Source organism: Chionomys nivalis, chromosome 17 (genome assembly GCF_950005125.1).
Source record: "Chionomys nivalis chromosome 17, mChiNiv1.1, whole genome shotgun sequence".
NCBI lineage: Eukaryota > Metazoa > Chordata > Mammalia > Rodentia > Cricetidae > Chionomys > Chionomys nivalis.
In genome coordinates, this window is record NC_080102.1 from 54,892,706 (window position 1) to 54,963,376 (window position 70,671).

At 45.0% G+C, this 70,671-nt stretch overlaps 3 protein-coding genes across 4 annotated transcripts; 2 read left to right on the plus strand and 1 right to left on the minus strand.

Moving 5' to 3' along the window:
* The first annotated feature begins 235 nt into the window (after positions 1–235).
* On the plus strand, positions 236–24,871 carry Pfkm (phosphofructokinase, muscle). The gene is made up of 23 exons (XM_057791831.1): positions 236–380; positions 4,883–4,975; positions 11,254–11,327; positions 12,253–12,330; positions 13,706–13,895; positions 14,113–14,278; positions 15,140–15,184; positions 15,524–15,632; positions 15,754–15,849; positions 15,962–16,054; positions 16,629–16,754; positions 17,738–17,802; positions 18,279–18,342; positions 19,032–19,181; positions 19,534–19,604; positions 20,106–20,193; positions 20,272–20,424; positions 20,856–21,020; positions 21,995–22,056; positions 22,235–22,346; positions 23,832–23,931; positions 24,010–24,115; positions 24,341–24,871. Exons 2-23 carry the CDS (start codon positions 4,891–4,893, stop codon positions 24,483–24,485), a joined length of 2,343 nt encoding a protein of 780 aa, XP_057647814.1. The 5' UTR covers positions 236–380; positions 4,883–4,890; the 3' UTR covers positions 24,486–24,871.
* Positions 24,872–27,608: 2,737 nt separating this feature from the next.
* Positions 27,609–34,737, minus strand: Asb8 (ankyrin repeat and SOCS box containing 8). 2 transcript variants are annotated; one of them, XM_057791834.1, is made up of 4 exons: positions 34,602–34,737; positions 32,927–33,090; positions 31,264–31,368; positions 27,611–29,528 (listed from the first exon to the last, which is right to left on the minus strand). In XM_057791834.1, the coding sequence occupies exons 2-4, from the start codon at positions 33,053–33,055 to the stop codon at positions 28,896–28,898; spliced, it is 867 nt and encodes a 288-aa protein (XP_057647817.1). In that variant the 5' UTR covers positions 33,056–33,090; positions 34,602–34,737; the 3' UTR covers positions 27,611–28,895. The 2 variants fall into 2 exon arrangements, with proteins under 2 accessions (XP_057647818.1, XP_057647817.1); XM_057791835.1 differs by lacking the exon at positions 34,602–34,737 and having other exon boundaries at positions 27,609–29,528; positions 31,264–31,401; positions 32,927–33,051.
* Positions 34,738–62,427: 27,690 nt separating this feature from the next.
* Ccdc184 (coiled-coil domain containing 184) lies at positions 62,428–65,483 on the plus strand. Its single transcript, XM_057792196.1, has one exon. It carries the CDS (start codon positions 62,907–62,909, stop codon positions 63,492–63,494), a length of 588 nt encoding a protein of 195 aa, XP_057648179.1. The 5' UTR covers positions 62,428–62,906; the 3' UTR covers positions 63,495–65,483.
* Positions 65,484–70,671: the final 5,188 nt, after the last annotated feature.

A 70,671-nucleotide genomic window follows, 5' to 3' on the forward strand; every position in this document is an offset into this window, starting at 1 on the left:
CAGTGACAAGAGATAGTTGAATTCCAGGAATCTCATGCAGTCCAAGAAAGGGAAAAGTTGGCTCAGTTGGAAACAAGATTAGCCACTACGTAATTTCTATCTCTCACCACGTTCATGAGCTCCCAAGATAAAGATGCGGTCTTTGGGAAGCAAGTCTGCAAAAGCGGCATAGTTCTTAAAGGAAGGGGGAAGAGGAGGAGAGGCGAGCAGGGGGAGGCGGGGCCTCCTTGCCAGTTTTGGCCAGTGGAGGTTTGGAAGCCTCCCCTCCTCCCGCGGCTGCCTCCACCTGGCTCCTCCCAGTGTTCGCCTAACTCCCCTCCTCCTTTCCCCAAGGACAATCTGCAAGAAAGCGGCCGGCGGAGGAGAGCTAAAACTACCAGGCAAGAGGGAGGCCTTGGGTGGAGAGCGAGGGGCAAAGCCAAGAGTGAGGTGGGAGCGAACGTGCTGGGAACAGTCGGTGGGGAAGATAGAAAGGAACAGAGGGCCAGACGTGACAAGGCATCTGAAATCGCAGGCGAGAGGGGGATGGGAGCTGGGTCGCGTGAAGAAGCCGAGCCCCTTGGTTAACCTCCCAGCATTTGTAGACTCAGGTCCTAGATGTATGGCGGGGGTGCTCGGCTGTGTTGCACTTGGCTGCCCGACCCCTCCCCTGGCACATATCCAGTTCAAATTGGTGCACCTATGATGCTGCGTTCCTGCCTCCTGCATGCTTACACACACACACACACACACACACACACACACACGATTCTGTATATTTATATTTAGTATCTGCGACTCTGTCCACATGCGTGTCACTGTGAACCCTTAAAGGTTGCTGGTGTACGAATTGCATGCATTTTTATGCCTTTTGACATACAGATTAGGAGGTGAGCTGCTGTTTCCAGGTCAGCATCCCAGCCATGGTAGGGTGAACTCTCTCCCCCTCCCACTGAAACTATGACATCAAGGCATCCAGGGGCTTCTACAGGTGATGAACTCCAGGAGAGAAAGAGAAGAGAAAACTTGAGGTTTTAAAGATCAGCATAGTCAGATGTCTATTTTTTTCTTTCCCAAATTTTTGGGTTTCTATTTCCTCCAATCATGTAGTCTTTCTCAAGAACAACAGAAATTGAGACGGTCACATTTTAGGTATATGTTGCTTTTTCAGTTTGTCACTTTCTAAGTCCTAGGTGTGTCTGAGGGTTTTTTTTATTTTAAAGTAGCACACAAGCTATTAGATATCACTATGACATTTTATAACAAATGTGTTTTAGTAGATTCTCTTTCCCCTTATCTCCCCACCACCCTGTACTCTGATCTCTCTTTTCATGTTCCATGGACTCCCATCCTTCATTACCTGTTTTCTCACTCTCTTGGTCTCCTTCCTAAGTTCTAGGCTTTACTCAGCCCTCCTCCTGTTCTTGGATACACACCTTACAAGAAAGGATCTTCATATGAGGGAGAACATGCAGATTTTGTCTTTCTGAGCTTGGGTCACCTCACTTAATATTACTCTTTGCAGATCCATCTATTTTCCTGAAAATTTAATAATTTAATTTAGTTTTTTTTTACAGCTGAGTAAAATTCATTATGTATATGTCCACATTTCTATTACCCATGCATCTGCTGATGGCCGTCTAGACTGATTCCCATTTCCTGTTTTCTTCTTTGTTTCCTTCCTTCCTTCCTTCCTTCCTTCCTTCCTTCCTTCCTTCCTTCCTCCCTTCTTTCTTTCCTTCTTTCTAACTTGTGATGCCTGCAATCCAGGGTCTTGCCAATACTGCACACTGTGTTATATTCCCAGTCCTGAGGCTTTAGAAGTGGAATTTGGAGGTACATCCATTCCCAAGCCCACTCTTCATGTATTTGTGGTCTATCGGTTCACTGATGCTTCTCAGCAAGTGTCACTGATCCTCCCTGTGCACACACACTTCAATGGGCAGGATTGGAACTGGGTTTTTGTTCTTGTTTTGTTTATAAGCGTTTTGTCTGAATGTATGTCTGTGCACCACATGTGTGCCTCATGCTTGTGGAGGCTGGAAGATGGTGTCCAGTGGGGAAGAGTTACAGACAGTTGTGAGCTGCCATGTGGGTGCTGGGAATTGAACCCAGGGCTTTGGAAGAGCAGTCAGTGCTCTGAACTTCTGGGTCATCTGTCCAGCACCGGAAGTAATGTTAGAAGTGAACGTACTCCCTGCCTTGGAAGAATTTTCATCCTAGTTAGAGAAAGTGCATTTAACAATAACACAATCTAGTGGTTTGCAGTCAGGAAGCTTTACTAGAAGGACACGGTATTTTAGGCTTCGCACACCATCAGGTCTGCTGTAGACCCTGCACAGTGTTAGATCACAAGATGAGCACAGAGAGCGTGGACACACTTTTGCTTTTGCTTTTTCCCTCTCTGAGACAGGGTTGTGATAGCTTGCCAGGTTGGTCTTGAACTCTTGAATTCTATCAGATTGGAATAGCTGGAACTACAGGCAAGTACCCAGCTATACGGGGATTTGAATTTTAATTTTTTTTCCTGTCATAAAATATTTTTGTAACCATTTAGAATGTAAGGACCCTTCATAGAAATAAGTGAAAATGGCTGGATTTGTCCTACAGGCTGGAGTTTGCTAACCCTTCATCTAGTCTGGCCCTCTTATAAGTATAAAAAGCAATTAAAATGTCAATAAAGTTGTATTTGAATGCTAAATAAATAATTATTTCCAAATAATATGTGACTTGTAGAAGATTCAAAAAGAAGGCTTTCTGGACCTTTGATATCTAGTAAAGATTTAGTAGGTTAATAAGGATAAGGAGGTGTGGCTTTAAATGATAGAGTGAGGTATGTATGTGTGTATGGTTGGTTGGGTGGATGGATGGATGGATGGATGGATGGGTGGATGGGTGGGTGGATGGATGGATGGGTGGGTGGATGGATGAATGGATGGGTGGATGAGTGGGTGGATAGGTGGATGGGTGGGTGGATGGATGGATGGGTGGGTGGATGAATGGATGGGTGGGTGGATGGGTGGGTGGATGGGTGGGTGGGTGGGTGGGTGGATGGGTGGATGGATGGATGGATGGATGGATGGATAGGTGGATGGGTGGGTGGATGGATGGATGGGTGGGTAGATGAATGGATGGGTGGGTGGATGGGTGGATGGGTGGGTGGATGGGTGGATGGATGGGTGGATGAGTGGGTGGATAGGTGGATGGGTGGGTGGATGGAAAGAAACAGGTTAGCCTGCCAAAGGATGCAGTGTGTTTGGACACCAAAGTCTGGACTAGCAAAGTAATGTTCAGACGGCAGTGGGCCAGAGGATCCACGGGTAGTGGGTAGTGAGAGGGCTGAAGAGTAGCCAGGGCTCAGTCGTAGGAGCTTGGAATGGGAATCATGAAGTTTTGACTCCACCCGTCAATGCTGATTTTCTACTGCGTTTGTTAATCTTTGTCTCTAACCTATATGTCTATCTTCATGTTTGTCTCACCACATATATTTTATTGGTATCTATGGGTTTGTATGTTTCTGTGACTTAGTCTCTATAAGCAACTATCCCAATTTCCCCAGATGCTAGACAGAAGCAAACTTCCCTTGAAGTCCTTGTTCCTCTTCATGAATCCTCCCTCTACCAAAGCCTCAGGGGCCTGCAGCCTTCCCATGAAAGTTCATTTTGTGTTTCTAATAAAGTGAAGAAGGGCAGTACAAGCTAATGTGTTAAGGGAGATAAGCTCAGCTATTGCCACAACAACTCAGGTAGAAGGAGGCAACAAAGATAGAAAAGAGGGTACGGGCCAGAAGAGAAAGAGGAAGGATAGTAGGGTTTAGTGGCAGTGTTGACTCTGAGAGGCAAGTGACACATTTTAAAGTAACAGTGTTAACCTGGGTAATGGGAAGTGATGAACCTATTGGTGTTTTATGGATATAAAAGTATGCCTTGCCAGGCGGTGGTAGTGCACACCTTTAATCCCAGCACTTGGGAGGCAGAGGCAGGCAGATCTCTGTGAGTTTGAGGCCAGCCTGGTCTACAAGAGCTAGTTCCAGGACAAGCTCCAAAGCTACAGAGAAACCCTGTCTCAAAAAACCCAACAAAGTATGCTTTGTATTTTATATTTAAAGATGTACACACACACACACACACACACACACACAGTCTTCTATAAATGGCTATATAAAGGTCTCACAATTTTGGTGTGTGTGTGTACATCTGTATCTGTGTGTAGCAGAACTTTTGTTACCCTTCCATTTGATAGCATATAATGTGAGGGACAAAGCCCAAAGACAAAGGATTCAGCTGCTGCTTAGAAAGCCTGAGAGGAATGGGTAGAACTGTAGAAAGACCCTAACCATTCCTAAGATTGACGCCATTAGTTTGTCTGGCTCTCATGTGCCTTCCTTTATAACCTCAAACTTAAGTTCTAGCTCCTTGTCATCCAGCCTTGCTCACTCTACTCTGAGCCAGAAGCCAGCCTGCACCTGACTGTTTGCTTCCTCATTGCTGGTTCTCTGTCAGTACCCAAACCTCACCTGATTTATGCCCTCTGCAGCACCTCCTTCCTTCATTAAAAAGATGCACTCAGATTTCCTCTTGCTTCCTCCTGTCTTTCTGGTTAAATGTCCTTTCCTCTCGACCTTAACCTGTTTTGAAGACAGGTTCCAACTGGGGTGGGAGGGGGCAGGGAAGGATAGGCCAGGAGTTATGTAGCCGTGGTCTAGTTTACTCCGACACTTTAGCTTGTCACTCTGAGAGGGTGCAGCTCTGCTCTGGAAGACTTCCAAAGCTCTGTGGCTGCGGAGCTCAGCTTTAGTGGGAGAGTCTAACTGGGTGGCTGTAGCCAGTCTAAGACAGACACTTCTTGAGCAAGCGGCACCTCGATCCGTCGCATCTTAACTGACCATTGTCTTGACTTGTAGAGTGGATCATGACCCATGAAGAGCATCATGCAGCCAAAACGCTGGGGATCGGCAAGGCCATCGCCGTGTTAACCTCTGGCGGAGATGCCCAAGGTAAGTGAAACAGGACAGAAACGTGGTTGCTGTGATTCTTGAGTTTTTTGACTCCCTCAGTTTGTAGACTAGAACTATTCTCATGTAGGTTCACACAGGATCTTGGGTTTTCCTAGAAGCTCTAACATGGACCTCTAAGTGAATTTAGGTATTGTTTGCTCTGCTACTGTTGACCCGAACTTTCGTAGAACTTCTATCCAACTTCTCTGGAAATTAATGCAGTTGGTCCTTGAGCAGCATTGGAAAGAATTTGAGATAAGATTTTTGAGAAAGCAATAGATTTCAAGAACTTTGGAGATTGGGAAAGGGAAGAAACTTGGTGTTGTTATTGTGTAACCCAGCTGGATCCTCAGGTTTTTCCCCTGGGGAGTGTCTGCACTCACCAACTTCAGCCAGTGCTCTGTTGCCCGCCCTGCTTCCCTCCCTTCTGGTCCTTTAACAAGTGGGAAGAATATCAGTTAATCGCTACAGACCCAGTGGGGCTAGAGGGGTAGGAAACAGAGAGAACCTTTCTCTGAATAGAATCTGAGGCCATACAAATAAAGTATGTGGAAAAAATTAGGTGGGAGAGATGGAACATGTTTCAAGAACAAAACAATTCCCACTTTCATTTTTTCATATATTTGAGCTGATAGTACGCTGTAGAGAATAATCTCTTTGAAGTGTTAACAGGTTTCCTCTGGTGCTTCTGGCCCTAGGGTACTCAGTGACTTAGTACTGAGGACTAAGCACTCACTTTGTGCAGAGCCCTATTGTGCAGAAGCTGACTTCTCTTGAGAGAGATTCTTTGTGTCGCTGGGTTCTTACTCAGGCACACGAACACAAGAAAGCCAGTGTGCACTGGCCATGTTGGATATAGTAAATCCTGGTGAGAGTAATTGGGAAATGCTTCACAAGAAAAATGCTTTAAAAAACAAAACAAAACAACAAACGGATCCTTTTATTCAATTATGGTGCCTAGAAGAGTGGCTGGCCATAGCACACACTCAGGAAGTGGATGCCTAATAAAGAAAACAAATTATTGAGCACCTTTTATGACCAAACAGAGTGGTGGGTGCTGACGATGCATCTATGAAAACAATGATATTTGCTCTCATGGTATTTCTGTGTGTGTGTGTGTGTGTGTGTGTGTAGGCTAGAGGTCAATGCTGGATGTCTTCCTCAGTCTCTCCACCTTATTTACTTACTTATTGATTGATTTTGGAGACAGGGTCTCTTATTGATTATATAAGCATGCCCTGTGTGCTGTTGCAAACTGGCCAGCCAGCTCTGGGGACCCACATATCTTTCCACTTCCAGCACTGGGTTTATAGATACCTGCTACTGCCTCCAGGTTTACATGGGTGCTGGGATCTGAGCTGACTGGCTAAGTTATCTCCCCAAACCCTGGGGTCATGGTATTTTTTTATTACCATATTTCAAAATTTCATATGGTCTCGTGCGTTTTTTTTCAGCTTGTCTCTTTTCCTAACCCACACATCTAAGTACGGAGGACACAGGATCAACACTGAAAAGTGTATGTTGAAGATCAGACTTTCAAAATTTAAACACATTTATTGATTATAATTATGTAACAAATCAGAATTAATCATGAAGAGCCTGAGGGAGGAGGACATGGCACAGAGGCCTGAATGATCAGACTAGGAATACAGAACCCTGGTGGTGGCTGGAAATGCCGCTAGCCCAACTTCTGTTGCTTCTCTGTTGATAGAATTCCATGTCAGTACTGTGATCTTCGACACACTTTTCACTGGTGATCCTGTGGCCTATGTACTTAGAGGGGTAGGTTAGGAAAAGAGAAAGGCTGAAAAAAACCCACGAGACCATATGAAAAGAATAAGAGAAAAGGACCTTCTCTAGAAAGAAGAGGGAAAGAGAGGCTTGAGAGAAGGGAATGGGGAGAAGAAAAAAAGAGAACCCAAGCCTCTGGGACTTTCTGGTAGTTACGATGCGAATCTATTATCTGATAGGTGCATGTCAGAAGGGATCAAGAGAGATAGAAAATGACCTTCTAGGGAGACAAGAAACCAGAACAGAAGTCTGAAATACTGCTGAGAGATCCTAGCTGATGAAGTCCCAATACAGTGGTAGCTTTCCCAGAGACAGCATGCTGGCCTCCCAGGAGGAAAGAATAGGAACGCTCCTTTCCCAAGGGGCTGCAGGCATTATGGTAAAGCAAGACTGAACTCTGTAAAACCCACGGAGGCCACAGCTGCCATTCTTTGAGCTCAGCAGAGTCAGTGTCTTGAAGTAGGATTATGACCATGAATTAGATGTCTCGAGCTCAAGAGTGAAGAATCTGGAATGTTGGGCTGAATGGAATAAATACTAAATCGTACTCCTTTTCCGCCCCAAAAGGCCACAGCCCCACCGATCCACACCTCATTGAGCCTCCTGACATTGGCATATCCTGCCTTGGAAAGGACCTCGGCCATCTGTTCTAGCCTGCTGTCTCCAGGCCGTGGCTCCAAATGCGTACATATCCTATTTTTAAAGGAGTACAGGACTGGGATTCTATTACCTCTCCGGATACTTATCATAGGGTTTATTAATTTTTTAGTATCCATCTACTAGAGAGTATAACTCACATCTAGAAAACATTTGTCATAATTTTTACCGTTTCCAAAGCTCAGGAAGAAACCTGTCAGTACCACCTTCCCAAACCCTTGTGATCAGGTTGAGGACGTAGCTCAGTTGGTAGAGAGCCTGTCTAGGTGCATGAGATACCGCGTCCCCTGCTCACGGTGCTCTACTCTGGAAGCCCAGCTGGGAGGTGGAGGCAAGAAGATCAGAAATGCAAGATCATCCTCAATATAGCAAGTTTTTTTTTTATTAGCTTCTATTTTCTACCTAGTCTTGTAGAGACACAAGACCCAGCTCTTCCTCCTTAAGGATCTTCCCCAGAGACAGCATTGGCTGCTTCAGATTGCAAGCCTACGTTCTTCAGAGCCCCTCCTGCTTGTCCCCGAATATCTCTTACATGTTCCAGTAATCTTATCCTTCATCTTGCTTCTAATAAGTCATGCAGCTGCTCATAGAGGGTTATTTAGGGAAACATGGAACAGCTGAGAAAAGTCGGGCCAGGATTGGCCAACGGCCAGACGAGGCTAAGCAGTGAGGTTGGGTAGAAGAGACGGAAGACTGGGGACTCTGCATTTAAACTGTGCTTCCCAGCCCAGTGTTTTTAGGCAGCTAGGGTCTGAGCGCAGGAGGACAAAGGGATCCAAAAACGATGAGGAAACACTCAGTCCATGTAGAAGTGGGATAGGTGGTCTCTGCAGATTGGCAGGGCTGAATTCAGAAAGCAGGAGGGAGAGGAGAAAGCTGGCTTTCCTTACTGTGGGGTTTTTCTTCTTCCCAAAGTTCCTACCAACTAGTGCTTGTTTAATAGGGAAGACCTTTTGGGCCCCTCACGCCTTTCTCAGCTTGGGTTCAGAAAGAAACCTCTGCTGTGACATTTCGGAACGACAGCTCTTCATTTCCTCAGATTCTCAGTGTATAGTCCAGAGCTCCAGATCCAGGAAAGAATCCTGTAAGCTGTGCAACGGCCTGGGGAATAAGCAACAGTTTCCCATCTGCAACGATTGTTTTGAGCGGGCTTTATTCATCTGTCCTGGGGTTTTGAGGACTCTGCCCTGACTCAGATGCTCCCTTCACACACACTGGGTCTCCTCAGGCCTTCCCTGTGCAGAAGTTTGTTGTTCCAGATCATTCCAACTAAATATATGAACGTAGACTTTTAGACTTCTCGGGACTGTGCCTAAGTGATGTCATGAGTAAGCTGCGCTCATAGGTGCCTCTGCTGACAAGCCCAACCTTTCGATCTTTATCTTAGACGCGTTGTTAGATGCATTTGAAACTGCTCCTACTTTTTGAAATGGTTCCTTTGACTTCTAAGACATTGCTAAGCCCTGCTTCTTCTTGTATCTCTCTTCCTAGTTTATTAGTAACCACAGTCATTTCTCCTCAGAGTTCAGCTCCTTGTCCTTTGCCTCTCTAATCATATATGTTTTCTCTTCCAAGTTGGTGTGCATGTCCCACAAGGACTTTAAATTCAACCCATCCTAATGTGAACACATTGTCCCCTATCCCTACCCTCTCAAACGAAGCATGCCAGTTAAATGCCCAGTTAATGGCACTTCAGTTGAACCCTTTACTACGTCCGAAGGGGGCACCTCTCTCTTCAGGGTGTGAAATCTAATCACCTCGCCTATTGGATCCAAGTCCCTTTCTTTGTTCTCTGAGTGTCTTCTGTCCACTATCTCTTTTGTCCCACATGCCCCTCTACAACAAGGCCTCCTCATGTCTTATCTAGGGTGCCAGAAGGTCCCCTTTCCCAGTGACCCTGCTAACTAGCTGCTTGTCACCCTGCTGCCAGAGCCCTTCTGATAAACAATGCAAATCTTATCATGTACCTCAACTCTCAAAATTCCTAGAGATTCTTGATTCTCTGTAGCTATTTTTTTGCATGAGAGGCGTTAAAAACCCCTTTAAGGATCATGAATGATATGGACCTTCTCCTACAAGGAATGTTAAGATCACAAAACTCTCATGTAGTTTTATGGGGTTTATGGATTTTCTGAAACTGATCACACATCCATGGGTCCCCAGTTAAATCCAGACCTATGGAATAAAATTCAGACTTCTTCAGATGGCATACGGGCACCGCCCCCTCCACCTGTAGCACTATCTCTCATCACTTCCCATTCTGCTTTTCACTCTTTATAATACTGAATTACCTGAAGTTATTTCTTGGCCCTCACCTTTCTGCAATTTTCCCTGCCTAGAAGGGTCTTCCTCAATCGTCTGTCTGACAGAAAGGACTGGTAATCACGTTCTCGGTTTCAGGACAAATGCTGTATTTTTGAGCACTCCTGACAAGCTGAGATGGTCCTGTTCATTTGTGCTTTTACATTCCCTTTCCTCAGGGGTCATTTTACCACACTGTAAGCTTTTACGTCGTGAGACAGTGGTCCCTAGACTCTATTGTTCACTGCTGTCAGGACCATGGTGTGCGTTGTTAATCTTTGTTCAAGGCTGAATGGACCTGCAGTCCGATTTAGACCTAATAACTATATAGTAGATATTATGTCGACCTGCAAGTAGTGGAGTAGAAGAGAGGAAAAGAAAGAAAAGGAAAACTTATTTTATTCTAAGTGCTCTGGATTATTCAATAGTTTGTGATGGTTTTCAGTTTGATGCTTCACAGGCTCCAAGAGTCATGGTTTCCCGAGTGTTTGCAGGCTTAGTATTTAAGAATCATATGATACATTTTATATCGAAACTAAAATATCTGAGAGATGGTGGCTACAGCAGTTTTAGAAGCTGGTTATTCTGTCTCGGAGATGTACAAGCACCACCATGACTCCTGGTGAGGTTACACGGTAGGACGGTGAGGTTACACGGTAGGACGGTGAGGTTACGCGGTAGGACGGTGAGGTTACACGGTAGGACGGTGGGGAGGGGAGTGCACGCCTCACCAGTTCTGCACACAAGTTCCTGGCACCGAGGGAGCTGGAAAATCACAACTGGGGGCACACGTAGTAATGTAGATAGCTCAAATGGTAGCTCTGTGTGTGTGTCCTGAAAGAATCCTCTATCCAATAATAAACATATTTAGAAACAAACTGTATTCTGTCAGATCACTTAGGCATAAAAAAGTCATGTTTCCCTGTGAACAGTGTCCTAAAGCTGGATGTCTATTCAGTGCAGAAAGTAAGGGAAACCGCGAAGGCTCATGGGCACGGAGTCCAGTCTAGAGTGCTAATGTGGACACAGGAGGACTTAGATTCAAATCTGAACTTTGTAGGGTGTTGCCTTTGTGACCTTGACACTTTTGACCTTCCATTTTGAAATCTGTGAAATGGAGGAATGTCCAGGTTATGGGAGGGATTAGAGAGACAATCTCAAAAAAAAAAAAAAAAAAAAAAAAGAGAGAGAGAGAGAGAGAATCTCTGACCAAGCCCCGTGGTATCTAACCCACAAAACACAGCTGGGAAAGTGCTTGCTTTAGCACTGACATTGTTCTCAGGATACCCTTGCCGGCCAAGGTTGGGAAGGTCAAGGTTGAGGTGAGGAACTGGATGGGAAGTGGATGGGGTATCTGGAGCTCCATTAGCATTGGATGCAGCCACTGAAACTGGGGAGAGAAGACTTGGGTGAGAGGAGTCTAGACTCACAGGACTGACTCCAGTCTTTAGCCAGATGTAACTGCTATGCGTTCCAGGACTGCGCTTCTTCCGAGTGACCTGTTCCTGATTTCTCCCCCCTCCTCACAGGTATGAATGCTGCTGTCAGGGCTGTGGTTCGAGTTGGTATCTTTACGGGGGCCCGTGTCTTCTTTGTCCATGAGGTTGGTTCTTACTTTGTTCTCTGCCATTTCTCTGTTCTCTGCCTAATCTGCCTCCCACCCTCTTCCCACTTTCTCTTCCCCACCTCCTAGTTGCGATGCTGTTTTCTTTTCCTTGGCCCTGTCTCCCTGAGTCATTCCTTCCCACTTTTGATTTCTGCAAACGGGGTCCTCACATTGCCTACTGAATTTAAAAGAAGAAGCTCATAGAGATAGAACTGAGATGGGATGTCTTTCCCAGCAAGTTTACTGTAACTAAGGGTAGAGCCCCAGAGAGGCAGGGTGTCGCTGTGTTTCTGAATTTTCCCAGCTTTCTGAGGTTCTGACTCCTCCTTGGCTGCCTGTGCTCAGTTCCTCTTATGCTTCGCCCGTCCTTTCCTTATGGTCTGTGTGCCCTTCTGCCAATTTTGGTAGTTTTATAATAAATCCTGTTTCTTTCCTCCCTTCCTTCATCCTCCTTTCCCCTTAGGTTATCAAAACCAGCTACCTTCTAGTTCTCCCAGGAAACATCTTGGAGGAAATAGCATGAGGGGGTAAAAAGGAACTAAGATGGAAGAGTATTTTGATACTTCAAGAGTAGGAGGTGGCCAAGCATGGTGGCATATGCCTTTGATCCCAGCACTCTGGAGTCAGAGGCAGGTGGATATCTGTGAGCTGGAGGCCAGCTTGTGTAGTGAATTCTAGGTCATTTAGAGCCATACAGTGAGACCCTGTCTCAAAGAAAAGAAAAGAATGAGAGAAACTAGAACATCCAAAAAAGTTGACATGTCCCTTCTGGGACTGATCTACTAAATATAACATTCTCGTGAGCATCCAGGTGTCACTATTGGGATGGTGTAGCTTGAACCTCTTTCTAGGGGAGCTGTCTTAGTTTTGGCCATCTAGAGGGAGCTTAATGGAGACTTACTGGATATACTGTTCCCTTCAGGGCTACCAAGGCCTGGTGGATGGTGGCGAGCACATCAGGGAGGCCACCTGGGAGAGCGTTTCCATGATGCTTCAGCTGGTATGTCCCAGAGAACTCGTGTTCTGTTTGTACTGCCCTTGTCTCATCCCACTTTGGTGTCCCAGATTCCCTGCCACTTGGTTCGGTGTGAAGGGTTTCAGTGACAGAAGAGGCTTATATTTGCCCTTTACCCTTTGCATTTAAAAACACCATCCTGGCTTCTTGCAGTGCTTGAGGGGGTGAGAAGGTGGTTCCAGGATGGCTTGCCCTTTATCGAAAGGTCATAGCAAGACTTTTGCAACTGACACATCATAAGCACTCTGGGGTCACGGGGAAAGTCTGGCCCTGAAAATAACCTTAGAGGACCGAGGCCAACAAACTTGAACTCAGCCAGTCCTCGTGATGTGACAGCCTGAAACTGGACTATTTAAAGGAGAAAGGGAATTGAGACCATCTTGCAGCATCTCAAAGAATCCTAGGGAAATTGGTTTTCCCTATCTTCAGCCCTCTATGATTATCCAGTGTTGTTCAAGTACTTTAAGATGTGTCCACTCAGCGCTAGCTTAGAACTATAACCATTTGCTGATCTAGTAAGAAATTTACAAATCACAGCTGTATCCCATTCTTTACCTAGATCCTCTAAAAATTCCATGGGAAGCCATTTAATATGTAGTGATCTAGTGAAGTTTCCATACAAGCAATAGTGCCCACCACAGAGTGGCCTAAGAATAAATAAGTATCCTCTACTAATACCCCAGAGCCATGGATGCCAGGAGCATCTATTGTTTATGAAAACTCTTGAACCTACTTGCCTCTTGGAGTATCTATAAGTTCCTGGGAAATCAAGACTTGCTACATACAGAGTAGTCCCCTCCCCCCCACCCCGTGAATACCTAGATATTGTGGCCCTTGCTACTAACACCATACATCCCAAGGAACCAATTGACCAATTGTCTGAGTGATCTTGGATAGAATTTCGGTGTATTAGAGAGATGCTACAAGCATACTGGGTTTGAATTCCTTAAAATAGTCTGGATGTAATCCAGTAATGCCAGACACTAAGGAAAATCCAGACAGAAGTCAGCGTGAAAGATGGAGGTAAAGAGATAAAGCTAAAATAGAAGCTAATGCATATACAAATTCTCTTATTCTTGAAACAATCATTTTGATGATAAAATCTCCAGTGAAATCTTAGTAGTCTCCTAAGTATCTTAGTAGTCTCCTAAGTATGGCAGAATATGGGGATGACACTATGACATCCGGCATCATTTTCTTTTCCTTTGTAAGGGACAAGTGACTTCGGGATGCTGGGAAACTTAAGGGAGTGGTGTGGTTATGCTGGTCTATCACTGGGTTGAATGGGGAAATATTAGCATGTTGAACTCAAAATTGGCTATGCCATCTGAAGACCTGAATTCTACCCTCTCCCATAAAGGGAGGCACAGTGATTGGCAGTGCCCGATGCAAAGACTTTCGGGAGCGAGAAGGACGACTCCGGGCTGCCCATAACTTGGTGAAGCGGGGAATCACCAATCTGTGTGTCATCGGAGGTGATGGCAGCCTCACCGGGGCTGACACTTTCCGTTCAGAGTGGAGTGACTTGTTGAATGACCTCCAGAAAAATGGTAAGACATTTTCATCAGTGTTGCTTTTCATGTGACTGTGTGTGCATGCATGTGTTAGGTATGTATTCTTAACTCCTGTTCGAGAAAAATGTTAACTACATGCAAACGAACAATCTTTGTCCTTCTTTCTACTATTGCTTGCAGTCTCTCTAGTAATCTGTTGTGTGGGTATGGAAGATTCCTCAGCTGGTGGCCTCTGGTTTGCTTCCCCTTACAGGGAAGATCACAGCTGAGGAGGCTACGAAGTCTAGCTTCCTGAACATTGTGGGCCTGGTTGGCTCAATCGACAATGACTTCTGTGGCACTGATATGACCATTGGTACTGACTCTGCCCTGCACCGGATAGTAGAGATTGTAGATGCCATAACCACCACTGCTCAGAGGTAAGAGCACCCAGGAGGGAGGCAGTAAAGAAGCAGATGAGAGGACGGGCAAGAACAAATGAGAATAAAAAGCCCCTGTGAGTGCTTTTTGGGGGCTTGAACACCTTTTTCCGAGACTCACCCCTAGAGATCTGAAGTTGCTCTGGCTCCTAAACGCCTTCCTGCGCTCTCCATGCTGTCTTTCAGGCGTGTTGCTCTGGGGTCTTACCTACAATCTCTTATGTCAGTGGTTCTCAACCTTCCTAACGCTGCGACCCTGTAATGCAATTCTCATGTGGTGATCCCCAACCATAAAATTATTTTGTTGCTACCTCATAACTGTAACTTTGCTACTTTTATGAACCATAATCTAAATATCTGATAAGCAGGGTATTTTATATGCGACCCCAAGGGGGTCATGACCCACAGGTTGAGAATCACTGTCTTACGGGGTTGTGGTTCAGTGTAAGGCAGATCTGGGGAGCTCACAATCTGACCTGCGCTCCCCAACTGTGTGGATGCCATTAGCACCACTGTTCAGAAGTAAACAGGTCAGGTAGAGGATCAGTGGAGGAAACTGGAAGACAGCTGGCTGCCAATCTACCCCGGGTAATCTTGCAGGACTTCAATTTAGCCTAGTCCCATTTCCTCATCTTTTCTATTTCTCTCTGCTTTTGAGACTCCTCGTTTCCTGGAATAGAGTTTCCATACTGTCCTAGGGAGCTAAACTGCTTCTCCCATGTCTTCATAGTCTTCCAGGAAACCTACTGAATAGCTAGCAGCATAAACACATCTCCCAGAGGCCAAGGAACTTAGGTGGGGATGGCGTCTTGGTCCTGGCACTGGGACGTGCAGACTGTAAATCCCGTCTTTTTCTTGCAGCCATCAGAGGACATTTGTGTTAGAAGTGATGGGTCGCCACTGTGGGTAAGATCCCTATCCTGACCCATGCACTCCATAGATCTAGAGATGGCCCTTCCCTCTTTCCAGAGAGTCCACACAACATGACTATCTTTCCCTGCCTCTGCACTGTCTCCCCTCTTACATGTACATGTGGTACATGTGGGCCATGCTCAGGCACACACGGAAGGATGGGCAGTCTCTGAGCTGGGAAGCCTGTAAGGTGATGCTGTGCTCATTTGCCTCAAGAATGAAATGCAGGGACTCCGTATCTTTCATCAGCTATGGGGACTAAGAGATCTTGCTGGTGTGATGAGACTGTGGGCTAAAAAGATTCCTAGTCCTTGCTTCTGGCTCTCATCTCAGATACCTGGCCCTTGTCACCTCTCTCTCCTGTGGGGCCGATTGGGTGTTTATTCCTGAATGTCCACCAGATGATGATTGGGAAGAACATCTTTGTCGTCGACTCAGTGAGGTATCGACATTTTATCTTGCCCTTTGAGGGAAAAATAAACCCTCACCCTATTTCATGGGTGATACATTTTCTACCCATCAGTTTAATTCCATTAACTGCTGTCTCTCGTGTTCTTGACCAGACGAGGACCCGTGGTTCTCGGCTCAATATCATCATCGTTGCCGAGGGTGCAATCGACAAGAATGGAAAAGCAATCACCTCAGAAGACATCAAGAATGTTAGTGTGAAACCCTGTGCCCAGCATGCTTGGCCACTCCCTTGTTGGCTTCCGAGTCTTGACACTGCATCTCCTCCTGGCCCTTTGTGTTTCCCCTTCTTGGTCCTTTTAGCTGGTGGTAAAGCGTCTTGGATATGACACCAGGGTCACTGTTTTGGGACACGTGCAGCGGGGTGGGACACCATCAGCCTTTGATCGGATTCTGGTAAGTCACAGGATTCTTCGGCTCCTGTACCTTAGAACCCCCAGCCTTGCTGTCTTGCTTCTATGGGGCTTATATCCTTAGCCATGCTGTCCCTCCACTCGCCTCTAGGCTACAGTGGTCCTCATCTGTTCCCATACACAAAGATGAGGACAGGCAAGAGCACCCCTAGTTGTGAGGATCACTCTTGGAGCTCTAAGTATGAGGGAAGCTACTGGGATCTAACCTCGGATACTCAGTTTATCATTCTTACCCCGTTTCACTTGGAAGGAAAGCAATCTACTCAGTAAGAAGAGAGTGTTGCTAACCTCCCATATTCTGTTGATCACCATGTGTCATGGGCATGCTTCTCTGGAACCGAGTACAGTCCTTAGGGTTCTGATGGCAAGAGCGCAGACAGCCATCACGCTTTGGTAACATCTGGGTAGGGAGGTAAAGCACAGCAAGCTCCTAGATGCATGCAGCCTTTCGATTGGAGCTCAGTTCTAGGATTTGGAAAGGGCCCTGGGCATCCTGGCTCTTAGCTAAGCCAAACAGGGAGGTCTAAGAAAATTCTTTGTTCCATGGACTCCTCCAGGGGAGCAGAATGGGTGTAGAAGCAGTGATGGCACTTTTGGAGGGGACCCCAGACACCCCAGCCTGTGTGGTGAGCCTCTCTGGTAACCAGGCAGTGCGCCTGCCCCTCATGGAGTGTGTCCAAGTGGTAAGTGCTGACCCTGTTCTGTGCCTTAGCAGTCTTACGCCCCTTCCTGGGAGCTCAGGGGGGAGTGAGATCGACTTCTATAGTCCCACTAGAGGAAAAGATGGAAAGGCAGGATGGCAGAGTAAGAGTGGACTGCCATCTGCAGAGCTGTGCCCACCACTCAGCATCGGTTCCCTCGGCTCCTACAGAAGATGGAGGTCCACATACTCTCTAATGTTTTATAAACACCAATCACGTAGTTATGTGGGAGTCCAAATGCTGCGTCCTCCTAACAGTACTGAGACTTGGGGAACGCTAATTAGTAACTTCTAGCTGGTTACCTCCTATCTCTATATGACATCTACCTTAAATGAGTTTCTCTAATCAACCCAGGATGACTACTGCTCACCTCCAGGGTGATAAAGACTGGGAGACGCTGGGCTGCACCTGACACAGTACCTGGAAAACGTTGGGTTCTCTAGGGTAGCCACTCCTTTGATGCCACGATATGAATACAGTGGCTGGTTGCTGAACTAGAGTATTGATCCTGATTGTTGAAGATGCCTGAATTTCCCCCACTCTGGGCCTGCTTCTCTCTGAGACTTCAGAAACCCAATAACCTGCAGCCATATTTGAGACTGCATCCCCAGAGTCCAGAAGCCCAGCCAGGCTCTGGGTAGAAGGCAGCCATTGAGCAGCACATTGTGGGGACTTCCCACCTGGTAGAATCTCCTCATTGTTCAGTAGTCCACTGTTGGGGACCTGAGTGCATAAGGGGGAAGGCTCTCTTGCCTGTGAACACTCCTCTACTCTGCCCAGAATTAGAACTTAGTCCCCTTTTGCTGCTCATTACTCAGAAAAATTAAGGGAAAATAAAGATGCTTCTATGATAGTTTGGGGGACACGGGAAAGGTGGGGTATAGATGAACAGGATCCCATCAGAGGAGATTTGGTCATGCAGAATCATGCCTTGGAGTTGTGACTGCTGCTGTGTCCTCCCTTAGACCAAAGATGTGACCAAGGCTATGGATGAGAAGAGATTCGATGAAGCCATGAAGCTGAGAGGCCGGTGAGAAAGTGACCAGAAATTCACTAACTCTAGCAACCAGATACCAGAATGAAGACAAAAGTCTGTATCACTCTAGGCCCCAAACATGAGCCGCCTTTTCTAGTTATATCTGCAACAGTCTCTTCCCCAAGAAAGTCAGTTGTGAGGTGCCCAAGAGTTCACCTAGGGGTGCTCTCCTTGGAAAGAACTTTTCACTCTAGTCTGTTATTTCTAGAAATGGCCCTCAGCTAGGCTCTGGGTGTCTCTAAGCAAGGAATGGTCTCATAGGCTGAGCATAGCACCTGGGACAAAACCCCTCAGGGAGTGTTTGATAAGTGATGGCAATCCTCTTCCTGGTCCCTTCTCTGCCTGGTTAGTTCCTTAGAGGTTTACCCTGTGGGAAACTCAGCAAGACCCAACTCCTGACCCGGATTCCTGTGGCTGCCTGCCATAAGGAGTGGCCTGAAGACATCCTGTTCTCTTTGCACTCTCTTTAGGAGCTTCATGAACAACTGGGAGGTGTACAAGCTTCTAGCTCATGTCAGACCCCCAGTCTCTAAGGTACTGGCAGCTTGCCGCCCCCCCCCCTCAGTTTCTCTTCACGAAGTGCTATCCACAGTCCACACAACCTTAGCCTTGCCATATCTTTGCCCCCACTGTTCTTCAGTGCCGGAACCCCAACTCCATCTGTTAGCTGCCCCAGATACTAGTCCTGGGTTTTTACCTTGTCCTGGCTAGAGAACCCAAGACTCACACCCAGTTCAGGGTGGGCAAAAGCACATTGAAGAAGCAGGAATGAGGGCTTTGATCCTGTGGGTGTAATCACACCCAGATCTACCTCAGCGCCTGCTCCCTTGAAAGAGCAGTTCACGGTGTTACTATTTATCAGAGTTGTCTGGGTTGCTTATGAAGGATGCAGATTCCTGGGCTCTTCCCTCAGCACAGAGTGAGACGCAGAGCAGCACATAGGACTGCTCCTCAGGTGGATCAGGATCCAAGTGGCCCGAGGACCACACTTTGGGACGCATTGTCCTCTGAGGCCTTTTGTCTGTTATGTAATGATGACTAAGGTTTTACATGTAGAACTTTGCTCCTATAGGATAAGGTGGAAGGCTGTGCACTGGCATTCCCTGGGGGACTGATGTATATTGTCACACGTTTTAGGATCTCAGAGTTTGGCTTCTCTTTGTGATCTCCCTCCCCTCTGGGGTGTTTCTCTCTTCATTTTCTCCCTGCTTCCTTCTGAACAGGGAGGGTTGCACACAGTGGCTGTGATGAACGTGGGGGCCCCAGCTGCAGGCATGAACGCTGCGGTCCGCTCTACTGTGAGGATCGGCCTTATCCAGGGCAACCGAGTGCTGGTTGTACATGATGGCTTTGAGGGGCTGGCCAAAGGTCAGGTACGAAAACACAAAGGAGGGAGGACGCACACGTGCAGTATGGGGCCAGGGAGGGTCAGTGTAGGGTGGCCATTCCATCAGCTTTGCCTCTCTCCAGGGTTAATTTAGGGTAATAAGGATAGGAACCCCGGGACAATCCTTTCCAAACATCACGTCTTATTTGTGTCTCTGTCCCAGAGATCAGTACAGTGTCTACCGTCATAAGTGCTTGTTATTCCTAGGTGAGTCAGAAGGGCAGAGGAAATTCAGTGTGGGGAACTCTGTAGGGTCAGAACTCAGGATGTGGCCTAGGTCACACATGGACTTCCTGGCACGCTGGCTACGATGTAGAGCTGTGTGCCCTTCCCTGCAGATTGAAGAAGCCGGCTGGAGCTATGTTGGAGGCTGGACTGGTCAAGGTGGTTCCAAACTTGGTACTAAAAGGTAAATGGTATTTTGGGAGCACCCTCTCCCAGTTACCCTTTTAAGATTCCTTAGAATGTCGGCATCACTCAATCATGTTAGGGCCTACGTCAACTGCGCTCAAAACTCAGCCTGTCTTCAGTGAGGATAGGCAGGCCCAACTGCACATCGTGTAGCAAGTCTGACCACCAGAGATCCACTGCATACTCTAAGACGGTGTGGACTGTGGGGAAGAATGGGCCGCGGTTCAGACACTAAAGAAAGCACTTTCTAGTTCTTGTTTGCTTGTTTTGTTTTGGGGAAAGGGTTTCTCTGTGTAGCTCTGCCTGTCCTGGAACTCACTCAGTAGAAAAGGCTGGCCTCGAACTCAGAGATCTGCCTGCCTGTGCCTCGCAAGTGCTCAGATTAAAGGTGCACACCACTGCACCCAGCTCACCTTCTAATTGTTAACTTCTCTCTCCTTCTATCTTGCTATCTCATCCCCAATTTCCTACTCCCTGCTCCTTGACACTGGTCAACCAGGACCCTGCCCAAGAAGAACTTGGAACAGATCAGTGCCAACATAACTAAGTTTAACATTCAGGGCCTTGTCATCATTGGGGGCTTTGAGGTGAGTGTCCCACTGTCCCCTCTCCTCCCCTTCCGCCTGCCCTTTCTTTCTCATGTCTGCTGCTGCTGCTCTCTTCAGGCTTACACAGGGGGCTTGGAGCTGATGGAGGGCAGGAAGCTGTTTGATGAGCTCTGCATCCCGTTTGTGGTCATTCCTGCCACGGTTTCCAATAACGTCCCCGGGTCAGACTTCAGCATCGGGGCTGACACAGCACTAAATACCATCTGCACGGTGAGCACCTGCCACCACCCCTTATCCCAGTTATCTCTACTATTGTTCTGGTCTTGGAAAGTGTCTCTTTTTCTGAAATAAATAGCAGTGTTTGGGAAATCCTCTGTGCAGCCAGGCATCTGTGCTGGAATTCATTTTCCTCGCCTAAAAACACATCATTGTTACCAAAGGGCCTGTTTTGCTATATCCTCTGAAGTTATACAGTATAATATCCCTATTCTGAACAACATTAAAGATAGCTTTGGCCTTCTTCCCAGGAGAGAAGTTCTACAATGTAGTTCCCTCTTTGAACTCAGGACCTTGATGAGGTCCAGGGGTCTCACTGGCCTAGAAGGCTATAGCTCTGGAATTGAATTAATAAAAAGAACCTGAACAAGAATAAAGATCCAACTTCTGACCCTATCTTTCTGTGACCTGTTGTCTATTTATAGACTTGTGACCGGATCAAGCAGTCCGCAGCAGGCACCAAGCGTCGGGTATTTATCATCGAGACTATGGGTGGCTACTGTGGCTATCTGGCCACCATGGCAGGACTAGCAGCTGGGGCTGATGCTGCCTACATTTTTGAGGAGCCCTTCACCATCCGAGATCTCCAGGTAGATGGCTCCCAGAGCCTTCTAGATATCTCTCCTGTTCCAGTCTATCTTCCCGAGTGTTCCTATAGTAACCAGCGCTATGGGAGTTTAGGGGGAGGATGGAGCTGATGGGCCTAGCCCCATAAAGACTAGAAGGACTCCCTGCAAGTGTTCTCCAGTGCTGTCTCACACACATGGTCATAGCTACTATTTGGGGATTGCATTTTCTCAGGTAGCTTGCTGCTATGCCCTTTAGTGCTGTTTGTATTTCATCTTCATAACAGGCATGTAATTATTATTATTATTGCTTTCATGTTATAGGTGAGAAAGGTGTAGAGGGTTTCAAAACTTCAAACCTCTTAAGAGAGCAGGTAGTTTGAATGCTTGAGAAATCTATGATCTCTTCCCCCCAGATTTCTCTTGCTGCCATTCCAGTTCTGAGGGAAATCTTCCTTTGCCTCTGGCCAGGACTCATATTTCACAGAGAGATCAAATGATCTTTATTTTTCCCAGTTTTAAGTTCAGTGGTGGGAAAGAATGCTTCAAAGTAGAGATTTAGCAGCAGGTTGGGGGAAACTCCCAGCTCAGGGTCCCAGCCAATCCCTGCCAAGAGCGGAGAGGGGAAGCCTTGTTTTCATCTCCTCTCAGAGCTCAGATGAGGGTGCACATTCCCAACACTGAACCACTGCTTTACATGCAAGCAGCACATGTTAAAAGTGTGAAAACAAGGTTGTGAGCAGTCACTCTCTGAGGACAGAGGTGGGGGAGGGTGAGTCACGCGGCTTCTCTAATGCCCCCTCTCTCGGTTCTGCCTGTCTCGGTTTGGGTCTAAGTGCTACGGGCACTAAACTTCTTAAGGGACATAGACCTAATTCAAACCCAGGCTTGTGAACAACTCTCCCCCATGCCCTCTCCCATCTTAGAAAGGCTTGACGTAGAGGAGGGACAAGGGTGCCCGTCTCAGCTGAGCTTAGGATTCACCGTTTCACTTGCAGGCGAATGTGGAGCATCTGGTGCAGAAGATGAAGACAACGGTGAAGAGAGGCCTGGTGTTAAGGTCAGCAGTTTGTTCCTAAGTGCAGAAGGAACTCGTGAGTGTGGATCTATGGTTGGGACACCCGAGGAATCGGATACAGAAGAGCGTGGGGATGGAGGAGCTTTGGGAGGAGGTAGAAGAGCCCGGGAAAGCAGAAGGCAGGGATGAAGGAGACTCAGGCTTCTGGCTTCCCTGGCAGGAATGAGAAGTGTAATGAGAACTACACCACTGACTTCATTTTCAACCTGTACTCTGAGGAGGGCAAAGGCATCTTCGACAGCAGGAAGAACGTGCTTGGCCACATGCAGCAGGTAAGGAGACACCCCAGGCGTGCCTTCACTAGTTACCCAGAGCCCCCAACGGCCATACAGGCTCCCATCAGCCTCTGCTGGGGCCTCCCTGTCACCATGGAACAAGGTCAGGTCACACATGAAAACGTCTTTATCTTAGACACAACCTGTCTTAGTCAATGTTCTGTTGCTGTGAAGAGACACCATGCCCAAGACAACTCTTATGAAAGAAAGCTTTTAATTGGGGGCTGGCTTGCAGTTTCAGAGGGTTAGTCCATTATCATCATGGCAGGGAGCACGGCTGCACATATGGCAGCAGGCATGCACGCGCTGCAGCAACAGCTGAGAGCTGCAGCCTAGTCTGCAGGGAGAGAGAGAGAGAGAGAGAGAGAGAGAGAGAGAGAGAGAGAGAACTGACTAGGCTTGGCTTAGGCTTTGAAAACCTCAAAGCTCACCCCCAGTGACAAACTTCCTCCAACTAGGCCACACCTCTTCCAAAAAGGCTACACCTTCTAATTCTTCTAATTTCAAATAGTGCCACTCCCTGAGCCTATGGGGCCCATTCTTATTCAAACCACCACCCAGTTCCAGAGCCGTGATCCATCCTCAGCCTTGGTATTGCCACTGGGAGACGATTCGTTCTTTGCTGTGGTGGCTGTTGTGTGCACTGTAGCGGCTTTCACAGCGCTCCTGGCCTCTACCTACACCTCCCCTGCACCCTCAATTCGAACAAAGACACCCCTAAACATGGCCAGATGTCCCCACCAGGGATCTCTAGTTGAGAACCAGTGATTCTAATGAGGAAAATGGGATCTAGAGAGAAAATGCTTTCAGGGTCACACGCCTAAGTGAATTCTAGCTGAATGAGCCTCATTGATTTTCCACGACACCTTCGCCTTTCTTGAGCCCGATGAATGAGTGTAGGCTTCCATGTCTACTAACTGGGCTTTAGGAGAAAGGCCTCTTTCATGGTTACTACTAACTAGTTCCAGATGGTCCCAGCCAATGCCTCTTAGTACCAACGTTTCTCTACCTACAAAGAATTCCCAATATCAGGGAAGGTGCAGCCTCTACAGGAATGGAGCGTTACTCTGTGTGTGTGTGTATGTGTGTGTGTGTGTGTATGTGTATGAAGCCCTGTGTTCTTTCTTTTTCTTCCTCCCCTTTTCTACCTCTTTTCTCTTAGTTCATAGAAAAACTGATACAGTATTCTGAGGTTCTACTTGGGACAGCTGGGTTGGGCTACAGAGGACAAGGACATCTCCACAATGGTGATTGTGGTGGTCGCCAGGCTAACACTGAAGTGGGACCTGACTACCCTGAAGTGGAGGGAGCTGTGTGATTACCATGTTCTAATTGCCCTGGGCTTGATAACGGACCAGCTACTTTGGATCCCTGCACTGTCTCAAAATGTCGTGTTAATCCAGGAGCCATTCTTTCTGTATATTTAGACCTCTGTACTTCACTAGGATCCTTTTTCTCCAAGTTTTCTGATTTTCCCCTCAGGGTGGAAGCCCGACTCCCTTCGACAGGAATTTTGCCACTAAGATGGGTGCCAAGGCTATGAACTGGATGTCTGGGAAAATCAAGGAGAGCTACCGTAATGGTATGTGGGGTGGGAGGGTGCGCCCCTCTCCAGAAGCTCACTCCACAGTAGAGACTAACTGACTATCCTTTATTCCAGGACGGATCTTTGCCAATACTCCAGACTCAGGTTGTGTCCTGGGGATGCGTAAGAGGGCCCTGGTCTTTCAGCCAGTGACGGAGCTGAAGGACCAGACAGATTTTGAGTAAGTCATGACATTCTAGAATGGCCCTCTGTCTGCTACTAGCTACCAAGTCCTACTTCCCACAGCCTGTTAACTGTCTGTAATGCTTTGCTTTTTGTAGTAACAACTGTAGGTACTCGTGCCCGAAATCCAGCCTTTTTTTGCCCAGCTTCTTCCCAGAAGCCTTTGGTAGAAGCTTACTGGCATATGATAATATCACATCACCATTATGTCCTTTCTCTGTAGGCACCGAATCCCCAAAGAACAGTGGTGGCTGAAGCTGAGGCCAATCCTCAAAATCCTAGCCAAGTATGAGATTGATTTGGACACCTCTGACCACGCCCACCTGGAGCACATTTCTAGGAAGCGGTCTGGAGAAGCTGCTGTCTAGACCTCTTTGGAGTGAGGGGGAAAGAGTGTCTGATCATGGTCAGCTCATTTCCTGGTAGATCGAAGTCCATGATTTCTCAGTGTGTTAGCCCTAGCCCCTTACCCTACTAGGTTTCCTTGTACCTGCAACCTTGATCAGCTGTGGCCAGGAGTTGGGGGAGGGGCAGCGAGTGACTCTCCTTCTAGGTAGCTGTCTTTCCTTCCACCCAGCTTCATCTCTTATGTAGGCTGGATTTCTCTAGTGCTCCTGCTAGATTTCAGCCACCCAAGGATTCCTAAAAATAAGCTTTATTTATTTCTTTGTGATAACAAAGAGTCTTAGGTTCCTTTGCTCTGACCACAGTGATGAAGTATAACTACACTAATAAATGCCAGCTGGTCACTGTGCTTTGGTGCCCTTGTTACTGCCACCGTCACAAGGAGTGTACCGTGTCCGGCCCCATGTCCCAGACCTACCCAGACGGAACTCCTCGGAGAGCAGCACGTGTGCTGTCCTGTGCACTTCTGCTTGGTGCAGGGTTTTGTGTTTTGTTTTGAGCATCTCTTGGTGGATAGTGTCCCAGAACACACGGTGCTGCCCCTCAGCCCTATCTCCCACTAGTCCCTCTACAGCCAAGATGATGAGCCCGTCTCCAAACAGGAAGTTATGGTTTAGTTCTTGATCATATATCCATTACCCAGACTCACTTTTTTTCTTGCCATCCCACAATCTTTGCTCCTCAACTCAGCGTTCTTCCTTTCCAACCCTTCCTTGGATGAAAGCCAGACTCTATTTGACAGGTCCTTTGTGGGAAAGACATGCGCATGTTGGAAGTCCGGACAAGAGAGACATCTGGTTCTGGACCTGTGTTGGGCTGGTTGGGATACAAACACTGAGAAAGATGTCAAATCTTACTCAGATGCAGTCTGTTCTGTCCATGGCAGACACTGTGTCTTATTATTGAAGAGTCCCCTGCAGTTGGGCCTCAGGACTGGGACTATAAACTGTACCCCAGGTTGACAAGAGGGTGACCTATTTTTAATGTGAAATTGGCCTCCATACACCAACCTGGGACTCTCAGTTACACAAATGCCTATTCCTCCCAGTTCATACAGCTTTCCTGCCTGCGGAAGTAGGAAAGACATTCACAGTATTGCAGTGTCTGGCTGTCTGCTACTCTACATCTTTATAACAGTTCTAAATAGCTATCGCCAGAGTCTCAAGTTGAAGCAGCCAAATGTTCTTTGACATTCTTGAAAGGCCAGAGAAATAACATTAAACACCAAGTGCTGTGTTAGGTATTCTACATGTTACCGTGGAATCCCCAAAACAGCATGTTATGAGGGGAGTGGGGAGTGCTGACAACCCTCTCCAGAGGACAGCATCTCAGAGTGATTAAGTAATGTCTCTTAGGTTTCAGAGCCTAACAAAACTGGGAGTCAAACTGACCTTTAAGAAAATTTTTTAGCTGGTTGTGATGGCACATGCTTTTAATCCCAGCACTCAGGGGGCAGAGGCAGGTGGATCTCTGAGTTTGAGGTCAGCTTAGTCTACTTAGTGAGTTCCAGGATAGCCAGAGCTACATAGTTAGACCCTGTTTCAAAATAAAATAGTTTAGATTTATTTTTACTTTATTTGTAATGTGTATGAGTGTTTTCTCTGTATGTGCACCACATACATGCCTGACACGCACAGAGGTCAGATGAGAGTGTCCGAGCTCCTGGAACTGGAATTACAGATGGTTCTGAACCATGTGGGTGCTGGGAACCGAACCCGGTCCTCTGCAACAAGTGTTCTTCAACTGCTGAGCCATCTTCCCAGCCCCAGTTACACTGATCTCAAAGCCTGTCTGCTCCTCACTGTGCTAATCAAACTCAAACAACCGTTGAGACCATGAAAGGGAAGTGGACGGAGAGCGAGCGCAGGCACACGGGGGCACAAGTGCCAGCCGCCACTCATTTAGAGGCTCCCTTCACCAGTGCTAATCCTAGGACTTGTTCTTTGAGAAAATGATGAAAAGAGAAAAAGGCAGGTGGAAAATTAATCAGAAGAAAAATGGCACTTCATAGAGAGTAATATTTTAGGATCATCATAAGGTCTGAAAACAAATGTAGTAAACAGAGACTCCTTACAAAGAAAACCAGCCTACACCCCATCTTCCCAAAGTTAGACAGGTGAAACCGTGTTGAATGGGATGGATGCATCACTAGTCACCAACTGTAATTATGGAGTGACGGAGAAGCAGGTAACCTACTTGGACAAAATGCTTTCCCGTTCCCAAATATCACAGGTGTCAACGACGAGAAATGGAGTGGCAGGCCTAGCTGAACAGAATGAGCCTGGCTGCCTAGTTCTGTACTGAACTAACCAGTCTTGGTGGGTGGAGTCTGGGCTTTAGCCTTTCATTTTCCTGCACGACCTTTAATAATTGTGAGGTCTGAGGCCTCCAGGCCTCCTGTGTACAGTAGTGGATCTCATTCCTGGTTACACCTAGCAGCCTCTAAGAACATAGCCCTTCCTTGAGAAATCCTAAGCAGCCCGGAGTAAAATTTTGGCCTTAGTGTTTTTAAAGCTTTTTTGGAACCTTAATGTGTAGCATTTTCCTTTTATAAGATGTATTGTATTAATGTGTTTGCCTACATGAGTCTAAGTGCACCATTTGCATGTAGGATCCTATAGAGATCAGATCCCGCCCCACCCCACCCCGCAGAAGTGGAGTTACAGATGGTTGTGAGCCACCATGTAGGAGCTGAAGCCCAGTCTTCCACAGCTGAGCCATCTGGCTAATCTCTTTTTAGTGGTGCTGGTCACTGAACCTAGGGCCTTGAGCATGCTGATCACCTGTGTTATCACTGGGTTACACCCTGCAGCTAAGGTTAAGAATAAAAGTAGAAATTTCAGCCAGGAGGTGGTGGTGCACCTTTAATCTCAGCACTAGGGAGGCAGAGGCAGGCAACTCTCTGTGAGTTCAAGGCCAGCCTAGTCTACAAGAGCTAGTTCCAGGACAACTAGGGCTGTTACACAGAAAAACTCTTATCTCGAAAAACCAAAAAAAGAAAGAAAAGAATAAAAGCAGAAATTTCAAATTTGGGGTAAAGGGATGCATTACAGAAGCAGGAGCTTTAAAACTGTCTCGCTTTCCTGCATGCCCAAACCCAGAATCCCTTGCTGGGGGAAGATGGAAAGGTACACAGAAAAGTGACACAATTTCTTATAAATGGGCATCAGAGGAAGCAGAGAAAAGAAGAAACAGTGGAAGCTGCCAAATTTGCTTTTGGATTTATTTATTCTTTTTTCAAATGGGCAAACCCCGGCAACAGTGAAGGACAAAAGCAGGCATACTTTTTCGAGTTAGCTGTGCCAGATGGCCCTATTCATTTGGGTGTAGTGTCAGCCAGCTTTTTAAAAAGTGCTTTCCAAACTTGCATACAGATAACTTAAGGTCAGTATCAACTTCATCTAGTTTAAGAACATGAAAAGGAAAAACAGTGTTCACTGAAACAGGTCCTTTTTGGGTAGGCAGCCCAACTCCAAAGAAGCCCTTTCACATTCTGTTCCCAGCTCCGCTTTCCCTACCATTTTCTATAGCTCAATAAAAAGCAAAAGTTCCACGAGGGTAGAAAGAAACCATCTTCAAACTCTTAGGGAATGAAGCTCCATGGAGAAGGCAGTGCCCCACCTTGCCTTGCTAAAGAAACATGTTCATCTAAGGTGCAGGAAAACTCATGCTCAGCCCCTTAGTGCAGAGGAGTTTCAGGGAGAGCCACAATAGACAATGGTCTGGCAAGCTTAGGACTGCTGAGACTGTATGTCTTCTTGTGGGGAGCAGCAAGATACTTCTGTGAAATTACACTGCTGGATGACTAGCCCTTGGGCAAACTATAGAAAAAGGTTATTTCTTTTGGTGAGGAGAAAGGAGCCAGTCCCCTCTGGATGCCCAATTCTGATTCTACACCCTATCTGAAGTTCAAGTATTCATCCTTTGAACATAATTTTTGTTCACTGGAATTGTGATTTTACTTGAACTTTAGATCAACTAAAAATGTTTAGGAGAAATTCGTTCACAATGCTTATCCATGGCTCTAAAGGAAAACCATATACTCTGAGTACTTTATACTTTCCTAGGGAAATGTAGTTATACTGTTGACTCCAAAGTGTCCTACAGGGACTGGGGAAGACCTTTTGCAGGGTTCACTATCAAAAGGCAAGTAAGCAATAAAACAGTCAACAGAAGTGCAGGGAGTTTCTCATTTTTGGTTTGGTTTGGGGAGGGAAGATGGTGCACACATTACTGCCGTGATGTGCTGCCTCAAAATCTATAAACCACACAGCAGGAACAAGTTCTGTTCTGTGTTCCATGACAAAGGATAGCAGTGTAAAGAAAACCTCACCCAGAGTTGTCTGCACAATGGCAGACATGCCTCCTCCAGGCTATTCTAAGAGTAACAAGTATTCCTTCAAAGAAGCTGGCAGTGGAAGACCCTTCACCGCATTGGGCAGGTACTGGAAACCCAGGCTATGGCGTACAGCATAGCGGGCAAGAGTCTTAAGAGTTCCTGGTGCTGAGCACAACAGAGTCAGTTTTTCACACAGCTGCTGGTCTTTGGTCACTTCTCTTGGCATGGTGCCATTTTTCCTTAACTCAAAGTGTCCAACAGCTCTATGAAGGAGCTCGAAGCAGGAGTCTTCTTTCTCTGCTCCAAGTCCTCTAACCAGCAGAGCCACCAAGCGGGAGATGGGTGTCTGGCCTTTTAAGTTGATGACTCTGACCTCAGCGCCATAATCAAGAAGGATGCTGACACTCTCAAGATTTCCCTTCATGGCAGCCCAGCTGAGTGGTGTATCATTGTTGTAATCCAAGGCATTGACAGAGGCCCCACTCTCTAGGAGAGCCCGCACACAGTCAGCATTGTTCTTAAAGGCTGCCCAGTGAAGCGGGGTGTCTCTGTTGCCATCCAGTGCATTGGGGTTTGCACCATATTCCAAGAGGACCTCCACACAAGCCTCATCTTTCTCTGCAGCATAGTGGAGGGCTGTTCGGTTGTAGCCATCCAGGGCATTGACCTACAGAAAGGAAGGAAGTATTTTACAGTGGACTGGTTACTGGGAAGAAAAAAAGGAGTCTGGCAAAGAATCCTGCATGGATTTGCCCACTACCTTTGTCATGCAATGCTCTCACCAACAAGGGAATATGCAATTCTCCAGGAGTCTTGGTGATCAAGATGAGAACACATATATGGGGAACAATAGGAACTGTCAAAGTACCGCCAACTATCATACTAACTGACTGCAGTGTTCACTTCTTTACTCTATTAGTCTCTGCCATACTAGGGAAGGAAGAGGGAAAAGATGAAGTCTAAGTCTTTAATACTGCTCTGAGAGAAATTCTGGATTATTTAACCCAATACTTTCTCTATCCTGTGATTAATAAAAATCAGAAAGAAAAATACTGAAGTCAAAACTCTGTTCTCTTTGTTGTGTTCTTTTAACCCTACAAAGGTCTCAGATGACCTTGTGTGGAGGAAGAGCACAAACTTCCAGTGCTCAAATGGCAGGTGCCTCACTGAGTCAATCATTACCTCAAATTCCTAATCTACAGATGACTTAAGATCTCTTCCATACGATACTGTGCACTATAGCCAGAGCAAACCATTTAATGGAGCTAACAGTTTTGTTTTGTTAAGCCTCATTTTCCCTTTGGTCACTGGTATTAATTACTCAGGGTATAACCGGCTTTTCACTTCAGGGTCATTTACATTTCAAAAAGATTTAACCACAAGATTATAGACTAACTAGTGCTGCAGAGAATAGCATGGCCATATGGAGATGTTACAGTGGGACTTGCTTCTTCTGCTTTACTGTCCAGCGTGTTTGGAATGGCACACTTGCTTGATGATGGCTTGATTCAAATTAGCACTCAGCATACATCACCGTCAAGACTGCTCACCAACAGACAAAGCTGCTAGATTAATTTGTCATGTACTTACTCAGCAACTGCTACAAGCCAGCAATCCATACACTTTGCAATTTTACAACATACCTTTTTTATCGATGGGGAAATTGAAGCAAAGGGAGGGATTAAGGAATCTGTTCAAGGTCATACAGCTGGAAGCACTTGTGCTGGAAGTGGAACCCATGAAATTGGTTCCAAAGTCCTTTCAGGGAGGAGAGGTGGTCAGCTTCAGAGTCTTGTTATATATTCAAGCTGGCCTCCAACTCAGTCCTCTGACTCACCCCTCCCAGTGCTGGGATACAGGCGAACACATACCATCGTGCCTGGCTCAGAGTCTATTCTTTTAAGTCATTCTTTATATTATATTGCTTAATGCCAATACCAAGAATCTACTTTCAAAAATTAATTTTTTATTTTTATATTAAGATACATTACAAAGAAAATAATAATCTCCAGAATTTCACAAGTCCAAGAGTATCTTACATGGCTTAGGATTAGGTGGAGTTGAGAAGCCGCTGTACTTATGGTAACTGGACAGTCCACAGGAGAAGAGCCAATGGAAATATGAACAACCCCAGGAGGTAGGCAGGGAAGGAAAGAGAAACAAAACTCCTTCTTGGAACCATGGACAGTTTAAGGGAAGGAAAAAAGAAAGGCAAAGGGATAAAACCCTTAGAATCGTCTTATGATTCTATGACTTATGATCATACCTTGCCTTAGTAACAGATATGCCAATGTCACCACGAGTTACAAAGTAAGCTGGAAGGTGCAAAAGGAAATTCTAAGAAAGATGAAGGTCAATTTTTAAAAACTCATCAATCTGAAAGTATTGACAATGTCACTCACCTCTGCTCCCTTTTCCAGGAGTAACTCCACACAGTCAGCATCCGACACCATGCAGGCACAGTGCAGGGGCTTCAGTGTGCCATGGGTGCAGTTCACATCTGCTCCCTATGGGAAGGAATTCAGAAGCCGCAGAAGGGACTGATGGAGAGGGGACTCCTAAGCCTGAATACACTTTAACTACAAGTACCTATTAGTTCTCGTAATGAATTCCAGTACTCAAACCAAGGGAATATTAAAGAGGAAGAAAAGGAAACCATTTCCCCAGATCAAGTTTCTCCATAACACAGCCTGCCAAAATGGCTGCCCGGACACTTCTGAGGTTAAGGCCTTGCGTGTAAAACCTGTGGGAAAGCTGTCCCAGCTACCCACATTCTATGGTTACTGTGTTCTGCAAGTTATGAGAATGAGTCTCAGACTAAGGCCAGAACTATCAGGCTCTTTTTGTAATTCAACAAATGCCCCTCACTAACTACAGGCCATCTTAATGTTGTGTTTATAAACTCTTCATGGTGGCCTGAGCCTCAGCATTACTCCTGATCTGCTAAAGAAGGCTCACTGAAGCCGGAGTGACTCAGCAGCAGAACTGGAATGAGAACAGACTCCCACCCCACCGTGCTGAGAACAAGCTATGGCACTCCTTCCTCCCTCAGGTGCACACCTATCACCCGAACCCACATGGTTACACTTTCTAAAACTGACCTGAACCCACATGGTTACATTTTCTACAACATTACTTGGTAGCTTCTCTTCAAAGGGGGAAGGGCACCAAAGTCCTCTAGGGTACTAGTCCTTTAACAGAATCACTGACAGTAGAGCTTAGAGATCATTCTTTCTTTTTTTTTTTTTTAATTTATTTATTATGTTTACAATATTCCGTCTGTGTGTATGCCTGCAGGCCAGAAGAGGGCACCAGACCCCATTACAGATGGTTGTGAGCCACCATGTGGTTGCTGGGAATTGAACTCAGGACCTTTGGAAGAGCAGGCAATGCTCTTAACCTCGGAGCCACTTCTCCAGCCCCACTTCCTTTCTTTTAAAAAAGTAAAACGTATTGTTAATTATGCCGTGTGTGTGTGTCCTTGTGTGAGTTTCTACATGTGCATGTGTCCAAGAGGTCAGAAGAGGGCATCAGAATGGTTACAGGTGGTTGTGAGCTGCCTGGCTACCTGCACTCTCTCCATCACTGGGCCACCTCTCTAGTCTCTCATTTTCTTAATCTGCAATTACTATCCTCTTCAGGGGGTGGTGTCTGCTGTGGAGCTAAAACTGAAAGCTGTCATACCAAGCAGGAAAGTGAAATCTCTCCTGAAATCACCATCAGCCAGTTTTGAAGCAAACCTCCAAGGAAACTGCCCACCCCAAAAAAACATGGACAGAAGACTGACCTCATGGCTTTCACATATGTGCATGTACCACACCCTGGCAGGTTAAAAACATGTGAGTCGAGTTATCTAGAATATATTTTATGAAGAAAGCCATCAGGGACATAAAGGAGGATGAAGCAAGAGTTAGGGAGAACATATTTTAATGATCATGCTAAACACTGATGAACATGGAGTGTGTGCTCAAGTCAAGGTTGCAACTCGAAAACCTATGAGGATTTAGCAGGAATTCTAACACTTCCCCGTTCAAAGGTCCGCTCTATCAAGAACGGCCCACTCACCCCTCTGATGAGGTCCTCTACGTTGTCATGTGGGAAGGAGCGGATGGCAGCGATTGTTCGGATCAGGCGTTCTGAGAGGGAGTATTTGCTCTGAATGCTCTGCATAATATACCACATGCTGGAACTCATCAAGGCTCAGAGTGCGTCCACATGCTCCAAATTGCCTGAAACAAACATGTTTACAATATACCACATACTGGAACTCATCAAGGCTCAGAGTGCGCCAACATGCTCCAGACTACCTGAAACACATTTTAGGCATACACGATATCACTGAGTATACCTGTCCTCAGGGCTAAGCATTTTCTGAGGGCTTTCCCACTATAAAAACAGATGTCAAGGAGCTCAGTGACCAATCAATACATCCTCCTGCAATAGTAAGGCAGATCCAGCGCTCAGGATCCACCCACTGAACCTCTGGGTCAGGAACGTTGCTGTCAAGGTGTGACCCAGAAGCAAAAGCTTTGACTTTGGAACCTAATAATTTTTGTACTTATATATGCAATTACTGATAGCATGAATATGAAAAATGTTTTCAGCAATTTTGTAATACAGATTTTCTTTTGTGGTGGGATATCCCTTTATACATTGTATAATATAGTATAAACTTTACTAGTTTCTTTCTGCTAATCAGTAGCCATTTATATTTGTCTCTGGGTGTACATGGCTGTGGGTATGGCTTGGTAGTACAGTGGTTTCTCCTTAGAATTTGGCAAATCCTTTTTTTCAATTCCTAGCACTCAAACACTAGGGCCTCCCTACCGTTTTCAGACCATCAACTATCTGTAGCTTGCACTTTGTAAGCATGGAGGGGAGATGCCACAAAGGTGGGCTTGAGTCCGTGTTCCAAAAATGGTGTGGACGGAAGGGACAAAACCCAGGCTAAAGCGGAAGCCTGGACTGAAGTGGTTCTGTTAAATTTCTGGGACAAGGTTAAGCAGATGACACGAAACCCGGCGCTCATTTTACGGGTGTTCCTGGATTCCAGGGTAAGAACTCTAACCTAGAGCATACCAGGTGTTCACCTTCTGCTACCGTGAAGCTCCAGGTGAAACAGTGACTTCGAGTTTGGACAGCATTCGCAGACAGGACGGGGCAAGATAATCTATGTCGCCGCCGCCCCTTGCAGGCAGCAAACCCTGCAGTTTGACCCTTGGAGGGTTCTTTCCTCGGCTGAGGCTCACGCGCCCCATGCCCTGTTTTTTTTCCCCCTACGGAATGCACAGTAAACAGCATTTCTTCCTTTCGTCTTTTTTTTTTTTTTTTTTTTTGGAAAGACAACAGACCCAAGAGCTCCTGCTCTGGTCAGGCCTGGGCCTGGCTGCGGGGACCGAGGGTCTGGACGGGAGCACCCAACCCCACACCTGCCACCTGCTGCTGGAGGCTCGCGGACGCCGGGCCTGGCCGAGCTCAGGGACCGAGACAAGGGCACGAAATGCCAAGACTGCGGCGTCCCTGGCGGCGGGGACCCCCAGGAGCGAGTCCTGGAAGCCTCAGCCTGCAGCCCCGCGACGCGGACACCGACCTGTCCCCGCCCCCACCACCCGCAAAGGCAGGGACGGCGGCGCCGTCCGGAGGCCCGCAGGCCGGGCGGGCGGCTAGGGACGTTACTGGCTGCGGAGCTCCCGGCTGGGGACCTGGCTTCACGCCGTCCCACACCCACGGCCGCACTCACCGAACCGCGGGGCAGAGCTCGGTCCGGGAGGCCGCTGTCAAGGCGTGACCCGGAAGCAGAAGCTGCCCGCAGCTGCCCCGGGTTTTCAGCGCTGATGATCGCGTTGCGAAGGTGCCTGCGCGCTGGCCAGTGTGAGAAAGCGGAGCGCGCCTGCGCAGACTCTCGGAGCCGGAGGTTTTCCAAGGGAGCAGGTTGCTTTTCTCCTGTTGCTGCCTAAAAGCAATGGACGTGGGCGCAATCTCTAGCTCGTCCCCAGCCGAAAACTGTCCTGAACACCTCACCCCCACAATATTCTCTCCTTAGCACCATCCACTCCAAAGTGGAGCTTCACATACCTGACCTAGTGAGGGGCTGGTGACTGCCTCTCTACTCTTGATTAAGCCAGGTTGTTTGAACCACTGCTCTCTCTGAGAACTCACTCCACAGCAAAAGCAGATTTCCATCTGTACCCAGCAAAGAGGACAGGGTCAAAGGATCTAGCAAGACAAAGTACTATAACCTGGAGGGTGGCGTTCACCTCCCTTCGGAGGTCCTGGGCCCCGACAGCTCTGGTTCAATGCCATGCACCAAGCAGAGTTGTGGAAGACTGAAGGCTATGACATTGGTTCTGAAAGTGATCTGTTATTTCACTGTTTCTCTGAGTGTTAACTTTCTCGATGTTGGCTGTAATGACACTTAAAAAAAATCCTATTTCTAGAAATTTTCGTTTTTATGTGATTCCAAAGCAAAAAAGTCTTGCTTCCAAAATGATTACTCTGTTGCCCAAATCCAAACAGCTATATGGCTACAAAACAGAACCTGTGAGCATTTTGTTACAAAATTTCCAAGTCTACAGTGTAGATTTCTGTGGGCGTATTCCCACTGGACTATACCCGGTCCGGCTCCAGAGTGCTAGCACCTAGCCTTAGGTTCCATTTTTGCTTCTGCTGGTGCCTCCTTCTAAAGGAAGGTAAGGACTTCAACGATTCTCAATTTCAAATTTTAATATGACTTTTGTTATAAAATATTCAAACATACAGGAAAAACTAGAAAGAATAGTAACACGAAATCATTATAGCCTCCATCCATTTGTAAACATTGATAGTTTGTCACATTCAAAATCTAATTTTGTTTTTCTCTTGTTCATTTTTCAAGATTTAGGTTGGTTTTGATTTTCTTTTCTCTTCTTTTTTTTTCCCCAGACAAACTACTTTAAAAGTCTGTAATTCCTGCTGCTTTGGAGATTTTTTTTTTCCTGAGAAGATTGGATTATTTGTCTTGATGGTACCCCCTCCCAGACTCATTCCCTAAATTTATTGACTGGTAAATACTAAAGACTATAAATTATGAGGGAAAAAAACCCAGCATTTTGCCACTAGGTGTTAATGTAGTCTACCCATCCAGGTTATTTTGAAGTGTCTTGGAGACTGACATCACAACAAAGGTAAGTTTTAGATTTGCCCATTCCCAGAATGCTTACTGAGCTCTTACTTCTTACAGGCTCAGCTTTTCAGGGGGCAGAGATGAAGTACGGTTCCTTTTGATGAAGGTTTGTAAGACAAATGTGATCATTGTTGATTGCAGTTAAGGACCATCACATCAACAAGAGTCAATGTTGAAGAAACATTCTATTCCAAAGGAAACCCAAGGGACTATAGGAAGGAGAGAGACCTATGAAAAATTTTATAGGGAAAAAAAAATTGTGCTGTTGAGTCCCCTCTATCTGTACACCTAAATACTTCTTTCTCCTCAAGCATAAAAATGAACTTCTTTGGCACTGGAGAGTTTGAAAAGTGTTCCCTGTTGATGTAATGTCAAGAACTATACCAACAGTTTTGCCTGTAAGTGAAATATTGCAAGCTGTCCCATGTTGGGCACCATATAAGCCATATAGGTACCCAACGTAGACATGGCTCACACAAAGGCAGCTCCTGACAGTGAAAGAAGGCTGTGGCTGTAAAGAATGGATTTCTCAATATGTCCTTACACCAAATGTGGGCCACATAGAAGACAGACAACACAGAGTTGCCTACTGCCTAAAGGGCGGTCTAGAGGCATGGAGGACCAAGACGGCCTGAAGTGAGAGACAGACAAAGGAATCCTAAAATCCATAGTTTGTTGTAGGCCACCACTTCCATGTCTCTCTAGGCCAAATACTTTTGCTTAAGAGGGCTCTGATGATGGGAATCTCCAAAGAACTGTCAAAGGTCTCCTATAGGGGAAAAAATCAGCTTCTACCATGTTAGATACAATGCTGGCCTTCCAAAGAGCAGCTCCTGGATTCAGGTGTCTTGCCTCCTCCCACTTTTACACAAGCTGATAGAATAGCAGTGGGCTAATGGGGAGGAGAGCTTTGGTGGTTTGTGAGGAGAAAGCTGGCAGCTACCAGCCATGGGCCCTACTTGGGGGAAAGGAGAGAGAAGTCTTGGACTGACAATACCTTAGGATGAAGATTTGAGAATCTAACATTTTGTACTGGAAACATTCTAATTGCTGAGTAAACTCATCTAGACTGTGTTTTTTAATTTTAAGGGACTGTTTTGTAAAAGACTATCAATTAGTAAAGAATGAACCAAAAAGTAAAATTTCCACTCAGAAACCAAGGAAAATAACAATCTAACACCTAGGTAATATTTGAAAAGAGGTAAGGGCCTGAAGAACAAAGTTGTGATTTGTTCACACCCATGATTTGTGTATTCTACATCTGAATTTCATCCTAGGTACTTATTGCATGTAGTTATTTCTGTTCTTGGTAGCTTGAATAGAAGAAATTCATGGGTTTTTGGTTTTGTGTGTGTGTGTTCTGTGTTTCCCATAAGACATAGGTCATTTTCCCCTCTGTTCCTTCCAGTTCTGCCCTTAGGAAGGGCCTGGTAGATGGTGTTAATTGGCAAACAGTCTAACTAGTGTTTCTATTTTCAGAGCTGAGTGTAAACTTGAGCTGGAAATTTGATAATGCTCTTATGGTTGCACCTACTGCTGCTAGCAGCCATCAACATGGATTAGTGTCCAGACCGAGTAGAGGCCACGGGGGGTGAACCAGGTTACAGATCTATGTCCTACCTTTAAGCCATGTGAGCAATTTCTTTTAGGAGTCAACTGTCTCTCTTCTCTTTTTGGCTCCAAATGTTTTCCTGGCTTTAGGCAGATCCTTTGGAGTGACAGGAAGCTGGAGGAGAGGAGAGGATTCTGCCTTGCTAGCTCCTAAGTGGTAGCAGGACACCTTTCAGCAGCTCTCTGGGCTCTGACTCCTATCTCAGTCCTCTTTCTTCAGGCCCACATGTCTAAGCTGATGGCATGTTCTTCCTAGAGAAAGGTGTCTCAAACGCAGGGAGGGACTTTTCCTAAATATTCTATCACCAGAAGAGTAAAAGCCAAAGGGAAATTTGAGATACTCTTAAACTTGAAGGAGAGAAGAGAAAGATCAAAAGCAGTAGGAGACAGTGAAAAATTAGAATCCACAATGTGATTTACTGTCTATCTAGTTGGGGAAAAAAATAACTTTCTCCCACTGACACAAGAGTAAATTTTACCTTTCTCTGAACTTATATAGTGTTTAGGGTTATCATTTATTGTAATTCTTTATATTTAGAAACAATATAACACCTTGTAAGCACAGTAGGAACCAACATTCTAATTCTGAGCAAGCTGCAATCCATATCTCAGCCTCAGTTCACAAGACCTAGGCCATAGTTGTGAAGAGCAATTTTCTATGCTACATGAAGCATTATGAGCTATTATCTGTGCCATCTTGATATTAGCTTGCTTTTGTTTAGAGAAATTGCCAAATGTTTTGTCCTTTTGGTTCCACTAAGGATAAGACGGATTTTCTATGTTTATTCCTTCTGCATAGCAGAGTCCCAGGACACAGTAGGTATGCTGGCTAGTTTTTATGTCAACTTTGTATAAGCTTCATCTGAGAAGAAGAAACCTCAGCTAAGAAAATACCTCTACAAGATCAGGCTGTAGACAAGCCTGTAGGGCATTGAGGTGTGGTGCCATGCCTGGGCTGGGGGTCCTGGGCGCTTTAAGAAAGCAAACCCCCAAATAAAACTTCCAATGCTGGAAACGGGTTACATCTAATTGAGTTGTTGGCCTAAGGGCCTCCATTGAAACCCCCAAATAACCCAGGCTATAGCCAAGGCTATTGGTTGTTCGCTACAAACTGATGGCAACTCCATATTGCTGAAGACATCACCCACATAACTCAGTGAACATGGAGAAGCCAGCTGGTGCCTACCTAGGGCCTTCACCCCTGTTGAGTAATTCATGGTGCTCTGTCTGCTACCAAAGGAGAAAGGTAAACACCAACCCAGCTACAAACCCTTTGCTCTCCAATGGTGACCTGCCTGCAAGACATGCTGTGGAGAAGAACAGTTTGTGGAGTGACCAACTACTATCTGATTGGATTTAAGGCCCCATTCCATGAGATGGAACCGATGTCCCACATGCCCAGATGGCTAAGAACCTGAGGCTAGATACACCATGGACCTAGGGGGGAAAAAAACCAAATACTATTGTTCTATTAAAGGAACAAAGCAATAAAATGACTCCTAAGGGCATTCTGCCATACACAGATCACTGTCTCTGCCATTATCAGAGAATCTTCCTCCTGCGGTAGAGGGGAACAAATGCAGAGACCCACAACTGGACAAGGTGCAGAGAATGAGAGACATTCAGTCCTAACTGGGACGTCTCCATCAAATCCCTCCCCTCAGAGCTCAGAGAACTCTGTGAAGGAGAAGGCAGAAAGACTGTAAGAGCCAAGGGAGATGGAACACACTAAGGAATCAAGGCCGTCTGTACACAATATGTTGGATGTGGCTATGAACTCACAGAGACTGGCAGTATATGCGTACAGATCCTACACATCTCTAAGCCAGATGGGCTCCCAGGGGAAGCAGACACAACCCTCATCCCTAACTCAGAAGCTATCACCAGTTTATAAACCACTTGTAAATGATAAATTGGAGTCTCATTGGGTCTACAAATAATGCTTAGGGGTAGGCCCCATGTCCAGTGGCAGATGGCCAACACTAACAAACCTCAATGTTATTTTTGGAGGTTTTTTGGTCACACAATGTTTTGTCTAGGCATTTATTTTTTAACCTTATAAATATTTTTCTTTATATTATGATTTCCAATCTTGTTTTTATGAGTTTTCTTTGTGTGTGTGTGTTAACATCTGTATATGTTTCTTATGCCTTTTCTTTGGCACATTTTTTTCTCTTTTTTTGTTCTATTCAAGTTTCTTTTTGGCGTTTATCTTATTTATTTATTGTTATTATTTATTATTATATATCTTAGTTTGTATTCTAAAAGAGAGAAAGGATGTCGATTTGGGTGAGTGGGGGAGGATCTGGGAGGAGTTGGGGGAGGGGAACCTTAATCAGAATATATGGTATGAAAAAAATGTATTTTCAAGAAAAAAGTTAAGCATGTGTTTACCATATAGACATGCACATGCACACGCATACACACACACACAGAGACTGTGGAAGCCATGAGAGATACAGTAAGCCAGTAAGCAACATTCCTTTATGACCTCTGTATCAGCTCCTGCCTCCAGGTTCCTGCCTGGTTTGAGTTCCTGCCCTGGCTTCCCTCTCTGGACTGTGACTCAGGATATGTAAGTCAAACAAACCTTTTCCTTTGCAGGCTGCTTCTGGCTGTGGTGTTTCATCACAATGACAGTAGCCCTAAGGCCACAGGTGTGCTTCAGACACAAGGTAAAATGTACTCCTGAAAAGTGACCCCCCCCCAAAGGCAGGGACAGAAGGAAGTCTTCTCTGATCTGAGAAAGAAAGAGGCTCAGGGATGAGTTCAGAGAAAAACCCGAGAGAGAGGTTTGGGAGCTAGAATAAAGAGAAGGAATGTTCGGAGAAGACAGAGCACAAGTTTGGGGTGAGTTACTTACTCGGCAGGAGCAGAGCAGTACGTGTGTGGCTTGAGTAGTTCCCAGGACACCTCGTGATTAAACAAGGGTGTCTTTCAGAAACAGCCTGAGCCAGGCACCCTCTCAGCATTCAAATGCTCCCCCCCCCCCTTTGGCTTTCCTTTTCATTTTCTCCAGGGCTCAGGGAAATTAATGCATCATTTGGGTTTTTAAGTGAAAACTGCCTCACATCTATATTTTCATATTTTTTTTGTTCTATAGAATCCCAATATTTTCCATTACCAGAAATAATTTTAAAATATTTAGATCTTCATAGAGAAAGAATGCTTGAAGGATTTTGAAAAAGAATTACAGTAAAACACAATTAACATTAATGATAATACTAAAATAACATATAGGTGTTATGTTTTTACAAGAACATAAGCATTGCAAACAAACACTGAAATGGATAAATTCTTGCAGGGAAGTTTTACTTTTTGTTTAAATTGCTTATGGGAGGGAAACAGCAGAGATTTGAAATGCCCACTTGCCTGGTACCACTGAATGGTCTAGACCAGTGATTCTCAACCTTCCTGATGCTGCAACCCTTTAGTGTTGCTCATGTTGCAATGGACCCCTCCCCATCATAAAGTTATTTTGTTGCTAGTTCATAACTCTAATTTTGCTATTATGAATTGTAATGCAAATATCTGTGTTTTCTGATGGTTTTAGGCAAGCCCTGTAAAGGGGTCGTGGCCCACAGGTTGAGAACCTCTGGCATGGGGTGTTTGGAACCGGTTCTAGGGGCCTGAGAAGTAAATGAGGTTCCGTCTCAGTTTTCTTTCTGTTCAGTGCAGTTCATGCCAATTCTGATAGAAATAAGTCTCCCCCTGCAGGGCAAAGAGAGCATTTGTCCTTTCAGGCTGCTTTCCCAGAGTTTAGTAATTAGTGCATTGACTACTTGGTTTTTTGATCGATTCATTCGTTTGTCCTTCCATCCATTCAACCGATACTTATTAAATGTTATTACGATGACTGTTAACTAGAGAGATACTGAAGATACCACCAAGAACAAGATAAACACGACCCCTGACTCCAGGGACATTACAGTTCCATGTGAAAAATAAATATTACCAAAATCATTCGAATAACTAAATAATCACGATAGTGATATTCTCCGTAAAGAAAAGGTGCAATAACTAAATGCATGCATCTTTTCAAGATGCATGTACTGAGATTTTAGCCTCTAGGATAATGGTATGAGGGGATGAGACCTCTGGAAAGTGATTGCTCACGAATGTGGGTAATGTCCTTACAAAAGAGTGCCAGAGAGATCCTTCTTCCTTCGGTAAGATTAAAGTGAAGGAATGACATGTGAAAAAGTAGTTCTCACAACACACGAATCAGCATCTTGATCTTGAACTTCAGATGTCCATGAGTGTGAGGAGTAAACTGGTTATTTATCAATGTCCCAGCACTTGCCAGGCAGTTGTGGCACATGCCTTTAGTTCCCAGCACTCAGGAGTGGATCTCTGTGAGTTCGAGGCCAGCCTAATCTACAGAGCAAGACCCAAGACAGGCTCCATAGCTACTGAGAAACCCTGTCTCAAAAATCAAAACAACGACAACAACAAAATGACCCAGCACATTGTATTTTGTTACACTGCATGGTAGATTAAGAGAGAAAATTGAAGAGTAATAGGACCATTCAATGAAGGGTGGGAGGTCAAGCCAGTTTCCCTAGTGCAGATCTAGAAGAGGGGCAGGGTAAACAGGTTAAAGGTGAGAAAGGTCAAGGAGTGATGCTGAAGCAAATGAAGCACCAGAGAGCGCCAAGTCTTGGAGAGGCAAGGAGCCTAGGAAGCTAGCAGGAGAGAGCGAGGCCAGAATGGGAAGCTGATGACACAAACTGAGGCTAAGGACAATGGGGGGGGGGGGGACTCCAGAACAAGTGAAGTGTTGGGTGACATCTTGGGGCTTCTGAATTGTGTCTCTAAAAAATGGGGGCCCTGTACCACACTTTTTCTTTTGGGCAACCAACCAGCTCCCAAATCATGACACGGGAGACTTCTTAATAGTTTTGAATGTTCAGCCTAGCTTGGCTCTTTTCTGGCTAGCTCTTCTATCTTAAATTAACCTGTCTCTCTTTATCTACTCTTTGCTTCGGGGCTTTTTACTTTTCTTCCTTCTGTATAACTTGCTTGTGTCTAGTTGGCTGACTGCCTGGCTGGTCCTGGGCATCTCCCTTTCTTCTCATTCTCTCTTCTTTTTCTCCTCCTGTTTATTTTTTTCTATCTGCCAGCCCCGACTTTATTTTCTCTGCCTAGTGGCTGTTCTGGTTTTTATAAATCAATCAGGCAAGGTGAAACAGTAACATATCTTTTCATAATTAAACAAATGCAGCAAAAACAAATGTAACAAATCTTTGTCCAGTTAAAATAATATTCCACAACAGAGCCCACTACTACGTTTTACACAAGTAAATCACTATGCCTGCATTTTAAAGGGTCACTCTGTCTTCCTGAGAAATAATTTTACAGAGAGGCAGGGTAAGGATCAAAGAATTGAAAACAGGAGTCTAAGTGATCTAGGCAAAAATGATGGAAGCTGAAGGTGGCTGCCACAGAGATGTGGGAAAATTTGATATAATTTAATGTCAGAATTAGTAGGGGTTGTAAGCTTGAGGTGGATGATGATGTGGGATGTCCTTCTGTATATGTGTTGTTTTATTGGCTTATGAATAAAGCAGTTTTGGCCAATGACTTAGCAGAATAAAACCATGTGGGAAATCTGAACAGAAATATATAGAGAGAGTAGGCAGAGTCAGAGAGACGCTATGCAGCTGCCAAGGAGACAGACACTGGAACCTTACCAGTAGTCCACAGCTTAGTGGAGTTACATAGATTAATAGAAATGGGTTAAGATATAAGAGATAGGTAGGAATGTGCTAAGCTATTGGCCAAAACAGCTTTACTCATCAACCAATAAAAGCAACACATATACAGAAGGACATCCCACATCAGGATAAGAGCCGAACATGGCTCTTTCTTCCCCTGGCTCCCAGACCCCTGCGTGCTCATGCATGAATTAAGGAGTCACTTACAAAGCTATGATAGGGAAAAGATGAGTTGAGACCATCTCCATATCTGTTTCAAGGTAGACTTATCAACTACTTATTGAGGCTCCTACTACATGTCGAACACAGTCCTTGGCACTAGACACCAACAATTCAGAAATGAAGGTGGTCTAGGAGTCTTATAGAGATGGCTCAGTGATTAAGAGCATTGCCTGCTTTTCCAAAGGTCCTGAGTTCAATTCCCGGCAACCCACATGGTGGCTCACAACCACCTGTAATGAGGTCTGGTACCCTCTTCTGGCCTACAGACATACACACAGACAGAATATCGTATACATAATAAATAAATAAATAAATAAATAAATAAATAAATAAATAAATAAAAAAAAAGATACATGCCCACTGGAGGCTGTTGTGCCATTAATGTCCTATTAAATGAGACAGAATTGCGTGAGAATGAACACTGTTTGACACCCAGGGAAGGGCATGGCACCACTTGGGTGTTCAGTGAAGACCTTTTGAGGGGATAATAAATGAGGAAAATTTACAAGAATTTTTGAAAAATTACAAGAACTGATTAAGAAAAGTGGGAGATTTTTCTCCTCCCCCAGGAAAAAGCAAAATCAGAATCCTTTAAGAGCTAAATAGAGTTCTGTCATGGTGTGTGCGTGTGTGTGCGCACGTATGTGTTTTCAAAACAGGGTCTCACTATGTATCTGTGGCTGTCCTGGGAACTCAATATGTGGTGTGGAAGGTCCTTCTGTCTCTGTGTTACTTTTGCTGGTTAATGAATAAAGAAACTGCCTTGGCCTGTTGATAGGGCAGAACTTAGGTAGGTGGGGAAAACTGGACTGAATGCTGGGAGATGGAAGGTGGAGGGAGAGAAGCCATGGAGCCTCCAGAGACAAATGCTGGGAATTTTACCCGGTAAGCCACAGCCTCGTGGCAATACACAGATTAATAGAAATGGGTTAAATTAATATGTAAGAGTTAGCTAATAGGAAGCTAGAGCTAATGGGCCAAGCAGTGATTTAAATAATACAGTTTCTGTGTGATTATTTCAGTTCTGGGTGACCAGGATGAACAAGCGGCCCTCCCTGCAACAAATAATATGTAGACCAGGCTGGTCTGTAACTCACACAGATCTGCCTGCCTCTGCTTCTCAATTGCTGGGACTAAAAGCAGGTGCTACTATCCCCAGCTGAGTTCTGTCACCTTAATGAAGTTTTAAAAAACACTATATAGTATACATGGTATAAAAAATTTTCTTAAAAGTTACCAAAGTGGTTAAAAATGGAGCTGCAAAACCTTCGATCTCAAACCCATTTCAAAGCAAAGGAAAATTTTAACATTTCCAATTAAATATAAATATTGCATTGCCACTAAAATACAAAATAATACAAGAGAGTAAACTACAGAGAAAGCAAAAAAAGCTAAATATTAGGAAATAAAATCAAAGCACTAAATATCATAATTGTTTCAGGAATGAAAAGATAGGTCAATGTTAGGAAATTCAATAATATAATTATTATATATAAAAAGCCTTGTTATTTATCTCCATAGATGAATAAGCACTTGAAAACTTCAGAATGTGTTTCTACTAAGATGATCTTCAAAAGAAGATTAAAGGCATTTGCTCACAACATTACAATTCATCTTGCTTGCCGAAGAAGAAAGACCAAGAACCTTACCAATAGGCCACAGCTTTGTGGTAATACACAGATTGATAGAAATGGGTTAATATAAGATGTAAGAGCTAGCTAGGAATATGCTAGAGTCATTGGCCAAACAGTGTTGTAATTACGTGGTTTCTGCGGGATTATCCAGGTCTGAACAGCCGGGAAAATAAAGAGCAGTCTCCGGCTACAGGTATAGAATTGGTTCATACGAACAGATACACTGTTCAGATATCAATCAAAAATATGTACAAATTTGCTATTCAATAAAGATATAGAACATGAAAAACTTTAACAATAAATTCTTTTGGGATGTCTCAGTCCATTGGGGACATCAGAGTAAAGATCCATGGTCTGTGAGAGGCAAGGAGGAAATCTGGTTCGACATGACTCAGTAGCCAGTGTTGGTCCAAACTTCTAGAGTCTGACTGCAAGGAGATTATTGTGAGCATGTTTAAGTACAGTACAATGTGGAAAAACTTTCCTGGTGTAACAATCCCCTGTGCACAGAAGGATAATTACACCAAAATTCTTCTCGGAGTACAGGTCACTTCTTGCCTGATGATGGGGTAGGATGCCTGTGTTATCTATCTTAAGAGCCTGGGGGAGGATCTGGTGTCCTCCCAGTCACACAGGTAAGTGAGTGGTCACCTGGGCTTTGGTCCTGGTTGTGGAAGCTTGGGGGAGCCCCTGGCCATATAGATAATGTAAAAGGTCACTCAGACTATTGGGTATCCCTGGTCCTGACTGTGGGCATGTGGGGGAGCCCCTGGCCCCTAGCCCCTGTTTTTTGGGGGGCTTGATATGGCCTGGCCCTACAGATCGCACAGATCACCAGGCTCTTAGCCACCTCCATTCCCAGCCTTCTGGGTGGAAAAACAGATTATACATCTTTTTCTTTAAAAGCAACCAAACGTGTTTCCAGTCCTGGTTTCCCTAGGACTATCTGTGAGTCCGTGGACCTCTGTACTCCCAACAACTTTCCTGGGGAGTCGGGGAAGGTAAAGTAGAATCCATTATTACACTGCAAGATAAAACCCACCTCAGTCAGTTAAACAGTGTCGCAAGAATGCAAGTCCTCCATTCTTACCACAAAATGAGACTAGATCTCCGTAATAGATCCACAGGGGTAGCGAGTAAAGCATTTCCATGACTTTAACTCCAAAATCAATAGAAGACTGCGAAGTTCTATTACATAATTTTAAAATTTGTATGACCTGAGTAATGTTAACAAGGCCAAAGGGTAAATGGTCCGTCTAACGTATTTGCACCAGACGCCACAGAGAAAAGGTAATTTCTCTAATGCCCGGGGAGCTCCTGGAAGCAGACACACAAATGCAGTTGAAATATTAACTAAGACACAAATAATTTTAAAAGTCATGTAATTGACCTTTAAAATAGTTGAAAATTCATGCAATTTGATTTTAAAGTATTAAAACATACTCAATTCATTCAAAACAGAAAGTAGAATTATATTGCTTTGACATATCGTTTCTTTTAGTGTTGCCAGTAACATAACTATATATATATATGGTTATTGGTGATAACTATATATATATATGGTTACTGGTGAAGGTTACAAGTGATACAGCTCCCAATCAGGGGTTTCTGGTACTGTTTCACAGAATTACTAGTGAATGGCCTTATCCCTAAATCCAGCAATCACATATTCCAGAGATCTCTGCTGAAAGTCTATACTGAAAACATATCTGTGAAAAATTGAAAAAGTGTACATGCAGACACTTCTTGTGACCTTTTTAAAGGGCAAAGTTTCCAAACAGCTCAGATAACTATCAACCATGGAGGAGCCGAGTAGGGAAACAAAGCTGGCATATATCAGGATACTGTGGAGCTACAGACATAATGAGGATATTTGCTTACGCTCTAAGAGGATGATTGCCAGAATAGATTGTGTGAGTCTGAGTGCATGAGAGGGTATACATGGAAGCTGCTTTTGTGTAAAATGAAGCACTTTAAAGGCTATTCCAAAAACTAACAAATGGATTTAGATACTGAGGATGGGGGAGGGAGAGGTGCGGACAAAGAATGAGGAACGGAAGGGAGATAGTTCTGAACAAACATCCCAGTGTATTTTTTACACTATAATCATTTTATATATTCAGCAAGTAAATTAAACCAAAAAGAACAAAGAATAATCAGAAACTAAAAATCAATGAGATAAATAAACCTAACTGTATATGAAATTGGTAACATAACCAGATTTATTTCAAGTGTCGTTTGAACACAGCACTTTGGGAGCACAAAGGTCCTTGCCCTCACAGATAAACTTCAAGGAGACCAGGACTGTCTCTTCAACAAGAGAAAAATATCACCTTCCATCCAGAAGCCTGGGAATGGAATATCCTAGTCCATCTGTGGGACCAGGCCATACCCAGCTCCCATAAGCAGGATGGGAGATACCGAATAGTCTAAATGACCTTTGGGTTTGGCCCAGGGCTCCCCCACGCTCCCACAACCAGGCCCAGAGGTGGCTAATATCCCAGATGACCTCTGAGCTACCTGTATGAGGAAGACCACATCAGATCCTCCCCTAGGCTCTTAACATAACACATGCATCCTGTTTCTGGAAGATCTTCATGCAAGAAATGACGTGTGTGGTGCAATTGTGCCTCTTGTGCATAAGGGCTTGTGTTACACCATAAAAGTTTTTCCAAACTATATTGTTCTTTTTGTTTGTTTGTTTTTGTTTTTCGAGACAGGGTTTCTCTGTGGTTTTGGAGCCTGTCCTGGAACTAGCTCTTGTAGACCAGGCTGGTCTCGAACTCACAGAGATCCGCCTGCCTCTGCCTCCCAAGTGCTGGGATTAAAGGCGTGCACCACCACCGCCCGGCCTAACTGTACTGTTCTTAAACATGTTTTTAATAAACTGCTTGGGGTCAGACTAGAAGTTTGAACCAACTCTGGCTACTGAGTTATGTTGAACCAGATTTCCTTCTTGCCATTACTCCAGAGACCCCCACATTTCTTTAGTGGAAAGTGTTTTAAGTACAAAACAAGCTACAAAACCTCGGAAACTGTATTCTGTTACTGTGTTGCTGATACTGAAGATTGATATTGTGAAACCTGTTTAGAATTTACCGCAGAAAGCAGATAATTTTAATGTGTGTTGTAATACAAATGTACAACCAAATAACTATAAAGGTCTAATGTTCAAAGGGAATCTTCAAATTGCCAGAGTCCCAAAGATGCCATTTTAAAATGAATAAAAATTTAACATTTTATAGGTAGAAATGAGAGCAAGTTATAGAAGACAGAAAAACAAGATCAGAAAACCTAAAGACGGAAAGATGAAAAAGAAATTAGAGCAAAAATTATTTTTGTATATAATAAATAATTTAATATACATGAAACTGAAGTTTCAGAAGAATTATGGATGAAAAATATTTAAAGAAATAATAACTAAAAATCCCCCAAATTTGAAGCTCAGTTAAATGTAGATTGAATAAAGAAAACTATGTCAAAGCACATTATAACCAAACAAATACAAAAACCAAAGTAAAGAAGAATACGCAGAAGCAGTTACAGGCCCAGAGCAACACTGGCCAGCTGGGGCAGATGGGTCAAACCTGCGCTGTTGCCCATTCTCCCAATGAGGCTTTGTTGAGACACAGCCACGCGCACCTCTATTTATGTGTGTGCTAAGCTATGACATAATGACTAAGTTGAGTAGTTGCCACAAAGACCACATGGCTTGCAAAGCCTGAAGTCTTGATATAGAAGAAGAAAACAATTCAGGCTTGTTTCCTGCAGAGTCTATGCAAGGCAAAAGAAAAGGCCAGCCTAGAGTTTTTGTTGTATTTCTTTCCCCAGAAACGATATCTATCAATCCATCTATCCTTCCCTCACTCCTCCTCCTCCTCCTCCTCCTCCTCCTCCTCCTCCTCCTCCTCCTCCTCCTCCTCCTCCTTCTTCTTCTTCTTCTTCTTCTTCTTCTCCTTCCTTCTTCTTTTCTTTTTCAAGACAGAGTTTCTCTGTGTAGCCCTGGCTGTCCTGGAACTTGTTTTGTAGACCTGTTGGCCTCAAATCCAGAGATCCTCCTGCCTCTGCCTCCCTAGTGCTGGATGATGCCACACGGAGAAAATGATAATTTTTCAAATGAAGATGGGATACTTGGAGTCAAGAAAGGAGACACACTGGAGTTCTTTAGGCAAGAGAGAAATTAAAGTGGGTAAAAATTTGAATCAATATAAAGGGATAAAGGTGATACATTTAGATGAACTATAAAATATTTTTCCTTACTTTTTAATCTCTTGAAAAGATAACAGCTATTTAAAATAGAAATAAACTGAGCATGGTGGTACACGCCTATAATCTAAGCATTCACGAGGCAGAGGCAGGTAGATATCTGGGAGTTTGAGGCCAGCCTGGTGTGTGTAGTGAGCCCTAGGAATGTCAGGGCTCCAGAGTGAGACAGCGTGGAAGAAATAGAAATAATAAAGCACTTAGGGTGTTATGACATGTAAATAAGATGCATAACAAATCCTCAGAGGCTATTAGAGGCATTGCAGGCACACTATCACAGGTTCTTTTTTTTTTTTTTTTTTTTTTGCTTTTTCGAGACAGGGTTTCTCTGTGGTTTTGGAGCCTGTCCTGGAACTAGCTCTTGTAGACCAGGCTGGTCTCGAACTCACAGAGATCCGCCTGCCTCTGCCTCCCAAGTGCTGGGATTAAAGGCGTGCGCCACCACCGCCCGGCTCTATCACAGGTTCTTACACCATGAGGAAGTGCATAAAATATGCGGAAGGTTTACTTACAAACTGTAGCTGTCCATCCACTGTGCTAGCTACTTGATGGGCATGGCTTCTTAGCTAAGGACTGGATGCTTTTATTGAAAGTGCATTTGCAAACTCGTACCCATTTAACACTTTAGTGCTAGTGACTAAAATGAATGGAGCTAGACTGGAGTCACCCACTCCTGGTCTTACTGAAGCTCAGTTGCACTGTGTGAGTTCCTGATGGCTGGCTGTCAATCATCGGACTTACAATTTTTGGTATTCAGGGCCCACACATGGCTGCTTATTATTTAGAGCAAGACTAATTTATGTTGTGGGATATTTGGTCACACTGTGAAGATGTGTCTCTGCTGTACCTCACCTGCATAAGCCACCTTTTGATTGGCTTAATAAATAATCAAATAATTATAATTAATTTATAATTAGTAATAATAAAGAGCTGAACAGCCAATAACTAGGCAGGAGAGGATAGGTGGAACTTCCAGGCAGAGATAGGAACTCTGGGAAGAATCTGAGGTGGGTATTCAACAGTGAGACACAGAAGAAGTTGAACATACAGTATGGAGGAGGGGTAACAAACCACATGGCAAAACACAGATTAATATAAATGGATTAATTTAAGATATAAGAGCTAGTTGGGAACAAGCTTAAACTAAGGCCAAGCTTTCATACTTAATAATAAGTCTCTCTGTCATTATTTAGGATCTGGTGGTCCAAAGAAAGACCTGCTACAAATTCAAGGCAAAGAAAACAAAATATTTAGTTCCTTAATCATGGCAGTCACATTTCAGTCGCCCAGTAGCCACATGTGGCTAGTGTCACCACAGTGGACAAATACAGGTGAAAAGTTCATCATCATAGGAAATTCTGCGGTTAATAACAATGGCAAGCGAACAAGAAAAAAAAGAATTAGTTATCGTGGTATGTACTGAATCTACTTTTAAAAAGCAATTACTAGTTTTAAATGTTTCACATTGGATTAGACTTTTATATATTGTATACAAATTTTGTATATTGAGATTAATTTTGTTAGAACATACTGTGCATACATTTCTACTCTTGTTCAAGGTATTGTATCTATATAACTCATTTAACAATGTGATGCAAATTTCTAGTGCTTAAAAATTATTACCAGTCAGGTGGTGGTGGTGCACGCCTTTAACCCCAGCACTTGGGAGGCAGAGGCAGGCGGATCTCTGTGAGTTTGAGGCCAGCCTGGTCTACAAAAGCTAGTTCCAGGACAGGAACCAAAAAAGCTACGGAGAAACCCTGTCTCGAAAATCAAAAAAAAAAAAAAATTATTACCAACTTTCTAGGATAATAAGGAAATGCAGGTTAGTAGTTAATCACCTAGTATAATTGAACTTATAGTCACATTAGGTATGTTTTCCAGGTCAAGCAAAGATATAGTTTAGATAGACAGGTCATCTTCAAACACTTCAGAGATCTCCAGAATATGGCATTTAAGATGTTTTAATAACCTAGGTTCTTTTATTATGACAATGCACATGTCTGGTCCTGGCAGTGCCAATCTAATTCAGAGAAGATAATGGGCATTGAAGAAACTCCACATGGAGTTTACTTTCTTTGTGGCAAAAATAAGCAGCTGGGCAAGAAAATGTTCTTAACCTGACTGCCGACAGTATGCTGTCCCAATTGGACAAGCAGGACACACAAAAAAGTGACTGCCAAACAGTGTAAAAACAAGGAGGGACAGCCCTTCGGAAAAGTCTGTTGGATATGCTGGGTCTGTAGGCCTAAGGTGGATGCCCCAATGTTGCAGAAGCACTGGTGACTGTCCAGGCAGCCAGCTATTTCTGTCATTTCTCACATTTCTTGGAAGTCGTTGCTTGCATTCCCTTCTTACTCAGTCAGTATTATTTCCTTCTTGGGTCTCTGAGAGAATTGAAGACTAGATAGTTATAGTTTTCTTTGTTTATCAGATGCAGAAAGAAAATTAGGTAAAAAAAAATTGAACTCACCAAGATAGGATAGATATTGAGTATTTTCTCTAAATTTGTCAAATGCAAATAGACTAGATTTATTTACTGCCTGTATATATTGTATATAGTCACTGTACTTATTGTATATAGTTTTTCTTATATTATTTATAGCCTTCTTTTTTATTTTAGACAAAAAGGATAATATAGTGATATTTTATTTGTATTTTAATAAATACATCTTGCCTGAAGACCAGAGGAAAAGCTAAAGTCACTAGAAGTCAGGTAATGGTGACACACACCTTTAATCCCAGAATTTGGGAGACAGAGGCAAATGGATCTCTGTGAGTTCAAGGCTACCCTGGGCTACACAAGGTCAATGCAGAAACAAATCCAGGTGGTGGTGACTCACACCTTTAATCCCCGTCCTAGGGAGTCAAGCACTCGAGGGAATATAAAATGGGAAGAGAGAGACTTAGTCTGCTTAGTTTGTGGCTGCCCGACCTTGGTAGAGATAAGACTTCTCTAGTGGCTTGGCTACTTTGCTTTTCTGGTTTTTGGGCTGAACCCCAATTTATGGCTCTGGGTTTTTATTATTCATGTTACAGCTAATAAGCCAATAGTGGATGTAGAAAGGAATCATTTAAAAATGTATTTAATCTAAGCATAGGGAAGAAAATAAGTAAAAGTCAACAATGAACAGATGGAATAAAGAGAAAACAAATAGCAATATGATATAATAGAGTTTAATCTTATCAATAATGGAAATAAATGTCATGATCTATATATTATAATTAGAGGGTAGAGACGGTGAGGGTAGATAAAAGCGGCAAATATAAACGACGTGTAGGAAACTAGCTTTTTAAAATTTTATTTATTTATTTATTTATTTTGGAGACAGTGTCTCACTATGTAGCCCGAGATGGCCTGGAATTTACAGATATTTGTCTGCCTCTGCTTTCTAAGTGCTGGGATTAACCTCAAAACTCACTTTAAATATAAAAGATATGACAAATGGAAAAGGGAGAAAGATGTTTCATGAAAACAATAAATATTAAAAAGTACTGAAATGGCTTTGTTAGTATCAGACTAAAAAAATGCCAGTGGTGGCTACTGTGCTTTTCTATTAAATCTGTAATTCTATCTTAAACATTTAAGTTTATTTATTTTACTTTACGTGTTTAAGTGTTTTGATGTATGTGTATGCAACATATGTATAACTGGTGTTGGCAGAGTTCAGAAGAGGCCATCAGATCCTCTGGAGCTGGAGTTAAGAATGGTTATGAGCCACCACATGGGTGCTGGGAACTGAACCCATATCCTCTGGAAAAGCAGCAAGTGCTCTTAACTGCTGAACCATGGATCTGCCCCTTGTTTTTACTAATAAAGAGACGGACTGGGCAAAAGGATATACTAATTCTACATTGTTAAGTGCCTAGTGAAAGAACTTTGAAATATAGGGGGAAAGTCCAAAGGAACTGAGACATAGACTAATCCTCAAAACACTTTAAATCCAGTAATTAATATTAAGTACAAATAAACTAATCTTTACAAAAGACAAAGAATGTCAAGATGAGCAACGAGAAAAACAAGAGTCGGGCGATGGTTTTATTTATTTATTTTTTTTATTTTTATTTTTTATTAATTAATTAATTTAATTATTAAAGATTTCTGCCTCTTCCCCGCCACCACCTCCCGTTCCCTCCCCCTCCCCCAATCAAGTCTTCCTTCCTCCTCAGCCCAAAGAGCAAGCAGGTTTCTCTGCCCTGTGGGAGGTCCAAGGACCACCCACCTCCATCCAGGTCTATTAAGGTGAGCATCCAAACTACCTGGGCTCCCACAAAGCCATTACATGCAATAGGATCAAGAACCCATTGCCATTGTTCTTCAGTTCTCAGTAGTCCTCATTGTCCATTATGTTCAGCGAGACCGGTTTTGTCCCATGCTTTGTGGTTTTAATCCCAGCACTTGGGAGGCAGAGGCAGGCGGATCTCTGTGAGTTCGAGACCAGCCTGGTCTACAGAGCTAGTTCCAGGAAAGACTCCAAAGCCACAGAGAAACCCTGTCTCGAAAAACCAAAAAAAGAAAAAAAAAAAAGAGAGAAAAACAAGAGGAACCGTGACTATAAAAGTCGTCTGTGGAGACTTACTGAACACTTAAGGAAACAGAGTAACAAGAGCGTTAGTACAATTGTATACATATCAGTCAACTTTTGGCTTTAAAGCAGAAAGCATTACTAGTGAACAGAAAAAACACCTAACCATAAAGACATCAATCCACCAGAAACCATGACAATTAAAATTTTTTAACCGTAGGGCTGAAGAGACGGCTCAGCAGTTGTTCTTTCAGAGAATCCAGGTTTGATTCCCAGCAACCCCATGGTGGCTCACAAACATTCTAACTCCAGGACCAAAGGATCTGATGCCCTCTTCTGAGCCCCGAGCATATCATATACACACATAATGTATATACATGAAAGAAAAAAAATACACCTAAGACCAAATAAGTAAATAAGTTTTATTACATTAAATTTATTAAAGTAAATATTAATCATATGTGCATCACTCCAAAACACGCAAGGCCGGCCAAACTCACAAACTTAATTGGGAAAGATGAAAACAACTCTTTCTTGTCATATAAGTAAAGAGAGTCATTCGGGACATAGGACATTTTATAACTAATGCACACATTTGTTAAAACTTGCCCAAATGGACATATATCCATGGAGCATATTTTTTACATTACGTGTGCATGAGTTATAAGCAGTAACTTGCTTTAATTCAGGGTGAACACATTTCAAAAAGTTAAAATTATATAAGAAGTATTCTTTAGCTGCAACGGAATTAAGCTCTGCATCAGCAACAAAAAAGACGAAACAAAATTCTTATGCTTGAAAATTAAGAAACGGTGACTTTCTCGATATTTAATACCCACTATGCTACAAGTGTTCTTCTGAGAAACTGGAATTCCATAGAGAACAAATCAAGACTGACAATACAAAGCGTTGGAGAGAATGTGGGTGTGCTGGCTAGTTTCATGTCAACTTGACAGAAGCTAAAGTCATCAGAAAGGAGGGAACCTCAGTTGAGAAAATGCCTCCATAAGACCAGGCAAGCATGTAGGGTGTTTTCTTAATTAGTGATTGATAGAGGAGGGCTCAGCCCATTATGTGGATGGGGCAATCCCTGGGCTAGTAGTCATAGGTTCTTTATCAGAAAGCAGGCTGAGCAAGCTATGGGGAGCAAGCCAGTAAGCAGCACCCCTCCACGTCAAGTAAGGAATAATCTCCCCCCCTCTCAAGGAAGAACACACCAATTGGTTATTCAATACCAAATGGTCAGCACTGAAAAAAATACATAAGTACCGTTATACAGACTGAGCAGATGGTACTTATGTATTCAGGAATACACACACACACACACACACACACACACACACACACTCAATAACTAAAGAAAAAAAAGAGGCCATGGATTTGAAGGAGAGCAAGGAGGAGTGTATGGGAGGGTTTGGATTTGAAAGAGAGCAAGGAGGAGTATATGGGAGGGTTTGGAGGGAGGAAAAGAACTGGGGAAAGATATAATTAATATCAAAAACACAAAAAAAATTAAAAAAAAAAACACAATGTGGTATATTCATGTAACAATACAACAGAACAATGAGACAAACAAAGCTCTGCCCTGGTGACACTGATGACCTTTTACAAATGTGCTGTATAAAGCAACAGGATTTAAAAACTACCAGGATTCCATTCCTGTGGAACTGAGAAAAATAAAGGCCAAAGCAGTGCAAAGTCAAGGCTCAGATGGCATTTCTAGAAGACTTTGGAATGTAGCCGGTCGGGTGAGTGGGTGGGGGAAAGGGAGAGCACGAAGAGAAAGTGCCTGGCCAGAAATGTGAAATGTGGTAGTCTTTGTGGGCCTCTGAAGGAGTGTGCTGGGGAGCATTTGAGTCTGCAGCCATCTCCCTGTTCTGGAGGTATCATGGCTTCAGGACTCCCAGCTCTGGGTTTGTGGTTACCCTGCAAACAGCCTGGTTGTGGCTGTATCACAGAGCAGAGCACCCAGCTGCAAAACTGTCTCCAAGCTCTCAAGGCCCCTGGATGGAGGAGTCTAGTTCGTTCATTCCTCCATCAGTGGTTAAAGCTCTTTCAAACCTTCCCTACAATCTGGGCGCTGGTGGAACACAGCACAGAGAAGGGGTGGAGGACGAGTCAGGTGCACATGGATCTCTGAGTTTGAGGACAGCCTGGTATACACAGTGAGTTCAAGGACAGCCAGTATTATGGCAGAGAAAGCCTGTCTCAGAAGAAATAAACAAACGAAAAAAAATCTTGCCTAGGCTTGCATCTTGCCAGAGGATGAGAGAACAAAGCTAGCTTGCTTCAGAGGTCAAAATCCACTAAAAATTCTTTCTCTCTTGCCTCGCTGTTGGTTATTTCCTGTCTTCCTTATCTTAGGCCTCAAATCATAACTTCAGGTTTCAAATGGCATTATCTCCACGCTCCATATCCGTTTCTCGGAACCTTTCTCCACACTATTTTTCTATGAAAGAGAATGTCCCCAGGCACTAATAAAAGTCACAAGTATGAAAGAGCGAGGCATTATGTCCCACGGACCTTGTTGAAACGTAACTATCAGAAATTTCAGTGTGAATTATGTGAAACTGTGGACAGATACTTTTGTCCTCCACGTGGGAGGTGTCATAGCTAATAGTCTGCTCTGCTGAGCAGAGCCGTTAAGGCATCTGGTAAGGGAGGGAATGGGTTTTAATAATACAAACAACTGATGTGGGCGTGCAAAGGATGGTGATGGATGGGCCGGATGGATCCTTGGCATGACCCTCTGAGGACAGTATGGTCCCAGTTTAATTCACTTGGTCCAGACAGTCACCAGCAAATTTCATTTAGAGTTTGCGTCTGCTTCCTGGAGACCTTGGTAAAGCTGTGCAAAGCGAGAGGCCTTATTGAGATAGGCCTCCTTGGGCTATTTCAAGACAAACCTCCGTCCCCAGGACATCGCGTTTCTCCTCCTGTTTGGTTCTTGATTAGATTCAGTTTCGCAGCCCTGAGAAGCCTGAGCTTTTTATAGCCCGTTCTACATTGCAGAGAGTTCTTGTTTGGTGTGATTTTAGGACAGCTAGGAGAAGGCATGAGCAAGGGACAAAAAGACCTCCACTTCATCACAGTCAAAAATCCACCGTGGGCTGCTGGCAGAATGGCCCCAAGTGGAAAGAAAGGCCCTTGCTACCAAGCCTGATGACCCAAGGTTAAAAAGAAGAGAATTGACTCCTGCAAATTGTCTTTGACCTCCAATGGGTATGGTTGAATTTGTGCACAACCCACTAATATAATTAATTAATCAATTAGTAGTAAGTAGATAGGTATTTCGCTGTTAGGCCCCGTAGTGCGCATTTGCAATCCCAGCACCTAGGAGTCTGCGGCAAGAAGAGAAAGAGTTCAAGACTATCCCAGGCTACACAGTGAGCCCTGTTTAAAGAACAACAACAACACAACAACAACAAAACAAAAACGTGTACACCGGAACATAAGGATGTCCTCAGAATATGACAAAGGAGGAGGGAAGTTTTTGGTACGCACACCATGTTACACAGGCACAGGTATAATTCCTTTCCGATTGGACTGAAACCATGAGAAGTAATTTGTCAAGAAAAGTTGCCCCTGATGAACTAGAAATTATGCTTCTATGTGATGACCCTGAGAAGTACACACCCCAGAAAATTTCCCCTCAATGATACTGGTCTCTTACTACAGCTGATTCTTCAGGCCCAGCCAACCAGTTATGATTGTCCTTGTACAGCAAAGGCCTCACTTCCACAGATCACTAACCTGAAATATCACACAAATATCCCTGATCATCTTTGCTTCCCTCTGAAACTTCACAAGCCAGGTGTTCATCATGGGCAGTTCTGTTGGCAGTGTCTTCCAAGTTTCCACAGACCAACTCACTAAGAACTAAGTACTCAAAAACTTTTCCAGCCCCAAGTTCCGAATGCTTCTCCAATCCTCTCCGAAAAGCACGGTCAGGGCCATCACAGCAAAACCCCACTCCCATGGGCTGGAGAGATGGCTCTGAGGTTAAGAGCACTGCCTGCTCTTCCAGAGGTCCTGAGTTCAATTCCCAGCAACCACATGGTGGCTTACAGCCATCTAGAATAAGATCTGGTGCCCTCTTCTGGCATGCAAGCATACATGGAAGGAATGTTGTATACATAATAAATAAATAAATCTAAAAAAAAAAACTTAAATTTTTTTTTTTTAAAAAACCCACTCCCAGAAACAATTTCCTTCCTAGTTTGCTTCCCTATTGCTGTGATACAATATTGACCACAGTCAACTGGGGAGGAAAAGATTTCGGGAGGAAAAGATTTCATTGGCTTATCGGTTACAGTCCATTGTTGCAGGAAGCCAAGGCAGAAACTCAAGACAGGAACTTGGAGACTGAACGTGAAGAAGGGCTGTGGAGGAATGGTGCTTACTGGCTTGCTTCCCTGTTCACATTCCTTATGGAACTCTTTCTTATGCAACCCAGAATCATGTGGCACCATCCACAGTGAGCTAGGCCTTCCTCTATCAACTAGCAAGTGTCCCAGAGGCATACCCATAGCCCAGACTGGGGGCAGCCATTTCTCAGTTGAGGTTCCCTCCTTCCAGGTATCCCTAATTTGTGTCAAGTTGAAAAGGGGGGGAGGGGCACAGAGGTCACTCTGAGGTGAGCCTTAGGCAACACAGCCTCATAAGTTCTATTTGGGGAGCATTGCCTGGGGATTCCAGACTAAGGCACAGTGCACAGAGACTGAGCTTCCAGTTGGCCTTGATGTAATGTATTCTTCTAGATCCGAACCCAGAAGCGCCCTTATCAGATCAGCTCCAGAAGGAAGAGGCAAATAACAAACACCAGAGAGGAAAACAGCAGGGGCTACTCACAACTGCAGTTTTCAAAAGAACGTGGCACTTGGGACTGGGTACACATAGCAGGGACCACCTTTCTAGCATGAGGTCTCCTCTCCCTACAGGCTACTGAGGGTAAGATGATAGACTATAGCAGCTACAGTGATACCCGGAGACTAAGGCAGGAGGCAGGAAGAAGAGAAGGCTTTTGTTTCCCCCCCTCTATGAACAGTTTCTCTGAAGAGTTTAGTACTATGGCTGGGGTACTCAACCACAAGGCCTGGTCTCCCAATCATCCAGCCTTATAACCCAGCAGGCAGATAAAGGCTGTGCTTCATTCTCTGTATACATCACCTTTAATATCCAAAGACTTAGACCTGTCTATTCTCTATCACTAATTTTCATGCAGACTTTATGAAGTGATCTGTTTTTTGAATCAAACACAACTAATGTTTCCTCCTTATATTTTCAAGCCCCACTTCCCAGGTTCCTACCTACCCTCTCAAATGTCTGACCTGGAACTGGCCTGGATCAGCCACAGCCCTGGGTCTCTGCACCTGCTTCCCATGATCTTTGATGCTTCTCCAGTCACTTCCCCTCCCTCTCGGCCCAGGCCCCTGTGCTCTCTGTGTACTGCATGGTCAGAGCCTCTGAGCAGCATGATATTCTGATGCTGAAAGGCTTGACATACGCAGCATCCTCAACAATAGTGGCCAAGGGCCTTGTGTGATGGCATAGTCCAGCTCCTACTGTGTGGGGCAGGGTTTGCTGTCCAGCTTATTCGGCAGCAAAGATGGGAAACATGGCACTAGTAACAGGATCACTCTTCACAAGTCAAAGGCAGGGGACACACCAGAAGAGAACCAGTGAGACGGAATCTTTCAGGTGACATGCCAGTGAAGAGAGGGGAAGAATGGAGCATGGCAGAAAGCCTGCAGAATGTGTCAGTCTTTTCTTGCTGCAGCAAGGCTCTCACGGGAGGGATGAACAGCAGGACGGATCCTGTAAAGCTCTGAGGACCTTTGCTGTAATGTGATCAGACGTCATTCTGGGTAAGCTCAGTGGTGTCCTGCCTCAGTTTCTAGCTTTTCTATAGATCAAAAACAAAACAACAAACATTTGCATACAAGCACACACTTGCTGTGGTGGAGACCAAATTCCTACTTGTGGACCTTGGTTTTCTCCTTTCATGGTGTGGGTTTCAGAGATCTAACTCAGACTATAGACTTTGCCTTCTATGTTTTAAAAAAACAAGTCTCTCTTTTTTTGTACCTAGGGACACCAAGGAAAAACTCTCTGGTCTTTTTTGTTTTGTTTTTGTTTTTCAAGACAGTGGTTCTCTGTGTAACAGGCCAGGTTATTGACTGTCCTGGAACTTTTCTGTAGACCAGGCTGGTCTTGAAATCACAGAGCTCCACCTGCCTCTGCCTCCCCAGAGCTGGGATTAAAGGTACGTGCTGCCACCGCCTAGTACTTTCTGTGAGCTAGAAATTTAGGGTTCATCTAAAGTTTGCTAACCATGGATAGCACAAGTGGCAGAGCCAAGAGGGATAGAAAAAGGCGAGAGTGCCACAAATTTGTTGAAGGAGCAGCAAATGAGTGTGAGCGTTCATTTCAGCAAACACAATATTGTTTGACATGTGTGCTATTTTGTTTACATATTTGTTTTGAGAAATCAAATTCCCACATCTGCCTGATATATATGCCTTAGCTTATTTATTTAAACATGCTGACGCTGGATAGTTTAAGATATTTTAATTTGCTTTTATTTTAACAGCATTAAGAGAAGCATAGACCAAACTCCATGACCCCGGAGAAGGGACAACACGAGAGAGACGGTGAATGCTGATCACTGGATCCCAGAGGAAAACCGAACAAAGGATGGAGGAGAACCGTGAGGCTGATCGGCGCTCCCCAAAAAGTAACGAAGAGGTGACCAGACGTGAGGAACCCGTGAGAAGAAATCGGTGGATGCGTGAGTAGTGAGCGCTCAGAAACAGAGATGTAGAATAGAGAAAGAATTGTAGAAAAAAAAGGGGCAAAATTTAAATTGGTAGTAAAAAATTTGTAAATAAGTTAGATATGGGCTAAGGAGAAATTATTCAGTTATAATATGTTGGCAACTTAATTTAGAGTGGAGCAGAACAATGACAGAGTTATTGAAAATCTGTAAGCGAGATAGATGCAGAATTGCAACTTGTATTGCCTGCTAAATTAGTAGGAAAAGATAAGCAAAAATTATTTGGCCCAAGAATCACCAAGTTACCACTGAGATTAACAGTAGCCAGTTAATCTAACCCACCTGCAGGTAAAAGACAAGCAGCAAAAATTTCCTTGGCTAGATAGACATTCATCACTAAGACACACATCCAGGGAAACTCAAGAACATATTTGCTTTTATTGAACTTCTAGTGTCCAATGACACTCAACCACACTTAATTTTTTTTCTATATTTAGGTGACACTGTTGATTCTCCTTCCTAGATTCTTGTAAACTTGAAGGTTGGGATCAGTTGGCTTTCTCTTTAACAACCCCCCCAATCTATGTAATCTCTAAATATATTATAACCCATTTTTCTTCCTTCTCTCCTGCTCCACCCTTTAAGCAGGGGAAGGAGTTTCCACAAAGGACAGGGACATTCAGCGGCTTTCTAAACATGGGCACTAGGGGCAATGGCCCCTCAGACACTGATGACTCAGTCTTGTGTGAAGGTACAGTGTTAACTCAGATTTAGAAACACTATAGTCCAGTGCCCCAACACATCAACAAAACAAACAACGATTCAGCTGAGGTCTGAATCATTAAGGGCAGAAACGAAATTGTGTTCAGGTCTTTGTAGGTACCCTATGTGTGGAAAATCCTGGGGAAGGGAATGGTACTTGGTGGCTCTTAAATATCCATTCTACAGACACATTAAGCATTTGGCTTTCTGCGTCCTAGACGCTATTTTAAGCGCCGGGGATTCCGTGATGGAGGGAACAGGGGAGGGAAATCTGTTGCTATGGAGTTTTCATTCTCAAAATTTAAGTACTTAGTTTCACCATTCTCATCAACTCACAGTAATCTGGGTAGAAGCAGTTGGGTCTCATTAAGGGACAGAATCTCGCCCTGAGCTTTCTGGTGCGAGGGAACTGGTTTACGTAGCAGAAGGGAGAGGCAAAAATCGGCCGTGCCCTCCACCTCCCTCTGCACCGCCAGGCCTGGCGCGGCCACCTCGCCTGGGATTATTAACAATCGCCTTGTTACCCAGTCCCGCCGGCCGCTGGAGGACAAGGACAGGATCTGGCTCTCGCGCCACCCTCCAAGAAAGGTATGCGGAGAGCTGATGTAAAGCTCTCCCACCCAGGCAGACGATCTCTCTCGGGCTTGATGGGGGGGGGGGGGGGCATGCAACAAACTGCTCTCTCATCCTGTCCTATTAAATATTGGAGCCACACGCTCTTTGCAGCTTCCCCGAGGCCACTGCAGCGTCTCCGCCCCGCCTGTTCGCCCAAACAGCAGAGCTCCACTGCAGCTTCGGAACCCTGTTCCCTTTCTTCTCCACTTCCTCGTTGCCATGGAGACACACGTCATTTACGTGCCGTGCGTCGCCTTGGAAACGGGGGAGCATCCGCGGCGCGGCTGGGAGACCCGCCCCTGCCGCTCCAGCCGCACTCGCGGGCTCTGCTGGTGGATGGCCCGGGGGGAGTCCCGAAAACGACACGCTGCAGGTCCCCGTCTCGACCTCCACTCCTCTGAGAGCGCCTCCGTGACCCGGAGAGCCGGTGGTTGCTGGGAGGGCGGCGGGGACACAGGTACCATTCGGGAGGCGAGCTGGCAGGGCACTTTTGACCCTGGGCAAGCCCGCAGACGCTGGCCCCAGGACCCTAGACGGGTCTTCGTTCCGTTGACTCTTCTCGGCCTTCCTTGATCCTGCCGGCGCCCTCTACCTGGGACTGCTCTCCTCACGTCGGCTCCCCGGCCCTCTAGGGAGCCTAGGTGTCCCTGGGATCCACCCCGTCCCTCTTGGGACCTTTCTCCCTCCACACCCTTCCCCCACTCTGGAGGTCCGGCTGGACGCGACCCAGAGCTGCCACCGCCCGCTTCTTCCACTCAATGGAGGACAGTCTGCTGGAGATCATGACCAAGGACGGCGGCGACATGCCGGCACCTCTGGAGGTGTCCACGGTGCCAGCCGTGGGGGACGTGATCTCTGGGGAGTATAACGGCGGCATGAAGGAACTGATGGAGCACCTGAAGGCCCAGCTTCAGGCCCTGTTTGAGGACGTGAGGGCCATGCGAGGGGCGCTGGATGAGCAGGCCTCGCACATCCAGGTTCTGTCGGACGACGTGTGCGCCAATCAGCGGGCCATAGTCTCCATGTGCCAGATTATGACCACCGCGCCCCGTCAGGGAGGCTTGGGTGTGGCCGGCGGCAAGGGGAGCTTCCCAAGTGTTCCACATGAACCGGAGACACCTTCGCCTGGTATCGGGGACAGCGACTTGCTGGGTCGCGATCCAGAGGAGGAGGATGAGGATGAAGAGGAGGAGAAAGGGATGCCCAGCCCCGCCACACCCACCAGTCACTGTGAGCGCTCTGAAAGCCCCTGTGCTGGTCTCCTTGGGGAGGATGGGCCACTTGTGGAGCCCCTCGACCTGCCTGACATTACCCTGCTGCAGCTGGAGGGCAAGGTCTCTCTGTGAGGGAGAACCCCACTGGGGCACCAACTACCTGGGCTTTGAGTTTCTAAGCGCTTAATGCGAGGGGACTGAACAGTGCGGTGCAGTGTGCTTCACTCCAGACGTGGTTCTTATAGGTCAGGGAGAGAGACTCCCTCACGTAAGGATTTGTAGGGTGAAGGACTTTGGAAGCATCGCGAAACCTTCCAAGCAAACATCATAGCAAAACTGCAGAAAGGTGAGGTTCCCGGAGAGGAAGTGCCCATCTCCGGGATTCCCAACCATCCCCTTACTTTGCCCTTTCCCCTCTTCCCAGGAAACAGAAGGACCATTTAATTATGTAAATAAAATTCTGCTTTTTCTATTCTGAAAAAGGACTCATCTAGGACTTTGGCAAATAATCTCTATTTACCTAGAAATTAAGGAATTGGGGTATGTTCTGTTCTGGCAACAGGAAATCCACCCTTTTGCTGAAATCCAAGATACACAGTGCTCTGCAGAAGCCTCTCCCCTCACAGATCTCTGCGGCTGTTGATTGGTAAAGGAAGCTTGAGGAGGGAGCTGCAGCCCTAGGAATCTGGGTGCATGGGGTTGCAAGGGCCCCTGGGCTGGGAGAGCTGGCTATGAATGTGCATGAAGACACAATAGCTCAAGCTCTGGGATTTTGCATGCAGAGCAGAACCTGCCCTCTCACTGCCTTCGTCTGGGATTGCTTTCCCACTCACCTGGACCTAGAGAACAAAGTACCCAGTTCACAGGCAGAGACTTGGGGCTGCTCAGCAACAGCCCTGATCTAGGGGACAATTGAGGAACTCTTGGCAGGGGGGGCTGCAGCCCCAAACTGTCTTTTCTGGCTATACCTGCTTAAACTTAAGTTCCCTTTTCTGTCAATATGTCGCTACCCTCTGCTTTTTGGTGTTGCTTCCATTAATGTCTTGTGTTTTGTGTGTCCACCATGTAGTAGTGTGTGAGCCCTCAGGGGCAGGGCTTGTGGCTCTAGTGTTAGGTTCAGGGGGCTTCAGACCCTTCTGTGAGCCCCAGGCTATCATGGCGCTTTCCCCTCTCTTTTCCCCTTTGCCCCACTCCTCGACCAGGGCATGGAGCATGTGGCTGTCCTGAGGTTCCTTAACTGATGTGCCTCCCTCCTACCTTCTGAAGTGGTGACTTTGTGTGCCCTTCCCCCTCCTTCGTGTATCCTTTCTCAATGCTTTCCTTGGTGTCAACCTTAATAAAAAGACGTCATCTCCCCTCTTGCTGACTGGTCCTAAGGGGGCTTAAGGGTGGGGCTTCTGGGTCTGCTGTGTGGGTCATGGCTTAGTAGGAACTTAGGGACCATGCGTTCCCTCCTCTCTCCTTGCCTGCAGTCCCAGAGAGTTAACTGACCTTGTCCTGGTTGGGGCAAGCATTGCCAACTCTGCCTGCTGTCCCTTCTGCCTCAGACCTTGATCCAAACTGGACTAGGAAATGTGCAGATTGGCACGGAAATACCCAGCTTAAAAGGGCTTTTAGTAAGCCAGCATTCCACACCTGCACAAGACGTTTTGTTTCTGTGAAGCATCCCCCCTCATCATCCCTGCCACAGGGTGACTTCCGAACAAGAGCCTGGCACAGCAGGCATGACACCTGTTCTAGGGATGGAGTGGCAATCGCCGTTCTGGAGGGGTTGCTCGGGGTTTCTGGAGTGGAGTGGCACATCACCGAGGAAACCACAATAACTGCCTCGGGCCTCTAGTGGAAGATGCCGGCAAGGTGTTCCCCAGAGAGAGTCAACACTGACATCATCTCTAGAGCTCCCTTGGGTGATGGAGATGTCCTGAGGCTGCCCCAGAACAAAGGTTGAGAGCAGACTAGGCTCTGTATGTGTGTGTGTGCACGCACACGCGTGTGCATGCCTGTGTGTGTGTGTATGTGTGAGTCTCTCTGTGTGTGATGTAAAATTGCTTCTGTTAGAGAGGTCCAAAGAGGGCTAAAGGCACAGATTTTTGAATCTTTAAATTCCAACACTGAATTTACTGCCCGAGATCTGGTTTTCAGAATGCATATGATAGGAATAAAAATTCGTTGGCAAAAAAATACATGGCTCCTAGGAGGTCTTGTGTAAATGTTAGTGTCTTTATAGTTCTCCTAGGAATGCAGAGTGGTGATGACTCCTTCAGGAAAGCAAAACAACACAGGGAAGGTCCTAGAGACTCTTTAAAAAGGTTTATTATTTATGTATACGTGCGTTTGTGCCTCTATGTGTGCACATGTGCGTATGGTGCCCACAGAGGACAGAAGTGAGTGACAGATTCCCAAGAACTGAAATTCAGGCAGGTGTAAACTGAGTGACGAGGTGCTGGAAAACACCCGAGTCTTCTAGAAGAGCAGCGAGGGCTCATGGCAGTCAAGACATTTCTCCAGCCCTTACTTTGCAGGTCAGATTTATGCTGTCCTTTTTCCTTTCCTTTCTCACCCCCTTTTCCTTTTTCCTTCCTTCCCACCCTCTTTTTCTTTTTGAGACGAGTCTCACTACATAGCCCTGGATGACCTGGGCTCTCTATGTAGAACAGGCTGCCCTTGGACTCACAGAGATTTACCTGCTTCTGCCCCTTGAGTAAACTCTCTTTTAATATGATCTTTTCCCAAATAAAGAACCCTTGCCCTTGAGGATAGAATTAAGGCAAAGGGCATGGTTAGCTTCTCAAGAGGGCACAGTCAGCATTAATTACCATGGTGACGACCAGTTACTGAGCTCCAATTTTATCTCCCAGCAACTCTATGATGTAGACACTGTTATTATTTTTGCGTAACAGTTCAGCCACAGGATTAAGACTTCAAGGTCACAGACTGGAATTAGAAAGAGCCAGGACCTAACCCCAAGATAGTCCGATTTAAAAGAACCCTAGATAGAAACCATCTTCCTATTTGCTCTTTTATTTGGATCTTCAAAGAGAGCGAGAGAATCCTGAAAGGACACCAGCATCACTTGGTCAGTTGTCACCTTTTCAGTTTGAAGAGATCACAGTTCAGGTTTTGGTTCATGATCTTTCTCAGTATGACCTTTCTTGAGTAACTGCACGGAACAGATGGCTGTCCGGACCTGCTGTTGGAGGGGAAGAGGCCAATGCTTGCAGGCATTCCCTGACAACTCCCTCCTCAGGTGAGCTCACTTTCTGTTCCCTGGAGCCCAGATCCTCCATCATTTGACCTAAATCTCAAAGGCAGCACAGCTCATCTGGACTCCATAGAAAGTTCTGGTTGAGTCCGGTAGCCATCAACTTCAGTTCTTCTATTCCTGTGTATGTGTGCTTCCCCCAGGCCCCTAATTATTCCCTGCAAGTCCAGATAGACGAAAAATCTTCCTACAGAAAGTAGTTTTCTTATGTCTTCTTTTATCTACACCAGCATGTCAAAGAGATTCTGCAAAGCTGCCCTGCCTCCCACCCCCACCCCAGTTCTGCCTTCCCTATTTCCCACTGGCCTCTGGGGTTTCTTCTCCAGACAGTTGGTAAGTGAGTTTCAGTCCACTTCCCACCCAGGGTCTATGGCAGGCCTCACTGTTGCATTTCAGGAAGCCACGGTCATTGGAAATTAGACACAAAATCCTTCAAATATATATTCTCTCTAGAGAGAAAGGGCTATTGTCTCTACTTAATCCTTAAAGAGTAAGAATTGGCTTTTATAAAAATGGTAAGAGCCATTGAGTAAAGTGTAATGAGAGACTTCAACTCAAAAAAAAAAAATCCACAAAGAAAAAAATCTGTGTGAGGCCAGAATGTCCAGCATCGATGCCTCCTGGAGCCTCCGAAGTATTTCCTGCCTGGAACTGAAATGGCCATCTCCATCCGACTATTCTCCACTTACTTGATTACACTGATACCTACCAGGTGGTGCAATCCCGCCATCACTTCCAAATCTGCAACCCCGGAAACCCGTCAAAGTACTGTGAGAGCCTAAGAAATGTCTGTGGTCTCCTGAGAACTCGAGAGCACTCATCTACTCACTAAAGTCAAATCGAAGGAGCGATTCCACCCAAGGCCAGATTGGTAAACTAGCAAGCTTATTGGGCTGTTCAATAGGGGGTGCAGAGGAGGTATTACTTACAGAAGCATGGGTAGCCAGCTCACTCAAAGGCAGCTGCATCGTGCAACAGCCCACCTCAGCACAGGAGGCTACTCCCCAAAGCTGCATCTCTGGGGCTCCCTGCCCCACTTGCAGACAGCTCCAGCAGAGTCTTATACACCAGTGTTACATAACCTTTCAAGGGTGGGGCTTGTCCTAACTTTCTGGGTTCTAAGTTTCAAAGCATCCACCCTCACTTCAAGACCCCCTCCCCTCACAAGGTTTCTTTGTGTGTAGCTCTGGCAGTCCTGGAACTCAGTTTGTAGATCAGGCTGGCCTCTAACTCACAAAGATTCCATCTATCTCTGCCTCCCAAGTACTAGGATCAAAGGCATGGCAGGGAGGCACATTTTAACTGAGAGGAAACAACTATATAACACTATCTGTGGCTTCAAGTTAAATTTTCCTGTTTGGGGCCAACACAACCCCACATACAACTCAATACAAGATTAGCTCTTAATCTCAAAGACAAAGAACATCTTGTTTCATAGATATAAGCTATAAATTTAGCCTGGTGCAGCTAAATCTGCTCTTAGAGGGTCCGTTGCTTCCCTGTGACTCAAACTGGCTTTCAACATGGCATGCAGATTTATGGACTCTCAGTGGTGTTGTAGATTATACTTTCTGCTTGACACCTATAAACACAGGTTCTCCTGGAACTGAGTTACATCACCCTCCAAACATATTTAAGCCTATACTTCTTGAAAGACATAAAACTTCTTGCTTTGAAAGACAGCTTTTCATAAACATCTTTCCTTATTTAAGTGCTTAGAAATAGAAATTCACCCAGGGAACCTATTACAGCTGGAATATTGAAGCACAGAAGAAATGTTCATCAATTTTATTCTAGCTATCACCTCCCCCACCCCCCACTCTACATTGTCCTCAGAAGGTGAATTCCTTCTGAAAAACAATTTTTCTGCTTGGAAGCACTGTGTTTGGGGAAAGAACCGGGCTCTGTAAATAATGCTGTAATGGTGCCACCTGTCGCAGAATAGAGACATTACAAGAGGAACCTCGGAGTGAATTTATGTCTTTCACTTCTGGCCTTCTAAAAGCCTGGCTCCCTGCCATGTGGTGGGTGGTAAGGAGAGACAGGAAAACTGAATAAGTAGGGTGGATATGAAGACTATACATGCAGCTGCAATAAACCAGCTGCTCCCCCGTCTCTCAGATACCGATACTCCAAAAATGAATCTTCCCAACCAGAGTTCTGAATATTCTCCTTGACAATCTGCAATTTCTCCCCAGTGCTGCTTATATTAAGTAGAAAATGTGATGTGAGGTGGTGTGTGTGTGTGTGTGTGTAGGGAGGAGGGAGTCAAATTCCTCCCTAACAAGGGCCTGGCATACCCCCTGCCCCACCAATATTTCTTTTCCTAGCTCCTTTTAAAAGACTATCTTACCTCATCAGAAGCCCAAATCCTCCAGTTCAGTGCTGGAGGTGATTCCCAAATGGAACCTGTTCCTTCAGTCTGGATGGGTCTTCATTTCTTCCCAGAGAAGTCAGGTACAAACCACGTCTCCAAAAATGAGCCTTCGGTCATAGTCTCCAGCATTGTCTATCTCCCCTGGTTGTTTGCCTCTCATGCTGCCTTTGAGTGAGAACTCTCCAGAGATACTACGCAACTCCTTTTGACTACCAATCTGTGCTTTTCTTTCTTTTTTTTTTTTAAATATTTATTTATTTATTATGTATACAATATTCTGTCTGTATGTATGCCTGCAGGCCAGAAGAGGGCACCAGACCCCATTATAGATGGTTGTCAGCCACCATGTGGTTGCTGGGAATTGAACTCAGGACCTTTGGAAGAGCAGGCAATGCTCTTAACCGCTGAGCCATCTCTCTGTGCTTTTATTTCTAAGAGCAAGGTTCACAATTTTCATCAAGTTCCTTAATGGGTGAAGTTGAAAGGAATAATGAATTCTGTAGCCAAGATGTGCTACTCTTCATTCCCTGGAGACACTTCCATTTCCCTGCATTCGGTAAAAACCCTTACTTTTCTGTTTGTCCTATCCCTGTCCTCCAGTTCAAATCCCCGCCATTCTTCAAGGCTCATAAGTGCTTCCCTTTCAGAAACACAGGAGTGTGACCTCACCGTCCCCTAAGTGGCTACCTCTTTTTGTTTGTACCTGTTTGGGGAACAACAACCTCATTTGATCTTGTTTCTATTCCTTGTGTGCTTCTATTCAGTCCTGAGCACACTGTCCATCTAGTAGAGCTGCTACTGAATCTTCATGCTTGTCATCTCTGAAGTGTCGACCAGTGGCTTTGAGTACCACAGATTGAGGGGCACCTCATGTTAGGCACCCTGGAAAAAGGAAATAATACTGCCAATAATGATCACTGTTCTCATCACTTGGGTCTTAAAGTTTCATTCTTATTTAAATATCTTAATTTAAAACAGAACTTTAAAATATCACTACTGTGTATGTGATTATAACTAATGATCATTACAGCGTTATAATTACTTCTCCTCGAGCCTGGGCACCTCTGAATCAGTTTTGACTCAGAATTGTCCATATTTTTCCATGTATTTCTATTAGGGGTTATACTGAGTTTTTAGCAAAGTAGAGTTTCTTATGAAGAAGCTGTTGCCTCTGGGAGTTTCCTCCTGGCCCCAGTACCTAGTCTTCAATACTGGCTCTTCCTTTAATCTTGCCAGAGAGAGTTTAAGGCAAGTGTTTGAACAACACCCAGGAATAATATTTCTTCAGAGGGTTGGTGAACTGAAACATTGAGGGACTGAAGTTTCCGTTCATGACTCTGCATGATAGCAAGGGTCAGGCTTGTGTAGCTGTGACAGGTATGGTGTCGTGCCTCCTGGGAGCTGGTAGGAACTGCGAGCTACCATTAGGTGTATGAGACATTCTATTTCAAAGAGGTTTAGATGTGTAAGAAAAAACAGCTTCAGGAATCAGTGAGATTTACATTATTACTAGTATTATTGTTATTGTTTTTGAGAAAAGATCTCACCATGTAGATAAGACTGGCCTCAAAGTTGCAGAGATTCACCTGCCTTTGCTTCCAGAGCTCTGGGATTAAATGTGTCCACCATCACACCAAACACAATTTACATTATTATAAAGGACCATCTTC

Bases quoted from the DNA above. Each gene is read 5' to 3' on its own strand.
- Pfkm (XM_057791831.1), top strand. From the start codon at position 4,891: ATGACCCATGAAGAGCATCATGCAGCCAAAACGCTGGGGATCGGCAAG. The intron at 15,850-15,961 runs GTTAGTGTGAAA...TGGTCCTTTTAG, and splicing joins CCTCAGAAGACATCAAGAAT to CTGGTGGTAAAGCGTCTTGG. The intron at 23,932-24,009 runs GTATGTGGGGTG...CCTTTATTCCAG, and splicing joins CAAGGAGAGCTACCGTAATG to GACGGATCTTTGCCAATACT.
- Asb8 (XM_057791834.1), bottom strand. From the start codon at position 33,055: ATGAGTTCCAGCATGTGGTATATTATGCAGAGCATTCAGAGCAAATAC. The intron at 31,369-32,926 runs GTGAGTGGGCCG...TCCTTCCCATAG, and splicing joins TAGAGGACCTCATCAGAGGG to GGAGCAGATGTGAACTGCAC. The intron at 29,529-31,263 runs GTGAGTGACATT...TCCTTTCTGTAG, and splicing joins TCCTGGAAAAGGGAGCAGAG to GTCAATGCCCTGGATGGCTA.
- Ccdc184 (XM_057792196.1), top strand. From the start codon at position 62,907: ATGGAGGACAGTCTGCTGGAGATCATGACCAAGGACGGCGGCGACATG.